The sequence below is a fragment of the Pyrus communis genome, chromosome 2 (genome assembly GCF_041283825.1).
Source record: "Pyrus communis isolate YQ-2024b chromosome 2, ASM4128382v1, whole genome shotgun sequence".
NCBI lineage: Eukaryota > Viridiplantae > Streptophyta > Magnoliopsida > Rosales > Rosaceae > Pyrus > Pyrus communis.
Window position 1 is genome coordinate 24,722,411 of NC_142566.1, and position 70,352 is coordinate 24,792,762.

The 70,352-nt window shown below is 36.8% G+C and overlaps 8 protein-coding genes and 1 long non-coding RNA gene across 12 annotated transcripts in view; 7 read left to right on the forward strand and 2 right to left on the reverse strand.

Moving 5' to 3' along the window:
• The first annotated feature begins 1,374 nt into the window (after positions 1–1,374).
• LOC137747017 (uncharacterized) lies at positions 1,375–2,468 on the forward strand. The gene has a single exon (XM_068487014.2). The coding sequence runs from the start codon at positions 1,519–1,521 to the stop codon at positions 2,164–2,166; it is 648 nt and encodes a 215-aa protein (XP_068343115.2). The 5' UTR covers positions 1,375–1,518; the 3' UTR covers positions 2,167–2,468.
• Positions 2,469–10,296: 7,828 nt separating this feature from the next.
• On the forward strand, positions 10,297–12,329 carry LOC137748202 (putative polyamine oxidase 5). The gene has a single exon (XM_068488313.2). The coding sequence runs from the start codon at positions 10,573–10,575 to the stop codon at positions 12,244–12,246; it is 1,674 nt and encodes a 557-aa protein (XP_068344414.2). The 5' UTR covers positions 10,297–10,572; the 3' UTR covers positions 12,247–12,329.
• Positions 12,330–20,878: 8,549 nt separating this feature from the next.
• LOC137748637 (acyl-CoA synthetase family protein) lies at positions 20,879–23,827 on the forward strand. Its single transcript, XM_068488802.2, has 6 exons — positions 20,879–21,158; positions 21,252–21,438; positions 21,577–21,757; positions 21,852–22,055; positions 22,183–22,482; positions 22,576–23,827. Exons 1-6 carry the CDS (start codon positions 20,934–20,936, stop codon positions 23,510–23,512), a joined length of 2,034 nt encoding a protein of 677 aa, XP_068344903.2. The 5' UTR covers positions 20,879–20,933; the 3' UTR covers positions 23,513–23,827.
• Positions 23,799–29,761, reverse strand: LOC137748636 (beta-galactosidase). Its single transcript, XM_068488801.2, has 18 exons — positions 28,908–29,761; positions 28,558–28,653; positions 28,341–28,453; positions 28,135–28,201; positions 27,949–28,041; positions 27,311–27,454; positions 26,621–26,709; positions 26,390–26,495; positions 26,210–26,297; positions 25,959–26,077; positions 25,693–25,854; positions 25,428–25,603; positions 25,200–25,309; positions 25,000–25,109; positions 24,794–24,904; positions 24,580–24,690; positions 24,280–24,485; positions 23,799–24,197 (listed from the first exon to the last, which is right to left on the reverse strand). Exons 1-18 carry the CDS (start codon positions 29,070–29,072, stop codon positions 24,086–24,088), a joined length of 2,178 nt encoding a protein of 725 aa, XP_068344902.2. The 5' UTR covers positions 29,073–29,761; the 3' UTR covers positions 23,799–24,085.
• An 8,268-nt stretch (positions 29,762–38,029) lies between these two features.
• On the reverse strand, positions 38,030–39,958 carry LOC148698807 (uncharacterized). Of its 2 annotated transcripts, none has more exons than XR_015952311.1 (4): positions 39,795–39,958; positions 39,590–39,700; positions 39,049–39,115; positions 38,030–38,248 (listed from the first exon to the last, which is right to left on the reverse strand). It is a non-coding gene; the product is annotated as an uncharacterized LOC148698807 (long non-coding RNA). The 2 variants fall into 2 exon arrangements; XR_015952308.1 differs by having other exon boundaries at positions 39,049–39,130.
• A 10,949-nt stretch (positions 39,959–50,907) lies between these two features.
• On the forward strand, positions 50,908–52,832 carry LOC137748891 (uncharacterized). Its single transcript, XM_068489083.2, has 3 exons — positions 50,908–51,408; positions 51,649–52,098; positions 52,257–52,832. Exons 1-3 carry the CDS (start codon positions 51,187–51,189, stop codon positions 52,611–52,613), a joined length of 1,029 nt encoding a protein of 342 aa, XP_068345184.2. The 5' UTR covers positions 50,908–51,186; the 3' UTR covers positions 52,614–52,832.
• Positions 52,833–54,955: 2,123 nt separating this feature from the next.
• LOC148698808 (uncharacterized) lies at positions 54,956–57,791 on the forward strand. Its single transcript, XM_088688731.1, has 2 exons — positions 54,956–55,172; positions 57,458–57,791. The coding sequence occupies exons 1-2, from the start codon at positions 55,064–55,066 to the stop codon at positions 57,649–57,651; spliced, it is 303 nt and encodes a 100-aa protein (XP_088544857.1). The 5' UTR covers positions 54,956–55,063; the 3' UTR covers positions 57,652–57,791.
• A 562-nt stretch (positions 57,792–58,353) lies between these two features.
• LOC137748665 (uncharacterized) lies at positions 58,354–62,271 on the forward strand. 3 transcript variants are annotated; one of them, XM_068488833.2, is made up of 10 exons: positions 58,354–58,538; positions 58,727–58,780; positions 58,884–58,935; positions 59,014–59,087; positions 59,188–59,318; positions 59,435–59,558; positions 59,895–60,205; positions 60,616–61,401; positions 61,663–61,758; positions 61,966–62,271. In XM_068488833.2, the coding sequence occupies exons 1-10, from the start codon at positions 58,514–58,516 to the stop codon at positions 62,035–62,037; spliced, it is 1,725 nt and encodes a 574-aa protein (XP_068344934.2). In that variant the 5' UTR covers positions 58,354–58,513; the 3' UTR covers positions 62,038–62,271. The 3 variants fall into 3 exon arrangements, with proteins under 3 accessions (XP_068344934.2, XP_088544850.1, XP_068344935.2); XM_088688724.1 differs by having other exon boundaries at positions 58,420–58,538; positions 58,691–58,780; XM_068488834.2 differs by lacking the exons at positions 58,354–58,538; positions 58,884–58,935 and having other exon boundaries at positions 58,573–58,780.
• A 3,364-nt stretch (positions 62,272–65,635) lies between these two features.
• Positions 65,636–70,352, forward strand: part of LOC137747016 (cyclic nucleotide-gated ion channel 1-like) — a 5,958-nt gene continuing 1,241 nt past the window's right edge. The window contains exons 1-4 of the mRNA XM_088688747.1: positions 65,636–65,873; positions 67,408–67,888; positions 69,137–69,325; positions 69,905–70,224. Coding sequence (XP_088544873.1) covers positions 65,848–65,873; positions 67,408–67,888; positions 69,137–69,325; positions 69,905–70,224 — 1,016 coding nt within the window. The 5' untranslated portion in view covers positions 65,636–65,847. The remainder of the gene's footprint in view (positions 65,874–67,407; positions 67,889–69,136; positions 69,326–69,904; positions 70,225–70,352) is intronic.

A 70,352-nucleotide genomic window follows, 5' to 3' on the forward strand; every position in this document is an offset into this window, starting at 1 on the left:
AGTTGGAAATAAGGAGTTTGGTATTGAAGGATAAAGTTGTATATAGAATTGAGCAGAAAGCTATGTTTCAGCTCCCCTTGAGGGGGACTTGGTCAACTACATTTTATGTAGTGAAATGATCTATAAACAGAGGATCGATGGAAGCGAAACTCGAATCACACCATCAGGAATAGGTCCAAGCATTCCTCTTTTGGGTAGGTGAGTGGGGAAGATCAGAGCAAGCAAGGCATGAGATATTCGCCTTCTCCTACTCACGTGTTGTGTAAACTCGGGAGTTCCCAATTCTCTCTAATGCATCGGCGAGAAAGATATAAGTTAGCCTCATGAAATAAACTTCTTTTATAGGATGTATAAGAATACAATTGGTTTAAAATTTCTTTAAAAAAAAAAAAAAAAAAAAAACCAACCTACTGTATTATGACCCTTAGTGTGCCGGCCCGTGTTTTCAGCACACTAAAAATTTTCTCTAATCAATCGAGTTGTTGTTTGATCTACTCTAATCAATGGCACCATGTTATATCGAAATCGACTAATGAGTATAAATCTGGACAGTAATTGCAGGGAAATTGTTGCCCTCCATCCAAGTTTGAGTATAAGAAGCAACTCCCAAGTCGTCGCTAGCTTTGTCACCTGAACGATTTGAATTGTTCTTTCTCGCAACCTGACTCGTGTCGTTCCCTTCCCATATAGTAACGATTAACAAGATAAAGTCGTAAGAGAAGGAATATGACATGCAACAATGATCTGGCACTGGCACGTTTATGTTGCAAGATTGGATTCAAACACGAAATTCAAATAAAATTGCATCCTGTTAAAGACTCGGTTGTCAGATAATATAACATTTAAATTGCACGATAAACCTTTCGTACAAAGAGAATTGGGTTATTTACACCTTATGGATGTTTTCGCGCACTTTTTTACCCAATATTTTACTTAACCAATAAGCTAAATAAACAAGGAAAGTGCAATTCATACTAATTTTTTCTTATCACATACCTAGACATTCTTGTTAATGTTTGGCCACTGATTTTTTTCAATTCATTCGATTCGATATATAAAATTAAAAAAAAATGTGAAAAAGAGTAAATGGGAGAATGATCTAGAAATATCAAATAAATTCCATGTCCAAAAGAGTAATTTTACCTCATTAAATCGAAGGTACCAAAATCTTCTTTCTTTCTCCCCAAGCCTCCTTCCCCAACCGGGCAACTCTGCCACTAATTTCGCCGTTTCCTTCCTCACGCTACGCGCCACATCGCCACGCCTTCGAACGTAGCACAAAATCCTTAACAGAGCCCCGACCGTTGATCCTTCCACGCGAATGAGTCTCAACGGCTGAGATCATTCCAATATCGTCACAGGATGGGGCCCACCAATACGAGTCCACAAATCCTTTTTCCTTTTTTTCCCTCGTTTTCGGCATGGGACCCACCCGATATATACGACAATACACGCCACACCAAGCACACACACTCTCCACACAGTCCTCACTGCTCTCTCTCTCTCTCTCTCTCTCTCATGGAGGACATGCGCAAGAGACCCGGAAGCGAACCGGCGGAGGAGGAGGGGAGCGCCGCGAAGAAGCAGCGACATCTGGCGGCGGAACAAGTGATAAGCGACGACGTTGAGACTGTGCCCTCCAAGGCAAACGACTGGAAGCTCGAGGAGCTCGCGAAGCTCGTGAACAAAGACTGGCCGATCGTGCCCGCTGCAGGTGCCGCAGCGGTGACTTTCGTCGAGAACCCGTACTCGCAGCCCTGGGTGTTCCAAGCGCTGCCGTCGTCATACGTCACGATCAACCTCAACGAGGAGAGCTGCGGGCCGTCGTTCTCGGACTCAGTGTCGACGGTCATGGCGAGCGTCGACCTCGGCGGCTTGTACGGCATTTCGAAGGAGGTGCTGGGGTTGGAGTCCGAGAAGTGGTTGATGGAGGAGGTGGAGGAGGCTAGCGGTTTGTACGGACTTACAAAGGAGGTTATCGGTTTGGAATCTTTGAAGTTCGTAATGGCGGAGGAGAAAGAGGCGAGTGGGTTCGGCTGTGCGTCTGGTGAAACAAAAGAGTTGGCTCGTGGTGGTTGGGCGGGGGTGGAGATGGACTGGGACGATGCTGCGCTGGCGAGGTTTATCGGGGAAGACGGAGACTTACCTGAAGGGTGTGTTGAGTAGTTTTGGTAGGTGTATGAAGAAATGGGGTTTATGGCAATGGCGGCCATGGCAGCTGGTTGGTGGGTTTCTGCAGAGTAGGGTAGGAAATGAAAAATGTGGATAGTATAGGGACTAATTAGCAAAATTTAGGAACACAGAGAAAATGGTGTAGGTTCTTCGCAATTTAGTTTATTTACTAATCAACCCTTTTATTTATTGATTTTTCTATTTGGAGCCTTATTTGTTTCCTCTTTTTCTGCATTGACTGGGCAGAAGGCCATAGTCGCAAATTTTCAAATTTCCCAAATGGCTATTTTGGTAAATTCAGTGAGTCCGCACCCACCTGGTACAGTGGGTCCCACATGCTACTTTCAAAATTTAGATTTGGATATATCTGGGTTTATTTGACCAAATTTTTTATTTGTTGATTTGGTCCTTGTGTATATCGTGCAATCTGCCAAACATGTGACAGATAAATCTTGGAACAACAATAAATAAGGCATGTTTTTGTTGTTGTTGAATCATATTCGGCCCTTTATTTCATTTTGTGCATTTGGAAAACAAGGAAATTGCTATAATATGCGTGAGCGATTGGGTTAGTAATAATGATTACCGTAGAGTATCGGCACATGGTATACTATTAATTACATCGTAAAAAATTAGGAATACCGAAATTTGAAAAATGTTAGGCTCGTTTGAAAGCGCTCAAAAGCATTTGAAGTGTTTCCTACAAGATACACCAGTTATATGCTTTAGGTTTCACTTGCATTGTCCAAAAAACATTTTAATAAAAAACACTTAGATATTTTAAAAGTGCTCTCAAACGTGTCCTTAATGTAATTGAATTAAGGTTTACGTGTTAGGTTTAGGATATTGCAAGCAAGCATGCATAACCTCGGTTCAAGTTTCAATTCATAAGCCCCAATTGGTAATAGCGACTCTAAAAGTTTTGCTCAAATGGGTTGGCCCTCTAAATCCATTAGTTGGCCCACTATGATCTTAATGCGGATAAAGTTTAATTTGGGCCTTAATAGCCCATTCATTGAGCTTCATCTGCTGGTAGCCTTGGAAATATAAGGCTTGGTCAAATCGAAACACTAATATATTCGTTCGAGAGGACATATTTATAAACAATTAATATTTGGCTACTTAAAGATGAATAGGAATTCTTACTTAAAATTATCCGTTGCCGATTTATAAAACTTAGTGTTTATGATCGGAACTGTTCATATTATAATTCACTCTATAAATATCGCCTTTACAAAAAAAAAAAAAAAACAATTAAAGCTAAAGTTATTTAATCATCGAATTATACATAAATAGGTGAACAGAACTTGTAAAAGCATTGTCGACCGTCTATGTATTTGCTACAATAGATTGACTAAACGACCTTAGTTTAAATTCATTTTTTACAGAGATGATTTTTATAAAGTAATTCAGAATATAAACGGGTCTGATCATAAGCACAGAGCCTTGTAATTTGAACGTGAAGAATTTTGAGTAGGAGTTCATACTCATCCTTGAGTATCCAAGCATTGTTCTTTATAAACTACTTTACTTTTTAAGAAAAGAATTCGCATGTGATCAGATATCATAGTGAATATGGTGTTTGGATTTTATTCATGTGTGCCGAGTTAGAAACTTCCTCTAGTGAAAGACATGGCTAAAATTAATCCAAGATGGAACGTTATTCCATTCATTTTGGATGAACCATATCTTCTTCTTCTTCCTTTCGTTGTTAAGAATTTTCTTGGACTAGTAAGCTTGTTGAATTATTTTCTTCTCCTTTGGTGTTCCTCATCATTTAAAGGTAAAAAGTCGATTTGATTAGGAGAGTGTACCTAATACCTATAGTGGTTGAGTAAACTATCAATAGAAAATGTGTAAGATATCAAAAATGGGAGAAAGAAGATTGTAGCTAGCTAGGCACTATGAAGTTAGGCCACTTCATGCCCTAGCTAGCCACTTGAAGTTATGGCCTCGTTTGACAGTAATTTTTGAAAAATTGATGTTTCTTGTAGGAAACATTTGAAGTGCATTTTTCAGGTTTTACTTACATTTTTATTAAGGATTGGTTCTAAAAACGTTTTCACCAAATACATTTTCAGCTATTTTAAAAACACTTCCAAAAGATACTTATATGTTTTTTTTTTCAACTGATCAAATAAGAGAAACATTACCTAAATAGAAAGTACAAGCAACCCCTAAACTAGGGTACAATTTGCGGCTTCAGAACCCTAGTCCTAAATTCTTGGGATAAGTTCTTCTTTTACCCATTTACGGAAATATTATACGACATCGCCAAAATATCTTTATGTTTTTGCACCATATACACAAATGTAGCATCGATGTAAAAAACAATGAGAAATTGGATTGAAATATTATCATTCCACGTATTTTAGTATGCGAAATAATCAATGAAATAGTAACCCCATACTCTATGTTCAAAAGTGGTGAAGAAAAGACGTTGGTGAAGACAGTGAAACCCAACAACAATAAGGCAATGATTTGAATCGATGGACAGTTTTGTACCCGATTCCAATCCCATCATTCTCTTATCAATTCCTCTTATCAAATCATCGATGTCGTTCATGGTAAAAGTAAAGTACCAATAATGAAAGGAGGTGGATTGTCTGCTGTTCCATTTTCATATTTTTTTCATGTCCTCCTTCTATTTTCATACTATTTTCATACTTTCCTGTAATGTGTGGTTACGGTTAAGTTATATTAATTTTTTATATTAATTTTTTTATAGAAATAATAAAACAAAAAGTAATAGGAATATAAAATGTTGGCGTAGTTTAACCGTGACCACATAAACATGAGGGCATGAAAAAAATATAGAAATTGGAGGACAGACAATTACCTCCATAAAAAAACACCTTTTTTCCCCCCACAAGTAAAATGTTCCATGCTTTCTCCTTTGTTACATGCAACAACTAGTAAGTGTATACTTTCCCCTCCGCAATAAGTGGTCACGTACTTTCTCCTCACAAGAAGGATTTGCGTGAAATGGATTTACTAGTACGTTGGTGTATTGATTTTATAATATATGTCATTTTAAAGTTTTTATGATATTATTAAACTAGAACGTCACTTGTCGGTAAATTTATTTCATTTAAGTTACCTTCATTCTCTATCCGTGAGCGCAATCTCATATTCTTTAGAAGCATATTGAGCTAGCTCATGAGCAACAACGCTTGCTTTTGATGTAATACATACTTGTTATCTAATTTAGAAGGCATTTTTATACAGAGTAGGATTTTCTCCCCTCCCCAATTCCCTCCCCTTCTCTCCCCTCCTCTATCACTTTCCTCTTTTTCTTTTTCTGTAAAGAAGTCAACACAAGATATTGACGTTACTTAATTGTGCTCGCTCAAATAGGAGGAGAAAAAAGAAGAGAAAGATTTTAGAGGAGAGAGAATCACACTCTATTTAATCGAACAATTATAGCATATTACATAAGAAAATGTCACACCATACGATGTATATTTAATATTATGAACTTTGACTTAACAAGATCATTAACTTTGCTACGGTAAGGATCGTGCAAGTTGCTAGCTTTCTTGGGATTACTCGCTGGCTGACTGTGACGATTGCTTGGCCTCACTTGAAAGCCGCTTCAAAAAATTATATTGAGAAATGGTAAGGAAACTTTCTCTCAAAGTGGGACTATCTGTCACATTACAGTTGAACGTTAATATCCGTACAAACATAGTAAAACATTGTATAAAAAACATGATGTGACATATAGTTCATAAAAAATCTCACTTTTGAAAGGGTCTTCTAAACATTTCTCAATTCTAATAAGATTGTTTTTAATATTTCTCCAAGCTTATGGTTGAGCATCTTATTGCGTAGTCCGCGTTTCCACCTTGGGAGGTAGTAGACTAGTTGTCATTGTTACTATTGAAATATTATTTTTACTATCCATTATAACCAATTTTTTTATTTGAAGAAAATAAAAATCTATTTTGTGAACCTAACTTAAACTTTTGAGGTTGAATAACATCATCTAAGTGCAACTAGCTTTTAGTTTACTGATGGTTGTTTTAATTTTGCATGAGATCTTAGTTTCTGTTGTCTCCGTAGGAAACTGAATGATCTTCTCCATATTATATTGAATCAATGAAAAAATGGTCAATGCTACGGCCCCTTATTGTTTGATTTAATATTGATCGGGGATGAGCCTTAACTTTCATAGGTCCTTGGTTTGACCTCCTTGCTTTTAATAAAGTGGAGCGGATAAATTTTCTCGTACTTGCCCAGTGTGCTCTCCTTGCATCGAGTGCCCCACCCAGTTCATTGGCTATTGGCCTACAAAGCACTTGCCCGTAGCTCATGCTGCCTGAAAAGCGGGTGAGAACTCGACTCACACATACGAAGGCAATACATATTTATATTGAGTCCAATACCTGATGTAAACTCGTGCCATTAAAATGGATTTTTTTATTTTTATTTTAAGAAAAACTAATGAAAATGATTTGAAAACTTTGAGTTTTAACGATAAGGACAAAACAAATGGTAAAATGAATATTACCAGAATTGATTTTTTTAATGCAAAAATATGATTTTTCGTTAAAGTAAACAATATCGGAAGCTTTTCGTTAAATTTTTTTTTTTTAATGTATATTGTCATATCGGCACTACCTTTGATGAAGATTTATGAAAAAAGTTTGGATATGCTAAAGAAAGAATTGAAATCATTGAATTATTGTGAAATGAATTGATAAACATGTGTGATCCCATGGCATAGTGTATAATAATAATAACGTTGGGGTCACAGTAATAATTAATAAATGTCATCATGTTGCTTATGGCCACAAAGATTCGTTACCTTTATATCACAATCTCGTATATTCATTCAAGTCACATGTTGAGCACACGATGTTGGTCAGAGAAAAGCTGAACTGTCTTCGAGTTTTCTCGATCTCTAGAAAAGTGAAGTGTTGCGATGAAATCACTATGGTCCTATTTTTAAAGGAAAAAAATCACAAGTTTACCGAAATAGACTATAGTTTAGGGTTTCCACAATGGATCCCATGCATCAATAAAGAGAAGGGTTTATACATCACAAACCACTTTTGCACCTCATGTTCTACAACTTAAGTTGAAGCGATAGTTGGCTAAGAGGGCTTATGTATGCATTCGAGTGTTCAAAACTCACTTGTTTGTCAATATTTTATATATAATTAAAAAGTTTAGTTTGTAATATGAACATTGTATCATACTACAAGTAGGGATGGGAAAAATACCCATGGGTTTGGGTAACCGCCGTTACCCACCAATTTAACACGGTTACGGTTATGGGTAACCGTTTAGATAAACAAACGGTTATATTATAGGTATAACCGTTTATCTGTTAAATTTAAATGGACGGTTATAGGAATTACCCACGGTTATAACGGGTATCTATCAGTTATGGGTATTATCTACAGTTATAACGGGTATCCATTTATCCATTTAATTTAATATATGTAAAATTAAAAATAAAAAATAAAAACCCTAAATTTTCAATCTCTCTACCAGACTTAGAGTCTCAAATGCCCCGTCCCCCCGCTCATCTCTCCCTCCTCGTTACCCACTCTCTCATCTCCGCTGCTCATCTATCTCTCATCGCCGCCCTCTCTCTCATCTACGCCGCTCATCTCTCTCTCCTCACCGCTCATTTTTCTCTCATCTCCACCACTCATCTCTCTCTCCTCGCCCCCCAAGGTGCGTTTTACCCTTTCGATTTCATACTTATCTTATTAATTATTGATTTTTTTGTTTTTTTTTTATAACCGAGTATACAATGTAAACCTAATGTGATCACTTACCTCTATTGGATTCATGCTAATTGGTGTCCGTGTTCCTAAATGGGATACTAATTCAATTTATACATTTCTTTTGTAGGCCTCTTTTGGTGACAACGAGTCGATGAGACTTTGTAATTGAACATGCTAAAACATTAGTGTGAAGCAAAATTCAAGAAGGACAAGATTGCCTCAATAAATAGGCAGGTTTCTCAGATACTTCCACGCGCATCTCACATCCCTAGAGGGCTCAGCAGCAGAACACAACTGCCCGCAGCTTACCTACCCTTGGCAAGGAATTAAAGATAAGGATTAATTACCCAAATCCTATCTTTAATACATTCCTAATTGAAGATTGACTCCAATCAAGTAAGTAATCCTAATTTAAATCAATTAGGGATAATTACCCCATTATCTCAAGATATTATTTTCTATTAAATATCTTGGGAATATTTAGAGAATATATCTCCATTAAACATGGATGGCCCTAGCCCTATAAATACCCCATATTCTACCAATTTTTCAGGGCTTTTGCAATCCGAAAAAAGCCTTAAACACTTTACTCTCTCACAGAAACTAACTTAGGTATCGGAGATCCTTTGACCTAACACCCCCCCACCTCGTGGGCATGTGAGGCTTAGGTTTTTTTTATCAAAAGTGTTAATTGTTTTGCAAGTGCATTTTCGTCAAGATTGAAGACGGCGGAAATTTGCATCGACAATTAGTGTTCGAAAGTATTTAGTTTCGGAATATTCTGAAGCTTTGAATAATCTAGTATTCAAGATAATGACTACTTTTTGTTTTTAGAGGCTTTACTTTGTAATCATATGGATTATAATTAAAGACTTGCTTGGGTGTAGCAGAAAAATATCGTTCGTAAACTATTATTTCAATTATTGGAATTGTATGAGGACTTAAATGATTAAAATAATGAAATGCATGCTAAAATGTACATATAACGGTGTTTAATTGTTAGAAAATGAAAATTATGACAAATTTGTCTTTTGTAATTTTCAAGTTGTTACAAAAAAAAAAAAAAAAAAAAAAACACACATGTAGAAGGGTGAAAAAGAGGAGTAAATGCATAAAAAAAAAGGATAAACGGGTTCAGAAACTGGTAAATGGGTAAACGGTTATGGTTAAATGAGCACACAGTTATGAGTATGGTTAACCGTTTATAAACGATAATGGGCATGAGTATAACCATTTATGCAATTACCCAACGATTATGCGGGTATGAACATAAATAGTTATAGGTAAATAACCGCAGTTACCCGTTCGTCATAACTGTTACCCATCCCTAACTACAAGTCCAACAAAAACACAATAATTAATAAACATTCTATCTGATGGAACTAAAATGTCAAAAGAAAATACCACACATTTTACACTTAACGAGTGATTCCTTGTTGTAAGGAAAATTACACTTTAATACGTACGTAAAAGTAACTCATTAAACGGATCAAAACCGACAAACTGATCAGGACCATTGAAATGCTCAGTTGGTGGGCTATCCCTCACCCGATGTACATGTGAAGGTTGGTGAAAGGCCCCATCAGACCCTCAAAGTTTCAGATGTTCTGGGCAAATCCCACATCACAAATTTCACTTTTCCCCTTTGCCTCTGGTAACTTTTGGCTGAGAAAAATCAGATCCTTGTGTCCAAGTAGTAAGAAATGGCAAATCCAAAATTCAAATGACAGTGGCAGAAGAAAATCAATGATATTTTGGACATAAATGGCAGTGGCACTGAGGGATTCTAGGACTACTGGCCAAAGATTTCATAAAGAAATAGTCCTTTAGGTATCAAACCATATTTCTTCTACCAGTAGACTTGCAAAAAAAGTAGAGCCCTGTCTTTATTAGGAAAACGAACATATGTCTAGTAGTGGCAGATTTATGATTCGAATTTTGGAGGTTGAGTATTAAAAGTTTAAGTTTTTGTGATAGAAATAGAGCACGAAATTGCAGAAAAAGAAAATTTAGTCTATTCTTTGAGGCATTCTATTGAAGACTTGGTGAACTTGTGATTATCAGCCAAATCATGTTGCATATTGCCAACAAATATTGACATATACCGAAGCAATCTGATGAATGATATCGAGAAAATTTATCGAATATTATCAAAGCAACCTGTCGAGATATGCTTAGTTAGTAAGTTATGTCAAACACTTGATAGATATAAAAAGGACTATCTTGAACTCCTTTTAGGGACCAATGTTCATCCGTACATTATGTCACGAGTTTACCATCATTGTAGAATTAAGCTTTAATATTATCATCGAATCCTATGTCATTATACTATTCTGTTCTCATAATGTAATGTGATTCGTAATTTTTTTTCTTCACAAAACAGTAATTACAATAGTAGGCCAGAACACCACTGACGAAAGCTCATTTCATATAAGTTGTTTTGTTTTAGAACAAATTAAATTTGAAAAAATTTAAAAAATGTCAAGTTTTATAAGAAAAGCAATCTTCTCTCTTCTCTTTCTTTCCACTTATAAAATCCTCATCAGTAAACTCAATCTCTCACCTCACACTCTTCACACTTGTTTCTTTCTTCTCTCACTTCCCACCATCCTCTGTGTAATTCCAAAAACCCATTACTTTAATTCCAGCTGAAACAAAAATGGTGGCGAAGAAATCACGGGTTGTGATCATTGGAGCGGGAATGGCCGGCGTCACGGCGGCGAACAAGCTGTACACTGCTGCTGGGCCCAGGGACTTGTTCGAGCTCGTGGTTGTGGAAGGCGGGGAGAGAATTGGCGGCAGAATCAACACGTCGGTGTTCGGCGGTGTCCGGATTGAGATGGGAGCTACCTGGATCCACGGTATTGGAGGTAGCCCGGTTCATAAAATTGCTCAGGAAATCAATGCGCTCGAGTCGGAGCAGCCATGGGAGTGCATGGACAGGTCCTCCGACGAGCCCACCACCGTCGCCGAAGGTGGGTTGGAGCTGGAACCGGATGTGGTGGACCCCATTTTGTCTCTCTTCAAGAACTTGATGGATTATGCTCAGGGGAAGGTGTTTGATGAAAGTTCTGAAAGAGTGTGCAATGGCGATTTTGAATACAGTGAGCTTGGAGACGAAGCTTCCAGGATTTGTGCAAGCAATGGCGGCGTTGGGAAGCTCAGTGTCGGCTCTTTCTTAAGGCGAGGTCTTGATGCGTATTGGGTTTTGACGAAAAACCGAGATGAGCAGGTCAATGGCAATGGAAATTGGAGCAGAAAGTTACTGCAAGAAGCCATCTTTGCAATGCATGAGAACACCCAAAGGACGTATACATCAGCCGGTGACTTGTTAACTCTTGATTACAATGCTGAAAGTGAGTACCGGATGTTTCCCGGCGAAGAAATTACCATTGCTAAAGGGTACTTGAGCATTGTTCAATCTCTAGCCTCTGTTCTCCCACCTGGGTTGATCCAATTGGGCAAAAAGGTCACAGAAATTCAATGGCAGCCGGAAAATCACACGCACAGTGGCTATGAATCCGAGACAAGGCCCGTGAAGCTCCATTTTTCTGATGGGTCAGTTTTGTTAGCCGATCATGTTATTGTCACAGTCTCTTTGGGGGTGCTCAAAGCTTCGATTCGCCAAGATTCTGGTATGTTCAATCCACCTCTGCCTCGTTTCAAAACCGAGGCGATTTCGAGGCTTGGATTTGGCGTTGTTAACAAGTTGTTTCTGCAACTGGGTTCCAATCATCCTCCTCTAAAGTCCCAAGATTTCAGCAAGTTTCCATTTTTACAAATGGTTTTCCACAGAGCAGACTCAGAGCTCAGGAATAAAAAGATCCCATGGTGGATGAGGAAGACGGCTTCTCTCTGCCCTCTCTACCACAAGTCCAACGTTCTGCTTGCTTGGTTTGCAGGGAAAGAAGCACTTGCGCTAGAAGCACTTTCAGGTGAAGAGATTATCAATGGGGTTTCACAAACAGTCTCCAGCTTCCTATCACACACATCACACTCCCATGAATCGTGCAATGCGAACGGGAATCCAGAGGGGAATTCAGTAAAATTTTCCAAGGTTTTGAAGAGTCAATGGGGTAGTGATCCTCTGTTTCTGGGATCATACTCATATGTAGCAGTTGGATCAAGCGGTGAGGATTTGGACAGCATGGCAGAGCCATTGCCATCTGATGATTCTGGTAGTGCCACTAGTTCTTCACCTCCCCCACTTCAAATTTTATTTGCAGGGGAAGCTACACACAGAACCCATTACTCTACAACCCATGGAGCTTACTTGAGTGGCCTCAGGGAAGCCAATAGGCTTCTCCAACATTACCAACATGTTGGGGTTTAGACCAATTATTAGTAGGATTTCTATTTATTTTTGGAACATTTATTTCTATGAAATATTAATTAATTTTCATTTTTCATGTTGAACATCTTTGCTTCTCTTTCTTTAAAGTATGGCATCAATTGGACAAGTCACTTTCAATTTTCCATTCCCTTCTCTTTGATTGTGAAATTGTAGCATTTTGTCGGGAGGCGATTTTCACATTCATTTTCTTTTTCTGCACACTCCTTTTTTCGGGTTTCCAAATTATATAAATCAAAGCTGAATCAAGCAACAAAAATAAGAGGAAGACTGTAGAAGCGAAAAACGGGAGTGTGAAAAAAAAAAAAAAAAAAAAAAAAAAAAAAAAGAGGGATGCCACCTCTCTTCCCTACCAAGTGTCGTTTTTGGATTGCTCAATGGACAGGATCCGATAAACCCGGTCTTTCCAGCTGGGAGTCTTTCCATCCGTTCCTTTCCCACACTGACTACCGTCTGTGTTTCGCTGCCCATGACATTGTGTTCTTCAATCCCATGCAACAAGAGTATACCTTCTCCTCTCCACCACGAAATTCCAAAGCCATTTCTTTGATGATAGAGTTGTTTTCTCAATTTAAAATTGATACAAGTGGTTTCTGAGACCGTCTATTATTAATCTTTTAATTCTTCCATGAGAACTCTTCGTTAAATTGAATGTATTTTTTCAAATCAACTCATCTCTTTGAATTGTGGTTTTTTCAATTTAACAAAGATTTTTCACAAAAAGATCAAAATGATTGACAACGGACAATATTAGGGGACTACTTCCATCGATTTTAAATCTTAGGGACTAAAATGAAGAGTTATGATAATCTCAATGATCATTTTGGCTAAAAAGCTGTTCTTCTTTTAATCCTTTGTTAAGATACGAGTACATTTTTTTTGTGTTTGTCTCCCTGATCAAGTACCAATTCATACGATTCTATAATTGTCTCCTCCTGTGTCATGTGACAAAAGAGTTGTTCTTCCTTTTATTCTTCTATTGATCCTTTGTTAAAATTAGGGCTACATTTCTCTGTGTATGTCTCTCTGATACAGTACCAATGCATAAAATTTTATACAATTTTATAGTTGTTTCCTCATGTGTCATGTGAAAAGAGAGTCGTTGTTTTTTCCTTGTATTATTCTATTAATCTTTGTTAAAGTTAGGGTGACATTTTTTTGTGTTTATCTCCCTAGTCACGTACCAATGCATACCATTTTATAGTTATCTTACCGTGTGTCATGTGAAAAGAAAGACAATTGAATGAGCTGGTTAAAATCTAAGAAGGTGAGACTCAACGTATCTCTTTTCATTACGTGACTAACAAGTCTGATTGAAAGAAATGTATAGTTGATTACAAGATAAGTTTTCTGCTTTAGGTCACTATACATGTACATATAAATATAAAGCTTTTCGTGTCCTTAACAAGAAGAAGTAGAGTTGCATATGCGCACACACAAAATTTAGCCCTCAACGCATAGAAACAGTTGCCCACCCACTTGACACTATTAGATTTCGCTCTGTAGCAAAATCCATGCATTGCATTAACGACAGATAATGACTGGCCACAAGCAACACTAACAACCTAAATATTTACACCAGATTCTTCTGTCCCAAACAATGCTTTGATAAATAACACGAGTTTCAATCCCAGCCGTTGGATTGCCTGTCTTGATTCCAATCAATGGTTCCTATTGGCCTTTCAACAAGGTCCATATGGATTAATAATTGACTAAGCTATGGATTTTCCATCAACAATACTAAATGGGCAAACAACAAATCACATGATTTAAGGCACTTGGTTCCAGGGAGACAACAATTCTTGTGAGCTTATTGGCTCCGAGGTAGCAACTTGTTTATTTGCATGAAACAGATTTACCGTCATCATGTAATATTTTAGTTCAATAATGTAATGATATGTAAAAATAAATTTACTCATAACATTAGATTATTATATTGAAACTTCAAAATAATGATGAACTCGTTCTATATAAGTCATTTTTTTTTGACTTGGAAGCCTTGTGTTGAAGAAAGTTGAGGTTTCACCATAAAAGCAATTGACAATATGAGGAGTAATCTAACTTACTCATAAGTTCATACAATGTCTCTTATTTCCCTGATATGAGATTAATACTCTGAACACCCCTAAACTTATGATAAATTTTAGAGCCTAGCATGTGAATAACACAAATCGAATAACGTGGAGCATGTATGGTCCGTTTGACTTCACACATGAAACAACTTGCTCTGATAGTGATACAATGAAAAAGTTTAAGTTTCATCATAACATCAATCAGTAATAGGAGAGTAGTCTAACTGCTTAATTATAAGTCCACACAAATGTTCTCATTTTGCATATATTCTCAACATGTGTGGTCAAATCGTGAGCTATTCATAGAGGCTCCATTATTGTAAGATATGTAGGGGGAAAAAGGGAGAGAGCATCCTCGCCAAATCTTTTTTGTGAGGATCCTTCAATTACATTCGTTCATCGAATATCGTGTGGTCAGTTTTTGTTAGGTACTATTTATATTAAATTTTAAATAAAAAAATTTACAATGATTTCTAACCGCACGATATAAGATGAACGGATGTGATTGGAGGATCCTCAGGATCCTGAAAAAAAAAAGAGAAGAAGGAGAGAAATTTAGGGTTTGGTCCACTTGTATCTTCCTACCTCTTGTGGACTTCAATCACCCTTTGATGATTGATCATATCAGAGGCCCTCTGTCACCATGTCCTTGTCTGGCTGAAAAACAAACAACTGAGAATCTCTCTATTTCCAACCCTACCTCCATCCACCCACTGCCCTAATCCAACATTTTGATTACTTACCTTGACCCTCTTTTTAGCCTCTAATCATCATTATAACGCCTTTGGTTAAGGATAGTGCACACTAATTAGTAAATTTATTCTCAAGAAAAGCTTAGCTATCACTTGTATAGCGTACATTTATGCTACTATCATATTCATCACGTGAGTGGTGAGTGAGAGTGAGAGTGATAGAGAGTGGAGATGTGCACTCATTTCGTGTGTAAGTGTTAAGTGAGACAAGAAGAATGATGGATCATGGATGAGATAGGGAATCTCTTCGATATTTTTGGAGATATATCTATATCCTTAATATCCAGGCAGAATCTGTCGTTAAATTTACACATGTTTCATGTGAGTTTAAAAGATCAAAAAAAAATATATATATGTTATTCAATTATCCGAAACCTAAAACTCCTCTCGATGCCTAATCCAACTTCTACTTACCTTGACCCTCGTATTGCATATCGCGTGCAGTCTTTCTTTCTTTTCCACCTCTAACCAACATTAAAACTTTTGGCCAAGAGTAGTACACATTTAGTAAATTGATCGCAAGAATGATATTAGTTATTTCGGATTGTCACTTGACGTGAGATGAGAATAGCTAAACAATGTCTCCAACGCTGAAGATAAAACCTGATTCATGGAAAGTTTTCTCGATTCTCAGTGGCTAGGTACCAGATCCTAACAGTTGCCCTAATATCTGATGATACAAACCCTAAAAGGTTACGAACTTAGCCGTGCTTTTCAATTGTCAAAACCCCAATCATAAGAGCACTTCGCAAAACCAATAAGAAACCGACACACCAAAGAGGAAATAAGTAATGCTACACAAGCTTTTACTTGAACTAGATTGTAATATTTTCACAGTTCAACTTCAATGTCTCCGCTCTCCTCCTTGATTGCTTAACAGTAGCCAATCTCTTGAAATTTTGACCACTAGTTAGGTTTCTGGCTGTACTTCGAATTGACGACACGTGCAAATTGTGCGGTTGACAGTGCAAGAGGTTTCCCTCGTTTCTTTAATGATATGATTCAACTTTTCTTGAATAGTTTGGACTATAGAGTAGTACAGACTCTAGATAATGAATGGCAGTGCCGAAGCCACGTGAGGGCGAGGAGTGGCGACCGCTACTTCCCTTGTCGGGAAACAGCACTGGAGATCTGGGTTCGCCACTCCCCTCGCTGGAAAACCCACTGGTTCATGACATGAAACCTCGTCGGCAACAATTGTAATTTGTTTATATTGAATAATTATGAAAGACATTACTATATAAAAAGATTTAGTTGTTGTCATTTTTCTTTAACCTTGCATTCTTTTAAGTTCGTCCCTCCCCCCAAGAAATCCTGGCTTTGCCACTGATGAATGGTAAATATTGATTCTACGATTGATTTTAAGAAATTGAACGGTGAAATTTGTTTAAAAAGCCAGACTCAAACTACTTGATAGGTTAGACTACTAAAAATAAACCTGATATGAATTAATGACTAGTTCCATTGTTATTGCAAAACTAAAAGAGAATTTCATATATCGTTTCCCCTTTACACCCTAGGGTTCAAAAGTCACTCGCAAGATTGACCTTCTGACAGTATAAATAACCCTTTAAATAGTATTCATCTAATTAATAAAGAATATAAATTTGTAGAATAAATAATCTGATAACATAAATACGTCTAATTAAAATGTGTCGTAATGAAATAACTTAAGTAATAGAATAGTTAATGATTTGGTGAATCAAATCATATTCCTTTACAAATGGTGAATCTAGTGTCTTCCACCTTTTGACAACATTTATTTTTCTTCAAGTGGCTAACATCTTTAGTCCAATGCTTTTCTTACAAATGTTAGATTCTAAGTTCATAGATGATATATTTATTTGAAGCTGTCTGCTTCCTTTATTCTCCCTAAATGAAAATAGCTTTGCTAGCTTTAGTGAGAGCCAATGATGTTTCAAAGGGGAGATCAAAACTTGTTTTTAAAGTAAGTTATCTTATTGGCATCTAAGATTTGCTTTTTTTTTTCTTTTTTTTTTTTTTTTTTTCTGAAAAGGAGACGGTAGCGATTTTATGGTTTGCAATAAGAGGGCCCTTCTTGGAGTTTGAGCATAAATTCAATTCTATCTAATTGTTCCACATTGTTTAACTTAAAAAGTTATCTTATTGGCATCTAAGATTTGCGCCTTTTTTTTTTTTTTTTTTTTTCTTGAAAAGGAGACGGTAGCGATTTTATGGTTTGCAATAAGAGGGCCCTTCTTGGAGTTTGAGCATAAATTCAATTCTATCTAATTGTTCCACATTGTTTAACTTAAAAAGTTATCTTATTGACATCTAAGATTTGCTTTCTTTCTTTTTTTTTTTTTTTTTTTTCTGAAAAGAAGACGGTAGCGATTTTATGGTTTGCAATAAGAGGGCCCTTCTTGGAGTTTGAGCATAAATTCAATTCTATCTAATTGTTCCACATTGTTTAACTTAAAAAGTTTTCCACATTTTATATCGTCTAGTCCCTTTTATAATGTAACTGGAAAAATGGACTGTGGAGAGCAAACGTTGGGCTTTAACCTTGGGTTTCTGAGATATATATATATATATATATATATATATAATTTAAATATATTTAAATCCAATAATTTATTTTTTAATTTCGAATTTTATTTTTATATTTTTGTTGAGAAAAAATTTAATCCGTACACCCCTTCTGTTTGATCAGTCACCTCCCAACTTTATACATGTTGTGAATAAGTGTATGAATATTATATATACATGCAGCTGCATCTCAATCAAACATTACCAAAACGTGTCATACTAAGAGAATCATTGAGATCTTGATTTAGATTATTGAATCCTGGTAAAACAGACGTCATTCGAACTACAAGTATTAAGTAGGGACGAAATTCTGTTTCAAGAACATTATGGTACACAAGCCTTGATCTTTATTTCATTTGTCTAATTTAAGTTTCATTTCATTCACTTTGTGTCAATATATATAGTTGATTAGCATAAGATTTGTATACATGTTTCGAATTTATTTATGCAATATATATATATATATATATATATATTTGATTGATTGTTGATTCCGTTCCAACAATCCCTTGATTAGAAAAATATTAGGGAAATCATGTTTTTACACCAATTCTAAAGATCATTGGATGTGCCGTTGATAGTTAGATTCCTTATTTAATGATTTAAAGAATAAATTCAACCATCAATCACCATATTATGTGATCTATAAAATATGATTCAAGTAAATAGTTTTACTAGCATCACCTAACTAAAGAGCATATATTCTATTGGCCAATTTATAATTTGGAGTTGGAAGTAAGAATCTAGGGTCTACTCATAGGGGAAAGGGTCTTAGTTAGCTAGGAGTTTGGAGACTTCCTAAAACAATAATATTTCTAATTTCTACTTCCTAGATATTATATGTCCTTCGATGGAAGATATATATCATTTTCTACAACTCTCATTTTATTTGGCCTATATTTTATTGTGTTTACATAACTTGTTACGTAATGAGGTTTCACTTTCTAAATCGAAGATATTATGTCTGCAACGCTCATTACATTAAAGGTATATTTCATTGTATTTACAACCTCATCAAGTAATTTTTATTGTGTCTACAACACACCAATTACGTGATGATGTTGTAAACACAAACACGTACCCTAAGTGATATAACAAACTAAATTAAAAACAAAAATACTAAAATGACGGTGTATCAAATCTGTCAACCTACTTGACAGTAATGTCCTACACAGCAATTAAAGGCACCATCTTCCTGTTTGGATTTGTCCTTCTGATAAATAATGGTCCATCTATGTTTGCAACTAGCTAGTCAACCAAAAGACAAAAGTTGCTTCTGATGTCGATTGCCAAATTTTTGTTTCAAACTTCATTGTATATTCTATATATGTAAAAGAGGGAAGTGAAAAAATTGGATGTCTACGTCTTATTTCTCACAGTAATTTCATCACATATACTGAATGAAAACGTTTGTTTCAACTCTTGGAACAAAGTATCAAAGAGTATAAATACAAGAACTTGAGTTTTTAACAAACTGCTGCATGCAAAATCAATTTTAATTTCAAACATGAACTTGTTTGAAAGTGCTTTTAAAATGGTTGAAAGTTTTTTGGACGAATCCTTAGTAAAAATGCAAGTGAATCCTGGAAAAGCACTTGAAGCTGCCTACAAGAAGCATAACCGGTACTTCTTGCAAAAAACACTTCAAGTGCTTTTGGAATCCAAAAAGTTTTCCCTAAAAACCCTTTCAGTCATTTTAAAAACACTTCTAAACAAGTCCTATGTTGTAAAAACCCTTTCAGTCATTTTAAAAACACTTCTAAACAAGTCCTATGTTGTAAAAACCCTTTCAGTCATTTTAAAAACACTTCTAAACTACTCACTCTAAAGGGGACATGAAACCATACCTAGCATCATGGAGCTGCAGAGGCAAGTTTTGGGCCCTCGACCTTGTCTTGCACCAACTGTCACATCCCGGCCCGGGGTGGATCACTTCCCGGGCCCGCTCCACCACCGTAGCACGATATTGTCCGCTTTGGGCTTACCATTCCCTCACGGTTTTGTTTTTTGGGAACTCACGAGCAACTTCCCAGTGGGTCACCCATCATGGGATTGCTCTAGCCCCCTTCTCGCTTAACTTCGGAGTTCCTATGGAACCCGAAGCCAGTGAGCTCCCAAAAGGTCTCGTACTAGGTAGGGATGGGAATATACATTTAAGGATCACTCCCCTGGGTGATGTGGGATGTCACAATCCACCCCCGTTAGGGGCCCGACGTCCTTGTCGGCACATTTCCGGCCAGGGATTGGCTCTGATACCATATTTGTCACATCCCGGCCCGGGGCGGATTACTTCCCGGGCCCGCTCCACCACCGTAGCACGATATTGTCCGCTTTGGGCTTACCATTCCCTCACTGTTTTGTTTTTTGGGAACTCACGAGCAACTTCCCAGTGGGTCACCCATCATGGGATTGCTCTAGCCCCCTTCTCTCTTAACTTCGGAGTTCCTACGAAACCCGAAGCCAGTGAGCTCCCAAAAGGCCTCGTACTAGGTAGGGATGGGAATATACATTTAAGGATCACTCCCCTGGGCGATATGGGATGTCGCACCAACTGCTAGAGTTGCTCTTATGCGAGGGAGGGAAGGCAACTATAGTTGTCTAATAACCCAGCCTCATGTGTAATCTAGTGACTCAAAATGGGTCCAATACTATTATCTTTTTTGTTAAGTTTATGATAAAATTAAATTTTAAAAAAGATTGTAATATCCTAAACCATAAGAAAAAAAATCTCTTGCATTGATTTGTTTTATTTATTTAACACATAGATATCATAGATTTTGTTATATTTATCTATGTATATCACATTTTCTTTTGTTGATAATCTATTTATATCACGGATAAATCATTTTTAGTTACCTATATTATAGATATTTTTTTCTTGTAATTTACCAATTAAGAGTTAGTTGATTCATTTCTATCTTAAATATATTTCGCTTGAAATTAGGCTACCATCCTATGAATTTGCCGAACTCTTATTTTTCTTAGTGTAAAAATATCGATGTACTTAAAAAATATATATATTTCGCTTGAAATTTTTTGTAGTCTTCTTCCGATATGGATATTGTTTCATTTGGACTCACTTTGAGCAACAACATGTACTTTTTACATGTGGATCCAACAAACCCTCATTTTTTTTTATTTAAATTTAATTGGGCCTGTTCAACTCTCTCAGGCTTTATTTAGTATGGGCTTCAAGAACCAGGCCCACTACGAAAAAGCTTAAACGCTTCATTTTGGCGCGAACCCACACAACCGCCGTTTGTGGCCTCCGAGTCAGTCTCTCCTTCACTCCACCATGACCACCTTAACGGAAATAACTGATCTCTTCGCCAGGCTCGCCGTCCACCTGAAAATCCCAAACGACACGTCGTTTCCTCCTCGCACTTCCAAAGAAGACCTAGACGACGCAGCTCTGGATCTCTCGATTTCCGAGCTGAACCAATCTCTGAACCCCAACGGCGATTCTAGGGTTAGGGTTTTGGACACGGTCCTATCTCTGATGTGCTTCAAAGCTCCCAAGGTCAGGTCTTCTCTCAAATTAGGGGTTTTGATGTACAAACAAATGTTGGATTTTGGGAATTTCTCATCTGTGTATTTGTGTTCTGTTGTTTAGGTTTTCGATTCGGAGATTGAGTATTTAGTGAATACAATTGCTGCGGTGTTGTTGTCTTCCGTTCGTTGCAAGATTTTTCGGTATCCGAAAGACGAGATTTTGCTGATTGGGAGCTCGATTTCTCAGCGGGATTGCGGGCATTTGATCGAAGCTTGTGCTGATGTTCTTGAGACAATGGAGGGACATGGTGTGCATACAATCCAATACCAGCTCACGTTTTGTATTCAAATTCGTGTTTAAAATTGTTTCTTATTCTGTCAAGTAATCATCTTTGATGATTTTGATTCTGAGATAAGTGATAACTGTAGTTTCAATGTGTTTGAAGGTAAGCTTTCGGATTCGTTATTATGTGCCATTGTAAGAGTTGCAAGTTCTGCATCTTTGTACCGGCACCAGTCAATGCCCGTTCTTGGAGTAAAATCAGCGGATGCAAAAAATACCGTGATCTCAAAGCTGCTCTGTCATTTGCCCAGAGAAAAATTCCTTGAAAACAAAATTCCGTTCAGGTTGTTGGAAGTGTGTTTTCTGTAGTTTGCAATTTCTTGATCTTTCCCATGTGTTTTTGTAGTTATTAATATGGGAGTTCGGACTTCTTCGCAGGCTGCTATTGTGGTATCTTGACCCGTTAATTTTGAAGCGCGATATTTCAAACATTTTGCAAGAAACCATGGAAAGGCCATTCCTTTGTTTGAGTAGGGAATTTCATGAGAATAACGATTGGCGCTCCATAATCACGTCGTTGGTACTTTCGCCCATTATGTTTGTTGAGGCAAGAGCTTTGTTGCACCGGTGGTTTCTGGTGACGTAAGTCCTATTTCTGATTGACTGACCTTTAAGTTTCTTTCTGTTGTATATTTTGATCAATCTTTTGTCATAATCGGTTGTAATTTGATTTAATATGGTTTGTTAATGTAGTTCACTCTCTCATCAGGGGTCTAGCTTCTGTGCTTGAGCTTCTAATTCAGTTGGTTTCGATGACATTAGACGTGGTTTCAAGACCAATGTTCTGGGGCATATCAGCTGAAGTGGGAGCAAAGTTGCCATTTTTGAATGCTTATTTTCCGTACAACCAACTGTTGTTAAGGACCTTGGCTGGACCCCTCTCCTACGATGGTCTCATACAGTTAGTGCAAGACACAATGGACCCAGTCCCTTGTGCCCAGAAACAACTTTATCCAACTTTTAAGCCGCCTGCAGTGAAGGTTGCAACAATCGATCACAAATCTATCTGGTAATTTCTTACCCCATGAATCCATGTGAAAACAGATGACATCTACACCATCTCAGTCCTGCAAACCAAGACTGATCCACAAATGTTGCATAGGTCTCTGGCCATCAACTTCCCAGATTGGTTCTACCTTGCTTCTGCATTGCTCTTCTGGGAGAAAAGTACTCATGACAGTTGTCATCCCGAATGCATATTGGCAGCATCCAAAGTTGGAGAAACACATGAGGAGCTTCCTTATGGTTCTGCAGCGAGGTACCTTGCCTGGATTTTGAGTCCTCTTAGTAAGTCTCACCACGGTTCGCTGGCTGATTGTTTAGTTAAATCATCAGAGTCTTCGGCTTTAAAGCGATTTGGATCTGGTTCACATGACAAGGAAATACATGGCTACAAGAAGAAACTCAAGAAACCGAAATTGTTTGAAGAGGAATCTACTTCCATTGTAGTCTGGCTCAACGGATTCAATAATATATACACAAGGTATTGCAATGAAACAAGTATGACAAAACTGTCTTGTGGTCCTAATCTGCAGAAAAATGTCTTGTTTCGGAGAATCCCGCTAGGCATCTTACTCGGTTGTCCCCATCGAATCAACAAAGATGAATGTGAATTGCTGCTGTATTATGCCACAACTGGTAGAATTTTTCAGTCAGGGGAAACCAGGACTACTGGATTGAAGCATGTAAAATGGATCTCCAAAGGGCATACGAACTTAACTACATGGAATGATGAATGTAATGAAAAGGAGGCTTCGGCAGGTGCCTGTCTAGTCTTCAGTTTAACCGATATCATTGAAAGTATGTCTGCTTTGCTGTTTGAGACCGAAGAGGCTGGCGCAGACTTTATCTGCCAGGTGAAAATGCAGGTCAGCAAATACTTGATAAAATGCATCAAGAGGATAATCCAACTCAAAATTGACAATGGAAACTGGGAGGTAATGGATCTCCGCCGTAGATTGGAGAAGTGGAGGCATCAGGGACAAGAACTACCAGAACTCAACAAAGACTTAGACGATGTCATTCCATTCTTGATTTAGCGAATATGTTCTGTTTCATGAATGGGGAAAAGACTACGCAAAGCAGTTCTTCGATACAGAACCCCAGTGCATCCGCCTTGCCTCATCAGCGTTCATCTTGGGTCGAAATTTTGGGGTCTTTTCCGGGTGCTCACGATGATGTCAAACGGATCTTGGAGCGGGGATCTGAGAAAACATACATGTTTCTCTCTGTTGTACTAAAAATATTTACATAGAATGAAGTAGGGGACAAGTTTTCTCGTCAATCAAACAAATATTTTGAATCAAACATTTGGAAAGACAAGGATAAAAGCAATCTCTATTATTTTCCATTTATTCTTTTCCAAAAGCTGTTACAAACTTACAATCGAAAATGCTTGCGCAATCTACGGACTACAAACTTCGTATGTAATCCTACGTATATCATGTCGAGCTATTTTTTCGACAAATAATAGATTGGCTATGTACACAACCACTTCACGTATATAGTAATCTACATATCTGCTTCATCTTAGCTGCAGACAGCTTCAACCGAGAGCTTCTTCGTGTTGTGTCGAGAGCTTCTTCAGTTTATTGACAGATTTTGAGGGAGCATCAGACTCTTACTCTTTCGACTAAAGACATCCATGACGGATCACCACCCCATTCTTCGAACACCACCAGTAGATTTCCAGTCGGGGTCAACCACGATCGAGGAATATGGTACCTGAAAAATAATAGCTCTACCATGAATTTTGTACTTGACAAAGCAAAGGCATCACAAATAAGTAGGATGAACATTTTCTCACCATCTCTGAGAAGGCTTGCCGCAATAAGTTCTGCATTTCTTATCATTAAAAGTTCCGGCATAATAACAATTTCCACAGCTACCTTGCGCAATGTATCCAGGCCAATGGCGTCCAACGCTCTGTCCGTTTATCCATATTTGACCTTTCCCCATGCTTCCCATATCTAAAGCTAATGGGGCATGACCTGGTGGTGCATCGAAAGTTGCCTGAAGATATAACAGCTTAGATTAATATCTGGTTTTTCATGAACTTCATAAGAAGGACGGGTATAAAATATACGCGTATTGGAAGAATACAAACCTTGTACCACGTAAGGGGTTGTTTTTGAGCCATCGAAGGTCCTTCTGCCCAGTCAACAGAAGAACTCCCAGTAACTGTGTGCAGGCCTAAAGATTCACCTTTCATACCAATCTGCTCATAAAGCAAACAAGTTATTCTCTAGTTTTTTTGGCAATTTTTTCGACATCTTAGCGAAGGAGAGAAAGTGAAACATAAACGTTGAAAGGCAACCAACCTTGTAGGTCCATTTCCATCGTGACATGTCCCATGTTCCCGTATTCAAACCCTTCAATGAGATCGGGCCTAGAACTCCCGTGTTCCATGTTTCAAAGTGAGTGCCAACATTCTGATTTTTATTAGAACACAGAAGAAGCAAAAGTTTTAGATGTCATCTCAAATGTTTTCAAAACCAATATCCCATAAGAGAATGAGGGAACTAACCGGCAGACCAACGGAAATGCTAAGCAATGCAAGCTTGTTGATGCCGGGTCTCAACTTCACATTCTGACTGAATGTTAGTTTAGGATTCTCCAATGACCCATACACGGTTCCTGCAATAATGGTAGAAAGTTCTGTTAAAATTAAGTTCAGTCAGCGGAAGAACTAGACGGAGTTACATATGAAATTTTACTTTTATATACCTGATAGCTGACCATTGATGAAAACATGTAAGGCATGACCTGCTGAAAAGATCGTAAGAAGTGGGAACTTTCCGTTCTTTAGAAACGCTTCATCAGAACCTATTGTGATGCTGGTAGCGAAAATTTGAATCACCAAGTTAGACAGAAAAGAAAAACAAGGTAAAAGTTTCCCAGTAACATTTAATAAAAAACACAATGCTTAAACTATGGTTGGTTTAATATACTTACTCTGTCATGTACCACAAGTAGTCAGTAGCATCCCTAGTCATATATATCTGTTCATACAACCCGTCTAATGTAGTTGTACCGGTCTCATCAGAAGTGGTGGTTTCTTCGATGAATGACTGCCAAGGAAGTCTACTATATACTGGTTTCATCTGCACTTCCGAGGCTTTCCAAGCGACCTTTGCAGAAATAACACGCCTTAAGTGAATCTTACTGAAATTGAGAAATAAACTTCGAACGTTCTCGACTAATATATCCAATTGCTCACCTTTGCAGTGTTGAAAACTGCAGTTTTGCAGTCCGGGAGAATGCTGATGGACCATGGTGGCAGGTCATACTGCCCGTGCCCAAAGCTCACTCTAACAGAGTATTTCGTGTCATAGTTTGCGAGGAATGCAGCGCACCCTGACTTTGAATTGAATACATGAGCCTGCAAGGAGAACATTGATCAGAACAACAAAAATCATAGCGAATTTCAAAGAAGAATAAGGTTTAGCAAATTTCAAAGCTCCCGAGCTAGCAGTAAAACGGTACCTCTTGATTATTTCCGAGTTTAGTCACTGAAGGATCAACGGCCACCAAAGCATGCTCACATGACTTGATGGCTTTGTGCAGATCTCTCAAATGTCCCCACTTTGGTTGCTGGAGTAGTCCTGATATAGCACGCGTAAAACCGTTCATATCAGCGTGCAATGATACGTTTTTTCACATGTTAATTACGGTTTATGACTTCATGAGCCGAACTCTGTAACAACTACTCGACAATGCTAATCGTATTTACATACCATATTCGTCTAAGGGGGCGTCATAGTCATAGCTGGTGGCCATGAAGGGACCTCCAGCTGTTCGGCCAAAATTCGTTCCTCCATGGTACTAGAACAAAAACGAAAGAAAACACAAGGAAAATTAGAAAACACACACTAGGAGATTAAACATCACTTGAGAATACGAGACCAACAACTAACCATGTAATAGTTAAAAAAAGAGCCGCCACTTTGTATGAACCTAGCAACTGAAAATGCCAAATCTTCTGCAGGTCTAGTGGGAATTGCCCCACCGAATTCTGTATACCTGTAAAATACATACAATAGGGGCAGCCCCGTCAAAGGGATTGAACAACAGTACAAGAAAAAATTTGATACGATGGGCCTTTGGAAACAAACTTTTGAGCTGTACAGGCAACTTGTGTGACTTACCAACCAGTCCAGACTTCTGTCCACATTTTTGGCTTGTAGACCTTGTTTGGTTTGAAATTCTCACAGTAGTAACCATTGCAGGTGTCAATCTGTCACATAACAAATAAGGCGAGATTAGCTCCTCAGTAAGGGTCACGGGACGCTAGCATCCACCCTCGATCCCAAACCACTGATATGTTGCTCTTAAAAGCTGAATTATGTTTGACAGTACAAATTCAATTAATGACCAAACCAACACAAAAAATTGATTTCCAAATCTTTATCAGAAGTCTTCTAAAACTGAAGATTCATCCTTATATTTTTAATCCAATTCATCGAGATGTGGACGTGGTTAGGCCAGTTGGACATGACAGTGTGCATAACTCTTGAACCCGAGTTCAACCCATCCCCGTAGTTTAAAGTAAATTAGAATATCATATGGAATGGGGACAAGCATTGCCCTGACCATATGAAACGAAATCTACACCTACACGCCACCTACCAAGTTGACAGCAAACAGTCTAAAAACCCCACCAAGAAGGGAGGGTCCAACTAAATGAAGGATATTTATGCGATTCTCCCTCGAAAATGACAATACAAGGCAGGAAGAGAACTTGTCTCTTCGCATCCGAGTTCAAATCTCCTTCCCTACAATTTAGATTAAATAAAATAAAAGAAAAGGCATCGAAAAAAATGCTAAGAGAAACTTACAACGGGATCGGGGGCATCCTCTTGCTTGCACATAATCCATGGGACTCCAGTGTCAAGACCTACAGCCATCTGAGCTGCCCATTTGGTGTAAGCTTTTCCAGGTGCACCAATTTCCCATTCCACAGGTCCAAATTCATTTTCTATCTGTCAACATCCAAATTTGAAGAACCAAATTAAAATATTAATAAGCATTGGCTGGCCAATTTTTACACAGCAGATAAAACAAAGGGAGTTTTAACGAAAAGCCTGATGTACTGTTCACTTTAATGAAAATCACATTTTTACACTAAAAAGTCAATCCTGGTACTATTCACTTTACATTTTATTTTGGCCTTATCGTTAAAACTTAAAAGTTTTTAAACCATTTTCATTAGTTTTTCTTAAAACAAAAGAAAACAAACACTCCTCATTTTCTTGGAAAATTGAGACTAAAAATAAAAGCAAATTCAAACCCACTTCTAGAAACATGAAAAAGACCGACGACATGTTTAAGATTGCTTTTTGAATGACTAAAAGCGCTTAACGTAAAAAAGACCAATGACATCTTTGAGCTTGCTCTAAAGGGCTTTTTGCCAATGAAAAACGCTTCTGGCTATTTTTCACAGAAAAACTTAAAAAAATCAACCGATTTTTCTAACCTGAGAAAGAATTATAGGACCTCCTTGAGTTTGGAACAGCTTCTCTGCCTTCATCATGTTGACAATCTTCTCTGTAAATTTTTGCATTGCCGCCTTCATAACGGACAGAAATTAAATTAGCTTCCAAATTATTTGTTAAAAAGATTAAATTCCATTGGAGTAAACGAAAGATTTATAATATCCAACCTTGAAAGGCTCATTGTCTGTTCGAAAAGCGATTCCGGGAACATATTTCAGCCAAATTGGGAATCCCCTGTTTCAGAAACAGAGTAATAAGTATAACCATACTGTATGAATCCTATAACGCATTGCATTCAGTTTTATGCCAAGTTTTCCGTTAACAAAATATTCTTAAAATTTCAGTTTATTTGTAGCAAAAATTAAATGATTACCCGAAGTTCCATTCAGCGCAGACATACGGTCCAATCCGGAGATTAACAAAGAGGCCTGCCTGTTGCACCAGCTTGATGAACTTGACCAAATCATATCTGTCCTCAAAATAGTACTGCAAATTTGAAAAAAATTAAAACAATTAATTAGCATAAATATATTTAGATTAGAGATAAAAAAAAAATGTAAAATTCAGAAGCAAATTTCTAATTGCATTACTTTTCCTGGAGAAGGTTCATGGCCATTCCAAAACACATAGGTCTGTATAACATCCAAGCCTCCAGCTTTGGCCTTCTGAATCAAATCCGGCCACATCTGCAACCACACACACCAAAAATTAAACCCAAAATATCAATAATTTGAGCTGAAAAAACATTCTTAAACTTTTTAATGCAAGATCATAATCTCCCACAAGTTAAAAATCAAAATAATATATAATATATCCCACAGTGTCAGAAATTTGAGCTGAAAAAAAATCCAGAAGTAAAAAATTGCACCAGAAAAAAAGATATAAAAAACCCAGAAAATATTGACACAAAGAAGAACCATATTGGCATTGTATAAAGTACCCCAGGAGTGCTTCTGGGATAGTGAATTGATCCAGAAATTAAAATCCTTCTCTGCCCATTAATTATTATAGCTTTGTGGTCATATCCCACAGAAGCTGAGGCTGCAGAAAAAATGCAGGAAAACAATAGCAGAATGCTCCACATTGTTTGAATTCCAACACCCATTTGTCCCCTGCCTCTGAAACTCTCAAAAGCAATTGCCTTTATAATATATATATTTGCTTTTGTTTGTATCAAAAACTTGAATAATACATATTTATTTTTTTGGGTTTTGGGATTTGGATTTGGTTTATTTGGTTGGTGCTTTTGGTATTCGGAAAAGAGACAGAAAGGGGGTTGCAGAGTTGAGAAGTGTACTGGATTTCACGGGTGAGAAAGTTTATGGTTTGGTTCAATGGTTGTGCGGAGAACGTGTAGCTACCGCTACTGCTTTATATAAGGTTTTGAAGATTGCATATGTGCAAACTGCAAAGGGAAAAGGGGGCCCACTTCTGCTGCCTTGAACAAGCTCTCTCGCATTTTTGGAAATACGGGTGTCTGTAGAAAATATTGTATCTGTTGTATTTCATCTGTATGGTGTATCCGTATGTATAAACGTGGCAAGCCTATGAGGAACAGGATTCCTTAGAGAGGGAAAACCTTTGAGGATTTGGGGATTCCTAGGAGAGGAAGAACTTCCTAATTTATGTTTGTGTAATACATGTGGAATAAGGAATTCCGTTTCCTATATGGAATAGGGTTCCTCGGAGAAGGAGAACCTTCGAGGATTTGGATTCCTAAAAGATGAACTTTCTAATTTATGCTTAAGTATTGTATATACATGTGGAACAAGAAATTTTAGTTAAGATGTTATTCTATCAGTGACATTTGATGTAACTTTCATAAGAATTGACAAAAAACCGTCAAAACGTCCAAATCAAACTAATTTAAATGGCCTGATTCTTTTTTTCACGAGTGTAAGCATTTTCTCGCGAAATCAAGGCAATCAATACAACTTTTGATTCAGTTTTAACAATTTATGAAATTATTTGAGCTTATCCTTTCAATTTCCTTTTTCTGTTTACTAAAATTAAGGATATGTGATTTGAAATGTGAAGTTTTCATTTGATATAGATGTTACTCAGCTTGTAAATTGATGTGTCAGTTTCATCAGACATTTGAAAAGCTTCGCATGGGCCTATCCATGCCGGCAAACGGATCTATTAAAAATTGTTCTCCTTTGGGACCAAACAAAAGAAATTAGTAAATAATAAAAAACACTACAAAACCATATTAATATTAGTATGGATAAGATTTCCTTTTCATGTATATATTTAGACATTTAAAAATGAAGGATTCCAATTTTTTGTTATAGGAAAAGTTGATCGATTTTTTTCCTTTTATTTGTCTGAAATCATCCAATCCGATTTCTGCTTTTCTTATATTATTTTCATTGAATCATCATTCACCAAATATCTTTTCTTAGTTAATGAGTTGTGTGTTTGATGATTATACTGTAACGTGATGTGTTCTGTTTTTTAGCATGGGTTGCTCTTTTTTATCTCTCAGAATTTTTTTTTTCATTGGATTACGTAGGACGAGGTTTTTCAAGCCATTTTATCCATGCTCTCTGTATTAGTTCCCTTTGTCAATTATGAATGAAATCCTTAATCACCTTAAAAAAAGTGTGTTTCATGCTTATCATTATTTTTCCCAAAAAAAATAGGAATCCAAAGAAAATTTGTTACCAATCATATATATATATATATATATATATAATCATGTGTTTACACTTTTCAGGTGATGAAAACGATATACACAAGATCATTTACAACCAATAACATACGATAATTTATCTAGAATCGAAAAGCAACAAATAGGTTTGTTGGTTTTCATGACTTTAAGCTTTATTTTCCATTTAACATATCGGAAAAGTCTAAATTGATATCTGTACAAAAGTCACAAGACAATAGTAAAATTAAGCTTCAAAGAAAATACAAGCATCACCTTACTTCGACGGTGCTCCATACTATTCATTCTTTGAAGATTAAAATAAATTACTTTACTTTTGGTCATACTTGTCGGAAAGTATCAAGATCAAGTTGCCACATATTTAATGTACAGCTTGCAAGCCGTGATGCGGTCGTACTCTTCCAGTGTGCACTCTGGACATTGAAGCTAGCTACCGATCGTGGTCCGACACGTGTGCAATCGATGTTGCATGGAAATTTTGTTTTCTTCTCATTTTTTTCTCCATTTAACCTTCGAAGTTCAGACTATAATCGTCACGCTAGGTGATGAAGCTTGTGAGCGACTAACAAATACATCAATCCCCAGATCTTATGAGACAAACTCAACAATGTTTGTTGGTCTAATTTGAATATTGAACATTTAAAATTTGTTTATATATCAAGAAATAATTGATGTTTCTATTACTTACATTAATCGTGAAATTATCATATTTTAGTCCATGAGGGTTGGCTCAGTTGGTAAGGTCTTTATTTTGTGTGTCGTCCTCTCAAGGTTTGAGTCCTGTTGTCAATAGTCATCTTCGGTGCGATATATAAATTCCTAAGTAAATCCATACTGATGGCAGCTGACAGTTAGATATCATGCGTAAGTCATTCCGACTCAAAATTGTGGATATGTCTTGGCGCTGGTAGTGAGAGTAGTCAATCTCTCCCTAAGTTTTTTTTACAAAAAAAAAAAAAAAAAAAAAAAAAAAAAAACCAAATTTTAGTATTAATTGTTGTAATAATTTAGCTCCCCCTGGATTCTTGCAGTGCCATTTGATTTTAGTATTAATTGTTGTAATAATTTAGTTCCCCCTGGATTCTTACAGTACCATTTGAAGAAAGAGTCTGTCGAAAGAAATTGCCCTGGTACCATTTATGTGGTAAAAAACATCCTAGGTTCCAAAATAAAGATATTATTCTTAAAATGACGTTTCCATATCAGTTGTCTACGCATGCGTAAGCGATTTTGATTTGTCGTTAAAATATCATGAAACTTTTTTTAAAACTAGCATCTTTCTTTCTCACGATTGTAACAAATATTGCAATCAGTTGGTTGGCTTTTTTGCCTTGATGCCTACTTAATGGAGCACAGAAGAAGTTTCTCAAAACAAAGTGGACACATGATTATGGAGGCCGGTTGTTGTACCATAGAACTTTGATTTGGTGACTAGTAACCTACCACTAAACCAATTAGTTTAAGACTTTTAACACAATGCAACGAGTCTCTTTTTTCAACAAAATACAAATAAAAATAAGTTCAATTGCTTAAATTTAAATTTGTAATCGTTTTTCCAATATCTTCTTTGAGCTACCTCGAGATCGGTCCAATGCAGATCGCTTAAATTACCCATTATGTATCATATATATGCAGATTATTATTTATTGTAGCACCAAAATTTATGAATAAAATACTCATTTGATTCTTATGGCATGCCGACGCTCAAGCCCTAGTAGATATTCTGTCTTATCTCTAAGACTCTAACCCTAACAAACATTTTCGGTAGATGATTTACAAATTTACAAATTTGTTTGTACATTAATATATAGTCACCAATTAGTAATTAAGCAAACGGGTGGAATTTTTATTTTTCTTTTTTGTAGATTTGGGCTTAGTCAAGTTAGTTAGAAATTTAGAGTAGTCTGATTTCCTCCTACAAGTTTGAACCTTCTCGTAATTTCAATAAATTATTGTGAAATATTGCATATGTAAAATAAAATTGTCAAATAATGACATAAACATTATTTTTTACCCAATTAACTTAATTCATAATGAGCATGGCATACCATTCAGATCACGGTATGATTCAGGATAATGCACAAAACAAGTGTGTTGATATACTTTCTCAGTACATACTATGCATTTCTCACCACTATTCAGAAAAGAAGAATAGGAAAGGAATATTATTCGGATATTGTGACATCTAGTCCCGAAGATATCAAAACGTACGTGTGAAAAGACACTTTTACCCCTAGTTCGTTCTCTTTACGTTATTGGTTGTTTTGTGTGGTGTTGGCATGTGTTGGGCCACACACACACACTGTCACTCTCCCTAACCCTCTGTCCTTTTCCCTGTCTCTCTCCCGAGTCCCCTATCCTCCCATTTCCCTTGAAAACGTACGGACACACACCCAAAACCCCTCAAACCTTTACAGATCGAGGGAACCAAGATCATAGTCGAGCTCGTGAGGCTGGGAGGAGTCCAGTCGTACCATTTTCAGGTAAGGTTATCATCGTTTTCACGTCGATTTCACGAAGTCAGTTTTGGGGTACTATTCATGCAAACGTAATTTCTCACGTTTTAAGGAAAATGAAGCTCGTAGGTAGCTTGGTGAGGTCCCAAGGAGTCTCGGAGTAGTTCGTTTGAAGAAATTGGACGTCGGGATCGCCGTGTTCGAAGTTGGCCGGATTTGGAGTTTGGTGACAGGTGAGATCTCGTGGTTTTTAATCCCTAAAAGTGGTATATTTATGTTCTCCTAGGTCTAAGCTTCATTTTGGTGCAAAAATTATGGAATTTGGTTGAAAAACGGACGAGATATCAAAGTTAGAAGTTTTTCCAGTTTTCCGGCGCCGGCGACGGCGCCGGAGGTTCGCCGGAGAAGGAGACGAAATATTCCATCAGACTTGAAGGAATATTCCTGACGCCGTTAACGGAATCTGTCAAAACTGACGGAATATTCCTAACGGCGTCAGTTGACGACGTCAGCGTGCCAGGCGCGTGTGGCCGTGCCTTGGCCGGCGCGTGTGGCGGTGAAAAATTTTTCTAAAAATTTGGGTGTGATCCTGAGGTTGTGTAGAGCACGTTGGTATATTCATTTGTCCAATTTGAGCAATGTATGAGAAGTTATTACGAGAAGTTGGTTATGTGCTATAAAATTAACGTTTTTATAGTTGTTTCGCATATAGGTGATACGTATCCCGAGGACGAGCGTGGTCACTCGAGGCAGGGGGCTACGACCCTTCCACATACCAGTGAGCGGCCTTTTGGTTTTCCGTATATACCTATATACTTATATTTTTCCCAGAAATTGAATTGAATTATTGTTTGCCATATGCCATGCATTATATTATCGTTGGTTGTGCATCGTTAGTACATTATTAGTGGCATATATACATATGCATATTGGGTGCTGTGGACGCACAGGTAAGTGCCAGGTGAGTGCTATTTATATTTATGTTTCAGTAGTGGTTTGAGATGCTTAGAGAGCTCATAACCTGCACCCCCGGTGTTAGTGCTCCCGCCCAGAGTAGGGCACAGTCCTTCATGTGATGTTCACCTCCCGCACCACACGCTCAGCTTGGATCCAAGTTAGGTGCACAGTCCTGTCATACAGACCACTTTAGGTGGTTCCGACTCGTAGGTGACCCGCGATTATTCGCCCAGCCTTCACGTGATCGTAGCACTAGAGCGTATATATGTATTACACCCAGGCCTGTCGTATAGACCACTTTAGGTGGTTCCGACTCGTGTGCAGGTTCAGATAGTGAGATTGAGATTTGAGCTCTAGATGCAGCCGTACAGGTCACGTTAGGTGACTCCGGCTGCCAGATTATATGTTATTGATATGATTTATACCTGAGCACTTGCATTTCATTATGAGGTTTTGGCATGGCATATTCTTGAACATGATTGGCATATACACTATACGTATATCTATTTTTTGGGAAGTATATAGGTTTTACGGCGAGGAGTTAGAAAATATTTTTATAAATGGTTTTCGAAAGCTTTGTTTTTGCCCACTCACGCTTTTGTTTTGCGCCCCTCCAGGTTCTAGTTGAGTAGCAGGTTCGGTGGTTTCCCAGAGGGCTTCCCGGCATTTCTGACAGACCCTCACCAGCTAGGGCCACCTTTGGGTGTACCGTTGTCGTATCTTTTCCTTTTGGACTGCTTTAGGCTTGCTCTGAACTAGGTGTTGCACTTATTAGTACTTATTATATAACCAGTTTTTATTTATTCGTACCACTTATATTACTATTTTATTTAGCTTCCGCACTGTGCACATGGCTACGTCACTTCCACGTGACGGCCAGCACGCCCTGGTCTAGGTCGGGGTGTGTCAGATATTGCTACTCACACATTTATTTTTACTTTCCACATACTTTTGTTAAATTTTGGTAATTGATTTTTTTTTTAATTACATGACGACCCGAAAATTAAAAAAAAATGTATAAGAAGTGAAAATGAGCATGTAAATAACACATAGCTATTATTCTATTTTAAAAAATGGATGAGTAGATTAATGTAAAAGAGATAAGAGATAAATGCATGATACTTTACTTGGCTAGACAAACGATCGAAAAGCGAACCGTGAACATATTTTTTTGTCTTCTCTAATCATACGCAATGAGATTCATCTTTCTACCATCCTCACTTAGTTCACGGTTGTTATTGGGTAAACTTAATCGAAGAAAAAGTAGTCAATTCAGATCTCAACGCATTTAACCACAATACTAATTATCATATCGATTATCAAATGTTGATTGTATTAAATACATATATTCACATAAATAATATTTGATCGTCAAATAATGATCGTATTAAATATATATAAATATTATAGTTAGTCTCTTAAATAGAGTTATAAAAAAGTCACTTAATAGAACACGCTTGACATAAAAATAAAAAAGATATGTCTTTTGTTCACAGACCAACTGCAAAGAAAAGTTTTTTTTTTTTTTTTTTTTTTGAAAGAAATGATATTCTGGAGGGATGGTGGATTTAGCCTTATAATGGGTTAACGATAATGTGATTCAAATTCGCTTTTGGCATGAATCAAACCTAAGATTTTTCACTTACATTAAAAAAAAAAAAATATCACTAGACTGTAATACTGAGTGATGCAAAAATAAAAAAAGTATTTTTGACATACTTAGATTTTTCCTAATTATACCACTTCAAAGTATGCCACTTTATTTAGGTTCAGTGGTGAAAACGCTTTTACTTTACTTTTGTTTTACATTTGTTTATCACTTTATCTGTTTGCACTTGCAGTTAATTACGTCAACACCAAACCAACAACTGAAAAAATTCTTTAAGAAAAGAAACTTCAGTTTAAAGGGAGTACGCTGAGATATGGGGAAAGGAATCCACAACGGATTCCGTCCGCCAATTCTTCTTCATCAAATAATTTAGATCTTTAAAATTTGATCAAACGATTAAGTTATTATAATTTTTAAAATGAACTTGTATTTTTAATCATTTGGTCAAATTTCAAAAATTCAAATTATTTGATAAAGAGAATCCTATCCGAATCCCTTTCTGATATATGGCAGGCTATCCATCCTGCCATGCAGTTTCATTACGTAGCAAAACCTATAATTGGCGGGTCCCGAAGCTTCTGTATATTATCATAATGCTGTTCTACCGAATTTGATTCATTTACATTTTACTATCAACATAATTAATATTATAATTCAACTACCACACGATGGTCCAATAATTCACAACGAATTTCAGGTTTGTATTTTATACAACACGTATTGGTTAATTTACTAGATTTTTATTTACTACATGATCCAGATTGACTACAGTATAAAAATTGGGTATGTTTTTTTTTTTTTTTTTTTTGTTTTTTTTCTATCATTTGACAGAAAAAAAAAAAAAAAAACATAACTATTATTTTAATTAAAAATTTAGATAAATACTTGACGATGATATTCTTTTCGTTATCCGTCTCCTCTCTAGGTCGGACCCATCGTGTCCATGAAGTTGAGAACGTTACGTTTTATTAATTTGAAGCTCAGAAGCAATATCCAGTTTCTCATCCACATTCAGTGGCTTTGCTTCTCTCCTTTTACAAAGTATTGAATGAGCATGGCAACTTGATTACCAAATACAAACGATCAACTCAGCTTTTCTCAAAAACACAAGCCAATACCTAACAAATTTATCCAATAAAACTGCAAATTTGCAACTGTGTGATGATGATCAAAAGGATGATAATATGAAGATACAACCACAACTCCATGACCAAATTTTCAATAGATGGGAGATATTCTAGCCTATTTAACTATAATATTTAAGATTTTCACTTTAAACAATAAGGAAAGTGTTTGATAAAATGTCCCCTTGAAGTTTATTTATGTAAAAGTCTCTTTATAATATTTAAGCTAATAACACAAATTCAAGCTTCAATCGCATAAAATTGTACACTCAGTAACACATAAGATTATCTTTGTGAGCCATACAAATGAAACATAAACTACGACTGAAAGTCGTCCTAGGGAGGATATGATAAGTTTCAATGATAAGGCAAATCGTTTAAGGTTCACCCAATTGACAAATGGAAAAGGGCCAAGGCAGGCAGTTTCTGGCTTGTTTGGATTAGTTTGCCACGTTTCGTTGAGGCTTATCTTGATTGGCAGTCATCCAAAATTGTAGGTTTTTGTGTGCCCCATGGTGTCCAAATATGCCTTAGTAGTCGGCTCAAATGGGACCTTTGAGGTAACTTTGTGGTCATTCGCGAAGAGATAAGGCGTTAGTGTTGCCTCCTCACGTAAAGAGTCGATCTCACCAAACCCTAATGAGTGTGCCCATCTGATCCATCTCTTCATAAAACGGTTTTACGATTTTCTACTTACAATTATTTTGTGTGTATGTTATCTTTTTTGTGGTGATAGTATTCGTATTAATATTGTGTGAGAAAATAGGACCAAAAAGAGAAGAAAATTAATTAAAGTTACGATAAAAAGAAAAGATAAATAAAGAAAAAGAAGTGCACCTCATCTAGAAGGGTTTTGAATTCATAGACTTGGTACATCAGAATCCAGTTTGAACGAGGACCACACGAGTCTAATTTTCAATATCATGACTCATCAGTGAGTCTAATGATGTGATCAGAGGTCATATAAATTAGCTAAAATGATGTTGATTAGCAGAAGCCATCGAAATTTTAATGTTTATCAATTATTCCATGTTATCCTCAATGTGGTTTTGGACAACCACTAAACTATACTTCAATTAATATTAAATTAAGTGAAGTTTGTTAATAAAAGTAATCATATAATATAATAAGTATGCAAAGGTAATATCGGGAAACATATTAATGACACACCCCGACCGTGATCAGGGCGTGCTGGCCGTCACACAGAGGTGACGTAACCATGTGCACGTGCGGAAGCAAATAAAATAGTGATAAAAAGTACGAATAATTAAAAATTAGCATACAAAGTACTAAGAACAAGTGCTAGCGTAAGTGAGACGCTAAGTTCAGAGCAATAGACTACAGCAGTCCAAAAGAAAAATACGACAACAGTACACCCGAAGGTGACCCTACAATGGTGGGTGTCTGTCAGAAATGCCGGGACGCCCTCTGGGAAAACCACCGAACCTGCTAACCAACTAGAACCTGGAGGGGCGCAAAACAAAAGCGTGAGTGGGCAAAAACAAAGCTTTTCGAAAACCATTTAATAAAATACATTCTAACCCCTCGCCGTAAAACCTGTATACTTCCCAGAAAATAAATATACGTATAGTATATATGCCAATCATGCTCAATAATATGCCATGCCGAAATCTCATAATGATATGCAAGTGCTCAGGTATAATCATATCAATAACATGTAATCTGGCAGCCGGAGTCACCTAATGTGACCTGTACGGCTGCATCTAGAGCTCAAATCTCAAACTCAAATACTGAACCTGCCCACGAGTCGGAACCACCTAAAGTGGTCTGTACGACAGGCCTGGGTGTAACATATATATATATACGCTATAGTGCTACGATCATGTGAAGGCTGGGCGAATAATCGCGGTCACCTACGAGTCGGAACCACCTAAAGTGGTCTGTACGACAGGACTGTGCACCTAACTTGGATCCAAGCTGAGCGTGTGGTGCGGGAGGTGAACATCACGTGAAGGACTGTGCCCTACTCTGGGCGGGAGCACTAACATGGGGGGTGCAAGTTATGAGCTCTCTAAGTATCTCGAATCGCTACTGAATGTAAACATGAATAACACTTACCTGGCACTTACCTGTGCGTCCACAGCACCCAATATGCATATGTATATGTATACCACTACTAATGTATGCAATGATGCATAAACGATAATAATATGGTGCATGGCATAAACAATTAACCCTTTTCAAGAAATTTCTGGGAAAATAAATGTATATAGGTATATACGGAAAACCAAAAGCCCACTCACTGGTAAGTGGAAGGGTCGTAGCCCCCCTTCCTCGAGTGACCACGCTCGTCCTCGGGATACGTATCACCTATATGCGAAATAACTATAAAAACGTTAATTTTAAAGCACATAACCAACTTCTCGTAATAACTTCTCATACATTGCTCAAATTGGACAATTGAATATACCAACGTGCTCTACACAACCTCAGGATTACACCCATATTTTTAGAAAAATTTTCCACCGCCGCACGCGCCCCCACGCGCCGGCCACGCGCAGGCACGTGCCTGGCACGCTGACGGCGTCAACTGACACCGTTAGGAATATTCCGTCAGTTTTGACAGATTCCGTTAACGGCGTCAGGAATATTCCGTCAGACTTGACGGAATATTCCGTCACCTTCTCCGGCGACGTCACTGGCGCCGGAAACTGAAAAAACCTGTAAATCGTGATTTCTCACTCGATTCTCAACCATTTTCCACGATTCTAACATCAAATTGAAGCTTAGACTAGTAGAACACAATCACACAAGTTTTAAAGGCTAAAAATCACGAGATCTTACCTGTCACCAACCTCCAAAACCGGCCAAGTTCGAACATGACGATTCCGACGTCCAAATTCCTCCAACGAGTTACTCCGGGACTCCTGGGAACCTCACCAGGTCATCTACGGGCTTCAAAATCCCAAAAACGTGGTGAAATAAGTTTGCATGAATAGTACCCCAAACGGACCACTTCGAAACGACGTGAAAACATTAGAGTTCTTACCTGAAAATGGTACGATCGTGCTCCTCTCAACCTCACGAGCTCGAATATGGGTTTAGTTCCCTCGATCTGTGATGATTTGAATGAGTTGTGTGTGTGTCCGTACGTTTATGGTGAATGGGAAGGGAGAGAGAGACACGGGACAGAGACAGAGAAAGAGATAGAGGGACAGTGAGAGTGACAGTGTATGTGTGTGTGGCCCAACACATGCCACACCACCCAAAACCACCAAACAACATAACGAAAACAAACTAGGGGTAAAATGGTCATTTCGCACGTACGTTTTAATAATCTCGAGACGGGATGTCACAATTAAGGTCTTAAAAAAAAAAAAAAAAAGAGTTTTAATGAAAAGTCCACACTACTGTTCACTTTAACGAAAAACCATATTTTTACACTAAAAAGTCAATCATGGTTTTCAAACTTTTTTCATTAATTTTCTTTAAAAAAAGTCAGTTTAACTTATTACGTTATCAAATTGACAATCTTACATATGATGAATAACTGATGTTAAAAATCTTATGTTATGTTGTCATGTATTTTTTTTATTTAAAATTTTAACGTATGATATTAATATTATAATTTAGTTACATAACATGCAAGATTTATTCCGTCAAGTAGAACACCAATTTGGACATCCATATCACTGCCGTCCGTGTCAATTTAATACAAAAACAGTTTATTGGCCAGAATCATTGATACATGATATTCCAAAATCTGTGTGATAAAGGTTTTTGTGGTTCTTTCAAACATGTTAAATAGTAATGGGGCCCAGAAACGGTTGAAAACGGAAAAAGAAGTATGTGACAATGATGTAATCTAATCAACCAAAACCTTGTTAAACAAAATTATCCTTACTGAGTAGTTAATGATTTGATTTTGTCATCATTTGACTTGCGAACTATTTCTAATTAGTATTAGGTACACTAATTGAAGTTTTAACGAACTCTTAATAGAATTATTTGGTAAAATAGAATGAGGTAATTAGCAGCAATAGTCACATTTCGATAAGTAATTACGTTTTTTATCACTCTTAAAAAATTACTCAGTGTGATCAAATTTGGTTGTGAAAAGTCTACGTAGCCATTCTTTAATTTGAAAGGAAAAATACGTAGCGTTGACCTTCACATCTCGCACATTGGAGCTATAATATCAAAACCTCAAAGGCAGGATTCCAAACTGAAGCAGAAGGCAGTTGGCCCTTGTTTCAGAGTTCGGAGGAGATACCAAAGAGGAGGGAAGCTTTCAATTAAGAGGTAATTTCTCATTAATTTTCTCATCCCTATAAACCCTAATCCTTTCTAGCAAGTTTGAATTTCGATAAATTCGTGCAAAATCCAACTGGATTAAGGACACCCGTCTAGCAAGCCTAATCCAGTCAAATTTTGCACGAATTTATCGATATTCGAACTTGCTAGAAGGGATTAGGGATTTATAGCGGTGAAAAAAAATTAATGAGAAATTCGGTTTTCAAAGGGGTTGAGCGACTGTGAAGGGGGTGGTTATGGAATGAAGACGAGGATGGGTTCTAAAGAATAAGACCAGTGATGGCGCCCCTTAGGTGTTAGACTCATGAAAGAACAAAAAGGGTGAAAAGTCGTGATGTTAGGGAATAGAAAGAAGGATCCCTTTCCAACTAATCCACTTTGTTTGAGATCTGAACCGTTGAAATTTGATCCAACGATTACAAATAGGAACCTCTTTAAAAGTGATAATAATTGTAGCCGTTAGATCAAATTTCAACGGTCCGAATCTCATACTAGGTGGATTAAATGAAAAGGGATCCGGAGAAAGAGTGGGTTAACTGGGGTAGTTCAAATTGATAAGGAGAGTGTCGTTGGATGTTGTTAGTGCTTCGCTGCATACTTTCCCTTTTTTAATGAATGAATGATACTTTTCATAACCAAATTTGATCATAAGAGCAATTTTTTAAAGTGTGATCAAAAGTTCAACCATTTGTCAAAAGGGGACTATTGCTACTAATTGCCCAATATCATGACCCATAACGCTAATTAGTTTCTCCATTCTTGGTTAATTATATTATAATCCAGCTGCTCAACTTTCCTAAGTGAGATTGAAAGTTGAAACTACTGCACTCCAAATTTCAGTCCATTTATTCAACTAACCAACTCCCACACCTCCTATCTCTGTTTTCACATAGCTAAATAGTTTTACAGGTCTAAAACCAGGGTTTTTTGTCTTAATTCCATTCAATACTAAATTGCTGGAAATTTTGTTGCAGTCTCACTACCTACCATTTTCCTAACCAGAATATATTTTCCCCTTGTAAGAGAAGTTGGCTACTTGGGTTAAACCCTTTTATGTCATGATTTTTGTTGGTTGAGTTGGGACCAGACCTCTGCCACAAATATGGTCTTGTTGAAATTGGATCGCAACCAACTAATAACCAAAACTAACCACCAGCTGGGGGAGCTGGCAGAGGTAATGGGTTCAGCTAGCTAGCCAATGTCTTCCTATTCACCAAAGTCACCACTTGTCTCCTTTTGTGACATGCATGTTGCGTACGTAAACAACTCTGGTAGGTAATTCTAATCTGAAATATTCAACTTTTGTTAACGGAATTGCAGATGATTATTTCTTAAGGGATAAGAAGGAAAAAGACACTTTTATTCATTTCAAGTGTCCAAGTCATGCAGAACAAGATATTTCTTTTCGTTATATACGTGTCATGTGTCATCATCTGATGAATTCGACACACAAACAATGCATTATGCATGGCCTTATGAATACGACGAGCTTATATAATATACATACACATATATATATATATATATATATAAATTCATATATATACATATATGTATATAAATTCATATATATACATATATGTATATAAATTCATATATATACATATATATATATATATGTATGCATATATATATATATATATATATATGCATATATATATATATATTTGTACATGTATATATATTATCCAATCTTTTCTTGCTTAGGCCGGCAACACATCTTATTATGTTAATCCCAATCCTTTACAACAGTGAATGACCCTACTTTTCTCTTCAGGAATTCAGGTTCCAGGCCCTACCCCAGAGGTTGGATTAGGACCTACATCAGGGTGACATATCAAGATAGACAGAAGGTGGTACCTGCTAGTTTGTTGCTCAATTAACAACTTGGGACATGCTTAATATTGATATATAGAAATATTTGATTAGTAGCACTGTATAAAAACTAACTGAAATGCTAGAAATAGAGAAGAGTGCGTTTTGTAACATCCAATAGTGTTGTTCATTGCCACCAAAGAGTGTCAATCGCTTATTACATGCGCGCATGAACGACTGTAAACCGTTGATTGATGTGAATCTCATGATAAATCTTGTTCCAAACAATGTCTAAGAATCGTCTAAGTGCGTGTTGCGATCTTTGAAAACAAGAATTTTTGTCCTATTATATTCTTTATCACATATTATAGCAGTCCTAATGAGTGATGGCATTATAAATCTCTAAACAAATGATACGTTGATGAAGAAATGCTATAAAGCTTGAAATTCACTTCAATTTATCTAAATCCCATGCATATGGGCTTAGCATTGTTGGACTTACATGCATTACTAAATTGGGTTCTAATATAACACGGTATGGCCTTTGTTCCCACTTCTCTATCTCCTACCAGGCCCCTGTAAAGCCCTTGATTTCTATGGAGTGGTTTGGTCTTTTCCAATGAAATCGACCCTATCATTTAAATTAATGAAGCTGGGCCAGAAGGATTTTCTTTCCTTTTTTGGTTAGAGGGCCCAGTCTGTTCACCATGCCAGCCCTACACAAAATATCTGGTTATTTTGTTATAAATAAAAAATGTATAAATAAAAAATGTAAAAGGAAAAGAAAAAGGTGCTAGGGCAGGAAGGGGCCAACATTTAAAATTTGAAGAATGTGAGCAACCTTTTCATTTAGACGAACCATGTTTTCAAAATTTTAACAACCTGAATCTAGTGGTTGAACGATTTATCATTGGTTTTCTGTAGAGTTAACCTTTAAAAAGTGAGCTAGCTAGTTAGAAAGTAAGTGGTTATTAATCATCATACACCATTGCAGAATAAGAATAAGAACTAAGAAAGTAAAACGGAAAATTAAGTTTGATTGAGAAGGTTGGTAGCGTCCCCTAAAATGTATATAAGTGTGTGTTCTCTTGAGTTGACCTATACATAAATACTCTATTTCTGCTAATTCTGTCCTCCATACTCTCGTTGTCCCGGAACAGCAAGAAAAGAAAAGACTTGGGATCCGCTACTCGACGAGTGTGATGAATGACCAACCCATATACCAGAAGTCATTAAAAACCTGTTTTTTCCGTCAAGATCATGGGCCAGTGTTTGAAAGAAACATCTCTCCCAGGTTTGAAAGAAAAGGACCATTATGTTATAATCTACCATTATGCTCATCGTCATCATGAATCATGATCAGAGCCTGCAGAAAGAAACATCTTATATTGAAACAGTAGCAGATAGGAATATAGAGGAGTATATTTTATATGTATTCTCTGTATTAGACCAAGTTTAAAAGCTAGAATTTCTCCAATTTTGCTTAATTCTTAGCTGAAGTTATTATAGTATTTGAGCAAGCGATTATTTGGAAAAAAAAATAAATTTGAAGTCACTTCTACTCATAGTTAAGCATTTTGTTGAGCTTTAATTAGAAAGATGTTAAAATTTTAACAAAATCCAAGTGCATAATAGTTTCATAGTTTAACCTATGAAAGTTGAAACTATGAAAAACCAGAAGGGACAATGGAAGCAGAAGGATTGAAATGCAAGAAAGATGAAGAGAAAGCTTGTGTATTTCAGAAGAACAAGTATTACAATATACAGTGAATGAATCTTACAACCACCTTTTGTAGTAAACTAACCTATAGTGCAAATGACTCAATTACCCTTTCTAATAACTTTACTCTAACAAACTCAATCCATCTAACAAGCATAACTACTTAGCTAATGACATAATGCCACATGAATCAATGACATATACATATGGTTATTATTTTAAAGGTCGTCAAAAACTCTTTTAATTGTCTGAGAGCGCTTACCTTTCTAATTCCAACAACGTCCTAAGATGGATTCTATTGACAATATACTTCAGATGCATGTAATTATTTCAAACCAAAAGGAGATAAGTTTAGCTCAAGAAACAAATGTTATAAATCTGATTTAAATTTTGTCAAGATTAGATGGTTCATTTGATTTGGTAGCTCTCACAATTAATCTAAACTACATATCAGCCCTTGCATGTAAATATTTGCCATTCCGACCCCATTAATATTTGCGAGCCTATAACGTATCTAGGGCAAAAGTGACGGAGAGAGGTTCTGGGGTCCTTTGCCAATGAGAAAACTGTCATTATGTGTCTCCAATGGCCACCGTTACTCATGGTCCCTCAAATATTGCTGCACACCAATATGAAAACTACACGTTTTTGGACCAACTATGTTAACTGACAAAAAAGCACATACAAAAAATAGAAGATAAATACATAATTTTTTCTCACCACGTCCCAACAGGCCAACATGTACAGGAGTGAACCATAAACCGCATACGTAGCTTGCCTCGTGATCGCAAAATATTATGTGCTTCTGATCAATTCTTAACTTTCTAATCCGTCGATGATGGCTATTTTATATTGTGTGAATATTGACTCAATTGAAATTGCTACGTTCCTTATCTGTAGTACCAGATTTGGTATCTGATAGTCTTTTGTTGTTGTGTGCGTCATTTAATTTAAACCTGGTATCTGATTTGTTGTTTCACTAAAGTATCAGCAAAGATATTCCATAAGGCTGCTGACTGCAGTATCCTACTGTTTTCTGGTTGTGGCTACATTGCGAGTGATTGGAATATATCCCTTTACTTTAGCCTATATTTAGGCTAAGTTTCTGCAACCCTACTGATTTATTATCTTAAGGATAATATTTGGCTCTTTCCCTTTGGAAATAAAGAATGACCTCCGTGACCACAAGCTTGTAAGCCTCTTGTCTGCTGATAAGCTTCTAGATCTAGGGTTTTTCCTTTGTAATGTTTGATTCTTTTAGGGCTTAAACCTGCCAGTTTACCCAAAAAATAAAAAATAAAAATAATAATAATCCCATGCACCGACTGACATGTGAAGTTTTTTATACACTTGTCAAACTGTGATTAACATGAATGTAAAAAATATAAACTAATAAAGAAAGAAGCCAAACAATGTCCTATGAATAAAGCATCTTATCTTTTGAAATATGAAAATAACTCCAACTCTTTATCCTTTTGCCTTTTCTGAGTAAAACATCTACTATTCATTTCTTTAACACATAAACATATTACACCAAAGAAAGGAAATAGTGATATTTTGAAAAATGAGAACCATGAACTTATGTTAGGGTGATCATATAAATTCATCAAATAATATGTCGACACACATATGTTAGTTGTTAGAACTAATTGAGGTCTAACGGAAAAGATTTGAAAGATTGAAATATTGCCAACATGGTTCATTGAATAATATTCGATATACAAATATGGGTATATATGTGCAGTAGTTTAGTCTTTTGTCGAAAGAACAAAAAGTATATATACCGGTAGCTAGCTAGCTAGTTGGTCATGTTGCACAGCATTACTATTTTAATTGTTTTTCATAAATCAGACAAGAGTTGCCACAATAGTTTGATACCATTTCTTACTCCAATATGCTTAAAGACAAGCTACAAAGATTCAAGCAAAAAAACAATATATTTAAACTATGTATATCACAAAAGTGACCGATGATCGATTGACATGAATGAGCGTACACCCATTTTGCCTGAAAAATTAACTCTTTCTGGATCGTCTGGGGGTAATTTGAGAAGGAACATAGGTACATGCAGTTGGATTCTGTTTTCTGTGGCAAGCGACAAAATCAAAAGTTTGAAAGGATCTCTTTGCTTCCTAGGTGAAATGAAATTAAACACTGAAATGCAGGCACGTATGTAAATATGATAGAATTGTGGGGAAGAATTAGAGTAATGGTCCTAGTTTTAACTTCATCGATCGATGACCTCATGAATGCCAAATGAAGCGATACAACCTTATAAACGTAATGATTTCCAACAATTTAACGGTCGAGATAATCATGTTGCTATTTTAAATACGTACCTCACTGTAATCCGATCAAGAGGTAAGGTTGCAGCGAAGTCAGCTTAATCAGTTCCAAATGTTGCTGCCTTTCCGCACTCCTCAGCTACAACAAAGTTCGACAACAACTCAAACTCCTCAACAGATTGGATCTGCTATTTAGTTCAAACCTCCTATCATTATCACATGTATTTATCATTGTAATTATTGTTACTGGAGATAATTCTCCCTTGTAATTGAATCTCTCATGTAACGAGTATATATTGAATGCACAGACTCACTCAGACATGGACGGAGCCAATGAAAGCTCACTGGGGGTGCCCCCACTCAACTAATTCATTTGTTTAGTTGCAGACTACAATTATATAATATACACGGGTTTATATTTCAAGAAAATATATGTATCTAATATCCAACATACATTCATTCTACTTATACTCCTGTTTGGGCCCAAAATGTTATTGTTGGGCCGAGCGGCATGATGTGCTCGGCCCAAGGTGATGATAAATACTATGGGCCGAATAATAACTCCCAGGCAAGCTGGCCGGGTTGGCCAAATATTATCCCAAGTAGTCCGGGTGAATAGAAAAGGGTCGAAGAAATCCTAGTACAACCAGGATTCTCGACCAGCAAGGAATGGAATCCCGAAAAGAAGGAAAATTCAGAATCCCAGTGGGAGTAGGTTTGTTCGAGTTAGAATCGAAATGGGGCAGGGACTCCCAATCCAAATCGGAATCGGTTTCAAGGAATGGGGTACTATAAATACAAGAGAGCGTACAACAGAAGAAGGACCTTCAGAATCAGCATACAATTGCCCTGCGCAAAACCTCTCAAACACCTTGAGATTTTTCCTTTTCTTTTCCCCGCCGACACACCTTCAGTTTGGATAAACAGCACTGTGAAAGCACCCGGCGAGCATCTTCAGTTTGGATAAACAGCACTGCTGCTGCAGAATCAGCCGACCGAGAAGCACCTTCAGTTTGGATAAACAGCACTGCGTCGAGGTCGACCGGTTATCTATCTAAGTCTCAGGCGAGAAGGGTTTTCGAACCTTTATTGGCAGAGGTCACCTTGCTAGCCTTTTCGGCATAGTCAGGTGTTACGAATCGCATTGCTCGGCGTACAGGACGCCGAGTTGTTTTATGATTGGATACTCGCAAGTAGGTTTCAGGGTTCGGCATTCCGACGGTCGAACTACGTTTACCATCAAGACATACATCACGTTCGAGTATCTGTGCCCATACAGTTTGGTCTCGATTCGACGTGCTTATACTCTTACGAATATAATCACAGTGACCGAATCGGGCTCCGACGATTATTGAACTCCGCAGAATTAGTAGCCTTGTCTTCAGGCTGTAGAACTCAGAGACCGAGAGCGTTCCTTCCTCGGTCGCAATCGCAAGATAGAGAAGTCAACGACGCACTCCAAGCGACATCAACAAATTTTACTCCTCGGCCGAGCTCGGCCGACGAGTTGGCACGCCCCGCATTCAACCGAAGGACGTAGTTAGCTCACTAGTTACTCGGCCTGCGCGCCACGTAGGTTTTGTAATTTTTAGGGTCAACAACTCCATATCAAATATTATATGAGCAATAGTGCTCTTGCTCTGTCATTCAAACCGAAAAAACCCTCTCCCGCCTATCATGTACTTATATTTTTCTCGTCACCTTGCCACTTTCCACTACTATATTGAAGTTTTTGTAACATTGGAATTGTGATACATCATCATTTGAAACCATCCTTAATATCATATTGCGTATAACCATACTATAATAAGGTTTTCTTAATTGTTTTCAGTTGCCCCCACTAGAAGAAATTTCTTGCTCCGTCCCAGCACTCAGAGTTGACTTCATTCGTATAAACACATTCCTTCTGCCGTGCATTGATATCTTTTATGGTATCCCAAAGCTAAAGTCTCACAACAACATTTTGATACTCCCTTTTTTTATTCAAATGTCGTCTGATTCTTTGTGCTTTTCCTCCTCGATCCCCCTCCCATCCCTACCCAATGTCTCAAATTTTCTTACCATCAAACTGGATCGCGCGAACTATCCACTGTGGCAGGCGCAGATGCTTCCCTTATCGTTGATGACACCACTAACAGTTCATTTGGACCATAACACAGTGTATTCCGGGATTTAGACTTTCATTTTCTAAGTGCAGCATTACCCTTGCAAAAGTTAAATAAAAAAAAAAAATTGAAAAACTCGTCATAATGTGAACTGTTTATTATTTTTTTAATGGAGTACTACTGTATTAACATGTATATATTTTATGTGTGTATAAGTGCATCAATGTGCATGAAGAGTATACGTGTACAGTATACATGTGTATGTTGTGTATATAGGGTGAGATTGAATAATTGCTTCTCAGAAATCAAGTGGTAATTGGCATATTGTTCTCGATTGTTCACTTGAGGTTCTTAGGGTTGACTATATTGGGACAATTCCAACTGGTTACTACAAATTTGTTGGCAGGTCAATAATGTAAACCCTGATCTATGGCCTACTTGCTTTTGATAAATGATGTTTGGCTACTTTTACTGCATAAAATTACAATAAATGATCGATCGTCTTATACGTATATATACATGTAATGAATATCATAAACCTACATGTACTCTCTATCCTATTTTTTATATATATAACTTGGGACTTTATGATGGTTTTTGGTTTTTATTTAGCATAATTTTTTTGGCATATTGTCATATATTTCCATTGATAATTTTTTCTTATGATACTATGGGGAGACAACATTTTTAATACATTATTTTTCTGTTGAGATATAACGAAAATTAAAGATTTAATATAAGTACCTAAAAAGTAAGATATGGAAAGGGTGTGGGGAGAGGTTGGGAGCAATTTTTGTCCCTTGACTGCACAAACATTGATTGTCTTTTGGCAAATACCAAGGTGAGGACTTGTTCCCATCCAATGCAATAATAAACCCATCTCTTTCTCATAACGATCTAACATTCCTTCCATAATTCGAATGAACGTAGCTAATAGAAAGAGAATATACAGTGATCGTCACGACCATTAGCCTTCCATCACTAGTTGATAGAACTTGGCTAATTTACATGACATCACAAGTTAATTTGCAGTTGAATTACTCTTCTCGTAAGTTTCTTAAAAAACAAAAAAATTGCAGAAAACTTACAATGAGGAGGGATTTTTGCACTCTTTTTACTTTATGCACACTTCGTAAAAAAAAAAGTGTGCGGTAATTATTTTTTGTTTACAAGTTAATTCAAAATTAAATTAGGACTTCTGCCACACTGCAACCACATGTTAGTTGTTTCCTCGTTAAATAAGGTTAATTTAGTAAACCCCAAATTAGGTTAGTTTACTTATTGAAACGAAACACTTTAGCAAAGCATTAAAAACTAGAACGCTACACAATTCAAAATTGTTTGTGTTCAGCACGACCCCTACAAAAATCTATATATAAAATAAAAACTTCCATCAGATCGGAGCACATGGTTTGCTCGGATGAGTGGTTCAATAAATTTTTTTTTTTTGGTAACAGAAGGGGTAGATCACCTCAAAATTAACTCAAAAAGTGATTACAAATTGTTCAAATCCTAGAAACTTCGATCATATTGTCAAATGAATAAGTTTTAAACCATTCAGGTGGATTCTCAACATAATAATACCCAAAATTTATATTATAACTCCCAAAACCTCCATATAGCCAATAGCCAAATGATATTTGGTTATATTTGAAATGATCATTTGTTCATGGAAGGTGTGAAGTGATCACTGATTGATATGCCATCCTAAATTTTTGTGTGGCCACGGTTCAATCTCCAGTACTATCTAGCTTTACCATGCAATATTATATTCGTTTTTTTCTAACTGGGGGCCGTTTTGTGGGGTGAAAACTAATTTTGCAGATAGGGTTTTGATACCAATATGGGGTCTGTTTAGTAGCATTCCACACATCTCCTTCTGGTTTGTCTTTTTAAACCTTGTCTGTTGGGTGTCTAGAAGTCACGTGAATGTCTTATACTTACAGCTACACACGTCTCTCTCTCTCTCTCTCTCTCTCTCTCTCTCTCTCTCTCTCTCTTACCTTTGCCAATTCCCAGACCTGCCTGCTATAGCTGATCTCTTCTTTAATAAAGAGTAACGCGACTCTGCAACTTAGTCCCCTTTGCTTCTCTTTCTCTTTTTACTTGCTATGTCTCCCATAGCTCAGACCTAGCTAGCTCTTCCACCTTTATTGGAGTACTATACAAGTTTTAGTAGTTTTCTCTCTTTGATCTCGATCGATGACTCCTCCACCTTATCATAATCTTTCACCTCCTTCCCCTTTTAATCTTGAGCTTAGTGGAGATCATGATCTTCAATACCACCACCTCTTCAATCTTGAACCTCAAACTTCCTTGTCTTCTTCTCTTTCTAGTCCCCTTTTCTTAACTCCAGCTCAAGTCCAAGGACGATCCGATGATCATTATAGAGAACCACAACAGTTTCAATTCCAACTCCTAGAGGTACTAATTAACCAATGATCACATAACATGTGCACACTTATTTATGTGATCTATACACACACATGCCCCTTCTCAGGATAATCGATACTGTAGCAAAAAGGGATGATAGGGCTTAATATATATGTATCTTTTTGGTTTCCTAGCTTATTAATTACTTATCTTCATTAGTACTTGATCTTATGCATCCTTATATATATAATATGCAGCTGATTATCTTGATCATTATTTTCTTATTTTTAGGCTGATCATAACATTGTTCCATATGGCGGATCACGCGATCATGATCATCAAGCCATTGAAAATGAAGGTGGCAATGGTACTGTTTTGAAATTAAGCATTTCCAAGAATGGAGCTGTCGGAAGTGGGAATCCAAGTACTGATCATGAGGTTAATACTAGTTCAGTTAAGTGGATGTCTTCAAAGATGAGGATGATGCGGAAGATGTCCAACCCTGATCACACATCAAGCAGTTCTAAGAGTAGTGGTGATAAACCAATTTCCATGAAGTTATCATCACACAAATTTGAAGAGCAGAAGTCGCAGCATCCATCATCGCAATTAGGAGCCGAAATGATCAGCTGCAGCAACAATTCATCAAACAACATGAACAGCATCCCAATTATTAGGGTTTGCTCCGATTGCAGCACAACTAAGACACCTCTCTGGAGGAGTGGACCGAGAGGCCCTAAGGTACTTGATTAGTTAAAATCCTAACTAATCTATTTCTTGAAATGTATTTAATCAAATTGTAACTTCGCTAGCTACAAAAGGTAAAGTTAATTGTATCTTTGACAACAGTTCCAACTGGAATCAGCTTCATTTCTTAGTCATTAATCATTAATTTGCAGTCACTTTGTAACGCTTGTGGAATCCGGCAAAGGAAGGCGAGGCGGGCAATGGCAGCAGCGGCAGCTGCAGCCGCAGCAAGTGGCACAACCCTGACAGTTGCCGCACCATCTATGAAGAGTAGTAAGGTGCAACACAAAGACAATAAATCAAGAGTAAGTTCTACTGTTCCCTTCAAGAAAAGGCCGTACAATAAACTGACCTCATCCCCATCATCTCGAGGCAAATCAAAGAAGCTTTGTTTTGAGGCCCCCACTGCCGCCGCCGCCACTAGTGCTCTTCAACGAGTTTTCCCGCAGGACGAGAGGGAAGCTGCAATCCTGCTAATGGCTTTATCTTGTGGACTTGTTCATGGTTGAATAAATTTTAACACATGCATCCTCAAATTTAATTAGTCTACTAGTACTTGTTTCGTAGTAGTACTTTAGCTATATATTAGAACTAAATCAATTAATTAAGTTTAAGCTAGAGAGTGAGAGAGAGTACCAAAATCAGTGATGAGGAAGCAAATTAGTTAATCAGTTCAATAAAAGCCAAAAATAATTGTGTTGTGATCTTATGAGAGGGAACTTATGGTGTGTTTTTTTTTTTTTTTTTTTTACAAGTAGATATAGAATTCACCAAAATAATGGTTGTTTCTATATAACTGCTCGTTCATCTATATATTTAGGTTTTGTTTTGTTATCATTTTATCGATCAATTGTTATCATACTACTAGTGCTGCCGCTACTCCTTTTGCCTCTTTGTCCCTTTGTTGTTTGATTTCAGTGCTGCTGCTACCTAGCGCTGCACAGTTAATTGGTACAAATCTTAGTTGAGAATTAACTAGATCTAGGGTTTTTCCATCACTATAAGAGTTTAAATTGAAGTTCCACATATGTCACCGAGATCAGTAATTAAAATAACTTTTGGAAATATTGTAGAGACAAACAAAAATTTTGACTTTTGAATCACATGACCGTTAAACTTAATGGAACATATACTGCATGCAGTAGGGCACGAAGATTGAGGGGTGCAGATCATCCCACATAAATTGTATCATAGCCCACGGTTAGGGTCTGTGCAATATAAAGGCTTGTCACCAGGAAGCATAGGTTTGGAAACAAGCTTAGACTCTTAACATAGAATCAGCTTCTGAGTTCTTAAGAATCACTTTCTGAAAAGATTGAAAATAAGTCTGGACTTTATTGGAGCCGACCTCTGAGTTTCAATTGCCGATGTGTGGATCTCCACGTGTGAACCACAAAATGGGGTTACATGTGAGGGGGTGTGTTAGCAGTCCCACATCGGTGGGGTAAAGAAAAACAATGATTTTAAATAGGATTACTCAACTCTAACTAATACCGAGACATTTTGTGGTAAAACCCCACACTTGACGGATTGGACAAGTGATAAAGTTGGGGACAGTATTAGTGTCGTTAAAGTGGGATCCCCGGGCCCGTCAATCTAAAAAATTTCAACACTCGATTGGATCAGTAGCTATGGTGCACCCCATCCCCAGTAAATGGTAACAAATCATGAGCAATTCTCAAGTTTAATAAAAAAGAAAAAGAACCCTAAAGTTTGAGGTTTGAATCGAAGAGAACTTTAGGGCTGTAGGGTATGATGATATGAGAAAGCAACAACTGATCTTTTTACAGTTTTTAACAAATTTCCCTTTATCTTTCCATTTTTCTGAAAAGTTTAATGGGGTTACTGACAAAGCAATCATGATTGTGATGATTCAGAGTGGAGATATATATACAGCTTTTAGAGTTTGGAAAGGTCACCTAGAGGATTGTACTACTCTTGTCTTAGACATTGTCTGGATTCGAGAAAGGTAATTGTGGTTGTAGACAAGAAGAAGCGCAGTACGTGACCTCTGCAGGCTAGCTACAGTCAAGTACTTCAGAGAAACAGATTAGTTACACAATCTCAGAAATAACAACTTAGAGTTTCTTCTGTATTTTGTGTTTAATTAGTTCATGGAAGGCTGTATATGAGAGTTCCAATATTTGTAAACAGAGAGATTGAGGTACATGCATTCAGACTACACTAGAGATTTGCATGGTTCACTCTTAGTTTGGTTACGCTCACGGGACAAAACCCTTATCCCAGTTGTACATCTCAGCTCCTCCCCCACATAAATAAGTAAAACCAGTCGTACATCTCAGCCCCCACACAATAAGTGAAACAACGTTTGTATTCTAATCATTTCAAGAGAGATGGGATCAATGACATTGTACGTTTATCTGTCTCTTCAGAAAGATGATCTTCTCCACTCAAGAGCCGCGTTTGGATGGTAGTTTAAAGATAACCTAATTAGTCTCCTTGAAATTATTACTGTTTAGATTTAAATTGAGTAGGTCAAGCTCATAATTGGTAGCGGTTTTTCAATGTGCTAGGAACATGACACGATACACCAAGTGTTATAATAAAAGTTATTGACCCTTTTTTTTTTTGCAAATATCCGACTACTCGTATTATAACACTTAATGTACTGGACTGTATTCTCAATATACTGAAAAATTTCTTCGTGTCATCCAAAAAAGGGCTTCAATTTTTTTGAGGTGCCCCTTCGAATATATGGGCATTTGAGGCTTTATACAACATTTGCTGAAACGGGCCCCATTTAAAGTTTGGACCTAACTCGGCCCTGCAGCAACTTTAAGGCCTCTTTACGCTTAAATGAAACGACATGTCGTACTATTCATCGCCCCCGTTTTTCTCATCTTTGATCGTTGGTCCCCTTGGAGTCCTGAAAAATCAGTTAACGACTGGAAGGAGACTATATCTCAGGCGTTCCACACAGTCAAACGCCGAGAAAGAGATGCCGGAGCCACCGCCACCCCCGCCTTCATTACCGCCGAAGGAATTACCAATCAACCGCTACAAGTTCATTTGGCGAGTCCTCATGATCTCCAATCTTGCTCTCGGAGGCCAGCCAGCTTTCTCATCTTTTCGGTTCTACTTTTTCTATTTTTTTTTTTTTTTTTTTTTGGCATTGGATTATTAGCTTATGGTTATGGGTTTGAAAAACCCTAGATTTTATGACCATTAGATTGCCTGAGGAAAATTGGGTTATGGGTTTTGTTTATCTGAGCAGAAGTTTGATTGCAGTGAATTGTACGTAATGTGTTTAATTTATTGTCCCAGAGGAGTATATTGTGTGCTTTGATGAGCTGATGTTTTAATTCTGCTTGAAGCTTGGACTGTTTGAAGGGTAATTTTTTGTTGTTGTTGTTTAATGGTAAGTTATGATGGTGTAATTCTTTTAGGTAATTTATTCTCCCAAAGAAATGCATCTTGGAAATCTACTGAATGGCTCAAAGCTAATGTTAGCATCTCTAGTAAACACAACCCCGTGCAGGTTCTCTTGGCTTGGGTTCCTCCTCCGTGTGGGACCTTTAAGTTAAATGTGGATGGTGCTAGGCTTGGTTCTAACGGGGTGATTGGAAGTGGAGGATTAATTAGAGATTGGCACGGTAACTGGATCACTGGTTTGATTGCTAAAAAAGGAGTTGGGGAAGTCCTCCATGCTGAGCTTTGGGCTTTGTTTTATGGGTTGAAGATAGCTAAAGCTAGAAATTTCTTTCATCTTATTGTGGAGGCTGATTCTGCTTTGGTGTTCTCTCTCATTCATGGTTCACCTAGCCTTAATAATCAGCCTCTTTATGGTCTTGTCTTGGAGTGCAGAAGTTTGATCATAGAGAACTGGAGCTGTAATTTGCAGCATGTTCATAGAGTGCGTAATTTTGCGGCTGACGGATTAACCAAATTGGGTTTAAATAGCAAGATGGAGTTTCACGAGCTTGTGGAGCCTCCCCTTGTTTAGTGAAAACTCTTTCTGATGATTGCTCCGGAGTTGCTATAGCTAGATTAGTTGTTCCTTAGTGTTTCTTTTTCGTCTTCCATGTTACCGAAAAGAAGTAATTCTTTTTCGTAGTACCCATAGTTAGGATAGGGATCCAGTGTGAGAGAGAGAAGGAAAAAGGTAAGCCTCTTCAGCCCCTTGTCTGATAACTTTTCGGGCAAAGCCTTTAAGGTGTTTTTTGGGGACCAAATCATAATGGAATTGATGGATGTTATTGTAACTGGCATAGTATGGTCCAAATCAGCCAATTAATATCATAGGCAACCGATTTCGGACAGCTTTCATGTGGTATGCTGATTGAAATTTGAATTACAAAATTTGGAAGGCCTTGGTTGTAGCCTGATAGGACTTGAAAAGCTTAATAACTTGATTTTTAAAATCAATTGGTAGTAAGTAAACACTGGAATGATGACCGTGATTTCTTTTGTATGGAAAGAACTTTAAATACTCTGATGGCTGTAGTGTCAGAGTTCTATACCAGTAATACTGAATTTCATTGCCGTAAAGTTGGAATATTTTTGACAATTTGACATTAAATTACTTCATCTATAGAAACTGTTATCCTGCATCTCTAGGGGCAAGTATACAAGATATTCTTCGCTGTCTTGTGATGGACAGAAACCTTGCCGGAAGTATACATCCATTTGTACTTAGGGTTTTTCCCTCTTAATCCAAATGGTTTAAGTTTTTTTACCATATGTTAAAAGGGGAACAGGGCAAGCGGTTAGAGGTTGTTACAGCAGTTCTCCTGGGATGAATGACTTATGTGGTTATCACATCAATTGCGTAAAACAAGAGGTTGCCAGTGTTTACTTTATGAAGATATTAATCTTTGTGTGAAATGTCCCTTCTATGCTTCTTATTTCCGTGTATGTCCATGTGCTTGCACTGTGAGTGTCTTTGTTAATGAGTTATGCGTCTGGCTCCTTGTCAATCTTCCCATAGGAAGGATTAGTCCCCTTGCTACCCTGATAATGAGCGGGCTACTGCCATCCAGGCAAAAGCAACTTTCCCTCCCCTTTACTTTGATCAGTTTGGTTAATCGTCAAAATGACATGCCTATTTTTTCACTTAACTGACGCATTGATAGTTTCGTTAGATCGAGTAGTTGGGGTTGCAGCCTAGATCTCCAAGGTGATATATTCATCACTTATGACGTTGGCTAAGAAATAATCAATTAAGGGAAAAGTGGGGAAAGCTAACATTTGGAATAATTTCTTACTGATAAAGATCTATTCACCATTTGTTGATGTATCACACAAATTTGCTACAATATGAATAACATCATTGTCAAATTCAAAAGTCAACCTCAGAGGCAGGATTAACTGATTTGCATCTGAAATCTTGCAGGTTACATGTTTATTGGAGTCAAGAAGCGAGATCGTGGAGAACATGGCACATTGAATCCGAAATCTGTAGAAACAGGCGCTGAAAATCAGAAACCTGCAGTAGAAGAGCCCTCTGTTCCTGCCACAACTCCTACAACAACTCCTACGACAACTCCTGCAACAACTGCTACAACTTCTGAGACATGGGATATGTGAGGGCGCAGCCGCCTATCCCTGAAGATCGGCAACATCAACATTTTGAGTAGATGACGTCGGGAAGGACGAAATTCAAGATGAACATTACTGAGAAGAAACAAAGCGATGAAGAAAAGACAATCTTAAACAGTTAGAATCTTATACAGGGAAATGGATCTTTAACTAATTTCGATTGTGGGCAACATGTTTGCAACATATTGTCATGTCAATTTTTGCACGACATAACGATATCCCTTGTCCATGAGATTTATCTGTATTGCAAAATAATAGATTAATCTTTTTTCTTTTCGCATACATAATATGAAGCGACTAGATCTTAGTCTAGTAGTACTTTTTTGCGCAAAATTGAACGAGCTCTCAATTTTGAATTGCCCCACATATTAATCCACAAAAACGAACAATTCAAATTTGTCATCAGTACTCAAATGAAGACTAATTTATCTAAGAGATCATACTAATGAAAGGTCGAAGGTCATCGAGGAAAGAATCTTGTGTACGATCACCAACGTACGGCCTTTCTCCCAATCCGGTAGAATCCGGGTAGAAACGGAAGAAAAGGAGATACAAGAAACTCTTTTTCTGTATATGTGGCCTCACAACCATGTGGTTCGAATAGTGTGACCTTCAAATTTGTCGGTCATTGATGGCCTCCTTTGGAAGCCCGACCAGTTGATGTGGCTCATAGTTATTACAGGACCCACCATTGTTGTACACCAATCTCCCTCCTGTAACGATATCCACACTTCGCATCCAATCCCATCTCCCACCTTCAAGGCATCAACCATTCATCCTATTCCAAATCTTAAAAAAAAAAGAAAAATAATAATAAAAAACAGAGGTTTGCAAAATCTCTGTCTCTGCAATGCCGGGAACCATCAATATTTCAGGTACTAAAAGTTATTTGTCAACTATAATTCAAACATGGAAAAGGCGTTGATGTATAATTGCGCTTCGTAGAACAGCGCAGAGGAATTAATCTCGTCTAATCCTCTATTTAATTTATAAAAATAAAAAATAGTGAAGTCTAACATATGTTAAGCCTTTTCTTTTTCTTCACGTTTTGCTGAATTTGCAGTTCTCCAGTTCATGGACCTTCCTTCACCACCTTCTTCCCCAATATCCATCAAGGGTAAGAAATTATTTCTTTTCTTAGCTTAATTTCGTTCTTCGAGTTTCGGACTAGAATTTCAAACAGTTTAACAAAATGGTCACTGAATGAATACACATTGCAGTTTCTATGGGAAAAAGAGAGTGCCAAGCTTGGGACAAGGGAGACTTTACCTTGTAAAAATCAGAAAACTGCTTCTAGTCATAGATGTTGTTATTCGATTCGTATCTTATCCAGGTTGTGTTTATGGACAGCGCATTGACGACCCTTCGCGAGAATTTGGTTCTTCTTCTTCAAGATTCCGAGGGGAATGAGATATCGCACGCAGGTTTGTCAAAACAATTCCTATATGTATAAACATTTTCTTGTTTTTTTTGTTTACAAAAAGATGGGAGGAAGATTAATATGTATGATCATGTTTGGATCAGGCGTTGAGGTTAAGTCGATAGTCGAGAAGGGTCTTTGGGACGACTTGTTTCCCCTCAAAGGAGGCGGGTTCGTGCGTATGAAGTTGGAGTTTGTGCTCAACGAAGAAGAGCGCAACAAAATCCGAATGATGGTACTGTCTTGTGTTGCTGTTTTTGTTTTGAATGGTCAATTTCAGTTTGTAATCAAATTTTTTATAGTTGTAAGTTTGTAACTGGTATTTGGTATATCTTCTGAATTTTCTTGCAGAGAGAATCTGCAGTGAAAAAGAAACAAGGGGAGTTGATCAATAGCAGTCCCAACAGTGTGCAAAGTACTCCGAGTGCTGGGGTGAATGTGGCATCATCATTGTACCTTCACGAAGAGATCTCAGGTTCGATCTTCATCGCTGAACAAGAAAATTTAAAATCTTCAGGCATAATATAACAGGAACGAATAATGTGACAAGTCCTTAGTTTTCTATGTGGTATTAGAATTTATCTTTTCGTGAATGATTTTGCGGATATTCTGAATGCTTGAGGAAATCCTTCCTTATATTGAAGTTGAAAAGTTAGTGAGAAAACATTTTGTAGAATGATAGGTTTGTTTTCAGATGGTAATTGGAATAAGAAGTGCTTATCATGATCAGAAGCAGAATTTAAGTGCATAAAGGTTGAAAGGGTTCGTGAGTTGTTTTAACGATCACTTAACCTGCTTTAGAGTGATGCAGATAGAAACGAAGAGACTTTATCGGCCATTACTCTTCATCAGAGTGTTGAGCTCCCACTAAATGAATCGTACGAAGGGAGATTCGTTGAGAAGGCTGAGGCCAAACCACTTCCAGCTAATGTTGAATCCACAGCCACTTCTGCGGATAAAACTTCAATAGTATTAAGAGGCTCACAATCGACTGCTGGCGCAACAAATCGTCCTAATCTTCAGGAAGATAGGCTTCGAAACCCTGAGAAGCAGGGTCCGATCAAGAAAACTCCTAGCAGTGTAAAGAAAATGATAAGCGCCTTTGAAAGCGGCTCAGCCGAGGTATGTCTGGCATGTTGCTTTATAAGAGATGAATATATTCTTTTTCAAGTGGATAAAAGGCGAACCTATTGCAGGAAAGCGTCTAGTACGCCTGTTACAATTTTTACTGCCCAATAACCAATTTGGTCCCGATGTAAGGAATAACCAGTTACATTGAAAATACGGTTCAATACACCCAAAACCACACCCGTAACCAAGTCAATTCACAAGGTTTTTTAAAGTTGCTGGTGAGATATAAGCAATACTCCAGTGCAATTTTCCCTCTGAATCAGAAGAAATATGTTTTTGAACACTCTATTTAAAAATTAAAGTATATGCTCCCACACGAATCTTAGTAATCACTTGTTCTGATTCTATGTAGTGATCATTTTGAACTAAATTTTCCTTAATAATGTTTGCTTCGACCGCAGGATATGAGGCCTCAAATCAAACCGCCACCAATACAAGTTCGTTCGAATAAGATTAAAACAGGAGCTCCTTTGGAAAGCCATAACTTAGAAGAACACAAGAATGTGATAAGTACAGAAACTGCAGAGTCAATATCAAAAGCGGTAGTGAATCCTTTTCGGTCAGGGGACTTGAATATTGGGCCAACATCTGGTGAAAAAAGCGGTGAGCAAATAAGTCTACCTGGAGCTTCGGATGCGATTAAATCTTCACATCCCACTGGGATAAAGAATAAAATCAAACAATTAGAGGTACACCAAGTAGTTGACATAAAGAAAGGTAACTTTCCCAAAAATTTCGTTAAACCATCAACATTTGAAACGGTTCAAGTATCAGATAAGATTCTTGGCAAGCATAGGCACGAACCTTCTGATATACCCCGTGGAAAGCGACATTCTGGTGGCATTCACGGTATAGAGGAGAGTCGAGTACAAGTTTCTTCAAGAAACTGTCAAATCACCGACGTTCAAGGAGCTTCAGATAGTGCTAATGCATGTACATCAGAAGCAAACTTGGAAGATAGGCACATTCGAGGAGATTCAGGTCCCAATGTATGCACATCAGTAGCAAAATGTAAAGATAGGCACGATCCCTTTGAGAGATCTGGTGCCTGGATATTTCCAGATGCAGCAATGCACTTTTGTATAACGACTAGTGGTACAAATATGATAGATTCGCGAGGAGGTTGCAGAGAGAATCCAAGTATCCATCAAAAGATGAATTTTTCACTACCACAAAATGTTGAAGAGGTATTGAATTTTTCGGCTGAACTTCTGGTAACTTATTAGTTATTATATTGCTAAAAAATCTTGATTACGCATCTTGCATTTACCTATATTCAACTAGAGCAATCTGATCTTCAAGTGATGAAGGAAAAATGTATAATTAACATGAGAGATTGATATTATCCGGCTTAAAAGTTCGAATAATGCGGTTTCTTAGAACTTAATCATGTGGTGGATTTGGTGTTCTAACAGTGTAATCCTTGTGTTTATGTGATCACTTGGTAGTATAATGTGGATAGAAATGAGGAGAACCAAAGAAGAAGATCAAAGGTTGAGACTTCATCAGAGGAGGCTGGAACTTTTGGGGGGGCGGTTGGGCAGGTTATATGTTTTCTCCTAATCAAATCCATGAAACTATAGTTATATGTTGACATTTTGTAACCTTAAAGTCTAAAATGTTAGAGTTCATTCGATAACCATTTTATCTTACTCGATGATTATTAAACCGATTCTAAAGAGTATGAAACTTCATATCTAAATTTTTTTTTTTTTTTTTTTTTTTTTTGGCGCTCCCATTTCCCTTACCAGGCAGTAAAAGTTGCAGTTGTAATTGGCTTTGGCACACTTGTTCTCCTTACAAGACAAAGAAAAAACAGGTAAGCATATTACCAAACAGAGAAGGCGAGATATCATGCAGGATCATGAGTATTTTTTTTGTTTCCAAGGCCCTGCCATTTCTGTAAACCACTGGCAATAGTTGCTCCGTGAATAGTTTGTTAAAAGTAGCAAGTTCAAATTGCTTTTGTAATTCCCCAAGCTACAGACAGATTATCGAAAAATTATTTTGTGTGGCTGTATGCCTACGCATTATTAGTTTTATGGCACGTTCACTGATCCAGAGGAATTGAATTGATAATGAATTAGAATGAGATGAAATTAGAATTAGATTACTGTTGAAATTGTTTACTAAAACTGTCTAGAATCGAAGTAGGAATGATATTGATATATATAATCTATTTACTAATTTACATGAATCAGAATGAAAATTGATGTGTTTACTAAAATACCCACTAGTTTAACTAATCTATTTTATATGCTAATTATTTTTAAACTTTTATCCTTTCAATTTTTAAGTAGGGAGAACAATTTTATTTTATTTTGTAGTAAAAATTTTATTCTTTCATTTTTCCAATTTTTTTGTGACCCTCAGTCTCTCCCTCTATTCCCCATCTTTCTCCCGACCTAAAAAAGTTCCTAAAATTTCCCCATCTTTCTTTGCTGCCGACGTTCTGCCAACCTAACCTTTTCAAACATATCATTTTATTAGTTTTCCTATCTTTCTATGATACCAACCCACCCCACGTTTGCTAATAACCTTTCGTGCTCCCTCCCTCCATGTCCCAGCCTTGATTTTTTTACCCCAGTTTTGAGTTTCCCAGTTGAGGCAGTGAGTGAGCTTTTAACCATGGAGTCGGCGGATCGAAGAGTCAAAATGAGAATATATAAGCATAGGGACATGAATTGGTTTGGGATAAACAACAGACTGAAGGCAAGGAGGAAGTATGGACCTTGAAAGCTCCAGTCCCGACGACTGAGAGAGAAGCAAGAGCGTTGAAGCTGCAGGGGTGTTTTGGGATATCAAAAGAAGTACAATGGCACTTTAGGAAGAAAAGTTTGATCACTGATGAACCCTTTCTTTCGGAATTCAATTACCAGCTATATCTTGGTAATCGGATTCTGGATAAATCTGAAATTGAATTCCTCATTTTGGATGGACCCTACCTTTATTTTCCTTAACGAAAAGAACTTCAAATCCTTACATTTTAATGGGCGCGTACTTCTCCTCCCAACCACGCCCTCCCCCCACCCTCCACCCCCCCCCCCCCCCACCCCCCCCCGCGGGGCCGGGGCCAACTTCAAACACTCCATCTTTTTCCCATCTTTGTGGGCGGAGGTTTTTTGCAAATGCAGTTCGCGACAGGGCTGCTCGAGCTGCAACTATTGCTCGCGGGCACTTGAGTTTCATTCCTGGAGGGGGCTGCAAAACCTTTGCGACTAGTGGAATGACACTGCTAACAGCACCGTATGACTTTGCTATCGGACAGCTTCCAGATTGCAGCCACTCATTACCCAATGCCTCGTGATTATTAGAATCTTTTTTCGAGGAATTAGATTTCCTTTGCTGTTTCTTCCATGCATCGAAACTGAATGGCCCTCCAGGACCAAAGACTGAGAGACAAATTGTAGCTGCCTTTGTAGCTAATGGATTAAACATGGGTGGTAAGGCTGAAGGTTGAGGCTCAACTATGTCAAAAGAATGCGAAATCCCAAATTGTGCACTTGGTTCTTTAAGCACACTGTTAGAGACATATTTACGCTAGTCCCATATATATATATAGTTTAGATTACTTGCACCTAAAGTTTATATATTGTAATATTTTCCTACCACTTACAGGAAAACGCAAAAACTCTTCTTCGGTGTTGAGCAGTCTGGTTCAAAGAGGGAGAAGAATGTAGAGGAGAAGGATTTATGTGCAGAAAGAGAGGACCCTTCAGAGTTTCATTTTAGTAAGTTTTCATAAACAGTATCGTAAGTTTCATACACAATGTCGTAAGTTTTCATAAACAGTGTAGTAAGTTTTATAAACAATGTACTGTGAGTCTGCACGTCAGATTTTTTGTCATTTTTATTAAAATTATGTCTTTTTCATTAAAATTTAAGTTCTTTTGTCCTTTTTATTAAAATTTAAGGGGTTTTCATTAAAATTTAAGTCTTTTTAATTAAATAAACTTATAGCATGATTTTTTATTAAAATAATTTTAGTCCAAGCCCTTTTCATGAAAGTTCCCTATTTTTATTCTCCAAATACAAGTAAACACATGAATGCATTGAAAGGAATGCAATTTCGATTCCACTTACCTCATTCCCGTTTCGTAAACATGCCATAGTGGAGAAGGAGGCCCCTCCAATGGAACTGGCAGAATCTCTTGACCTCGCTGCAGATGAAAATATTGAATGTAATTTTCAAAAGTATGTACAGCTATATCCAGCAGCAAAAGCACTAACTTGTGTGTCTGAAAAAAAATGCGAGAGTGAGTGGTGGTTGTGTTGAGGCGTGTTAGGTTGTAATTTAACTTGATAACCATATCTAAGTTTTAAATTACAGGTGGTTAGTTATTTATACATGTCAAATTAATCAACGGTCTAAGTAGTAAGTAATATTCTCAAGATGAACCATGTATTTGTTTGATTTATATGAATGATTTTTTTTGTTTTCGCATATATGATATTGACATAATGATAAAGAGAATAAATAATTACCATTATGATATTCATACGGTAAAAAGCATAAATCGTCAATGGAAGAACAAGTAAGTTCATAGGAAACACAAGTATTATTTTTCCACAAAACCTCTTGTAATATAGAAATTTCAGATACGAAAATGTAATATTAGGAGGAACAGTATAAAGACACAAGTGGCAAGTCTTGTCAAATTTTTTTTCTTTAATCAGAATGCAATACGTGGATGAGAAGTAAAGATATGGATGGAGAACCACTCTTAAAGCAATATGCTTTTTTTTTTTTTTTGGGAGGAATAAAGCAATACGCTTTTAGGTTATGGGTGGGTCAAGGATTTCAGTAGCCGTCTACCCCTAAATAATTGAGATCAAGTTAGCAAGAAATTGCTCGTAAAAAATTAGATAGAAGAGGTTAGAAGATTCCTCTAAGAGCATTGGAAAGGTGTGTGGGAGTAATCAATAAAACTTTACTTGAAAATTATCATTTATAAATTTATCTTACATATCTTTGTAATTCTCGTGAAGAATTTTTTTAATTTCACCATTTTAATTTTTTGTAATTCATTTCTTACTACATATTTGAGCTTAATTTCTTGAAACTTGGCAATCCCTAGCAGCCTTAAGAAAGAATTTGATTCCATACTAAAGCAGAAATTGTATAGCCACACTGAAAAGCAAAGTATCTCATCGTTTTCCAAAAAATCAGAACAAATTATTATTGACGACTGAATAAAGAAAAAAAAGAGAGAGAGAGGGAGAGAATAATTTTGGGACATGGAAGTACAATTATACATTCTTTTTCAACCTTTTTTATGCTTAATTTCTTTTTCTACCTTTTTTTCACCACGTTCTTGGAATTGAATTCCGATTTTAATAATTAAAGTTGACAACTCTCTCTCTCTCTCTCTCTCTCTCTCTCTTCTATTTATGTAAGCATCACCTCAGTACAAGGGCTTCAGCACTTGTCTTCTCCCTACTGGTGTAAGCATCACTTTCACCTCAGTACTTGAAGTCCCAGGGCTTCAGCACTTGTCTTCTCTCTACTGGTGTATAAGTTCTAGTTTGCCATGCACATGCATATTTGACTGCTAATCATTGATATTATTTTAACAAGCAAGGACCACGTCAAGTTTAAATCTTAAATGGTGCATTCCTTATTAACTTGAGTTATGGCAGACTCCACTGTAATCATAAGGTTCGTCTGTTTCTCTAACTTTAACATCATTTCTTGTTTTCTTTCTTTTTCTTTAACTATGAGAAATGACATAGTTATTATAAGTTGAAAGAAGAATATTGTTAAATGAGAGGGGAGGGGGAGGGTTACTGCTAGATTACTTCTGCATAGTCATAATATTTATTTGAAACACAAACATAAAAGAAAATAAAGAATGTATTTGTAGTAGAGATTTCGCCGGCTTTATATAAAGGAACCCTTATGAGAATAATTTTTAATTTGAGAGGATTAGAAGAGAATTAGATATGAAATATTCTTCCTCCTAATCCTTCTATTTTGGGGAAGAATTAGAAACGATAACTTTTGTTCTTGAGTAATTTATCATCTAACACCAATTTGGTCACAATTTTTTCATTTCTTCTTTTAATAAGCCTTAAAAACAACCTATCTATTTCAATCCAATTCTTTATACCAAGCGAGACCTAATTCTACTCTAATAGATCTTATGTAACAGGAAAAAAAAAAATCCCTAAACAACAAAGAAATCTAAAGTAGGGAAGTAATGATTCATACTCCGACTTTGACTTGAGTGACTCATAATCCTATTTTGACTTGGAAAACAACTCAGCCAGCTTGTGAGCCATGCATTGTAATCAATTCTAGAAAAATCAACTCATAATCCTATTTCTAGAAAAATCACGTTAGTACGCATCTTCAACATATTAGCTTTCTTCTCTTCCGAAAAGTCGTTTTCCCGTTAAAAACTGAAAATAGAGAAAATGAAGTAATAAATCACTTCAGTGAATAAAGTTGTGGTCTTGTAGGGTTTTAAAAATTTATCATGTACTTATAAGTTATACACCCTATAAAATATTAGAACGAAATTTTAAACGGCCGAAACTGATAGGGTATTCATAAATTCATATATATACTTTGGAAAGGTATGTTATTGAGAATGCTAATCTTGTTCAACAATTTATGAAACATATCAGTTTCCTTCACTAAGTATTGACTCTCAACCGGTCGCCCTTCATATATTTTGGAAATCTTTCAACACTTGTATACACTCATATATATACATAGTTTCAAGGGAAGGGATTCTTATTTCTTTTAATAAAAAAAAAATAGGAATTAGTTATGGGACCCACGTACACCAAATCGAACTCATTAAGTCTCTATATTAATATACAAATCCTCGCAAAAAATCAATTTAATTAAAAAATATTTGCCTATTTAATTGTCATGATGAAATTTCAATGTTTAAATATACTGTTCGCCAATTCTTTGAATCTCAATTAGATGCCTCACGCATTTTCGATTTGGCTGGTATTTTACAAGGATGATCAATGAAGTACAACTTGAAAAATAGATGTTTTGAATTGTTAAAGTTTGATGTTGTGTGGGTTCTAAAAATTAATCCCTATATTTTGAAAAAAATAGGAATCCTTTTCTTTAAAGGCCCTGCAGATATATATATATATATATATATATATATATATATATATATATATATATGGGGAAATGTTGAATAATATGTTTATTGTGTCTTGTACAGTGATCTAGGTCGTTGGAATACTTTAGAGGAGGGGGAAGCTTCCAAGGAAGATGGGGGACACACAAGTAGAACTACTGCAGAAAGGCCAACAATTGAGGCACAACGTCATCAACCAAAAATATTCTTTCCATCGTGGGATATTATCTTTATAGTATCATCTGCATTTTCTCTCTTCATTGATCCCTTGATCTGCTATATTCCGGTCATCGTCGAGAAAGACACTTGCTATATTTGGGACCAACCGTTGATGTGGACATTTTTGGCCTTACGATCAATCGGAGATCTCTTTTATGTTATGGACATTGTTGTTTTTCTGAAGAGATTTAACACCAAACTTAGTGCCAAGTCTTCTGCAAGGGCCTCCTCCAGAAAAACCATTGATGATCATCATTTGTCAACAGTTCGTAGTTTCATCCAAAAGAAACCAGTTAGGTTCTTAGCCATTCTAATTCACATTTGGGTTGCTCTTCCCTTTCTACAGGTAAGACCTTCTCTTGCAAGTAATTAAATTTCACATTTAACTGCATCCATGCATGATACCTAGATTTTATTTGGGGTAATGAATTGATTACAAACCTAAGGGTAAGATGACAAATGTGACACATCAAGTTACAAATAAAAGGAATCATGAGCGGTCATCCATAAATAGGTTTTTAGAATACCAAAAATTTGAGAAAGGCTCTAGAATTTTGATTAATAACATGATAAGGTGACGAAAATACAACCCTAAAATTGTTTATATAGTCTTTGTAAAGGAAATAAAACTAGAAAATTACAAAAGTTCCAAAAAACACCCTTAAAACTTAAAAGCTGTTTTTGACCCTTCAAACATTTTTAATCCATCGTATTGCACAACAAAGTGGCGAGTTGCATTCATCACATTGTTCTGTTTCTGAAAAGGTATCATGGGTCCAAATTGAACATCAAAAACTCGAAATATACTATTTACGCAGCTAGCTTGAACTTGTCGTCCGAGTCAGCTTTTCCAATCCCTCGTCGTAATGTTCTTAACCATGGAAACCCTAAGAATATAATAAAAAAGGAAATAGACAAATAAAGAAACATAAAAAATAAAAATAAAAATCTGAATTTAACATGGTAAACGACGTAACCAAAATTAACACACCAAACGAAAGTTGTGTTAATATGAACAGCCTAAAAAATCCAAAATGTCCACTTTCATGATATGACAGCAACCAATAATCTATTAACTCTTGAACTATTAATTCTCCAATCATTTTTTCATTAAACATCGCTTTCTTCTTTTAACTTTGTTGCATATAAAATAACGCAATTCTTCTCTTATATGAACATGCTAAATACCCTATTATAAACCATGATGCTATATATTTTTTTACGTACATTCCTATTAAGTTTGGGCTTTTTATATTAACACCCCATAAGATGTTGAATGCGCCCCACATTAAAATTTAATATTAAATGACTTATTTACACCACAATGCAATGACAATTTTGATCTTCTTAGGTTTTAAAAAAAATAAAAATTTATACATACACCCCAAATCACTTTTAGCATATTATTTATTTCCTCACATCTTGCTATCTAGTCATGGTAGTTAGGTAGATTATTATGTCAATTAACGATTTGTCATTTTGATACCTGCTTAAAAATTTGACACACATTAGATAAGAGTATTATGTAAATTAATGATGTAATAACACTGCTTAGCCGATAACCCAATTTAACTGTTTGTTGAAATGTCTCCAGGCAATTTTGCTCATTGGAAAGTATACAAACTTCGATAATTCTACGCTTATTTCACTAATTCCATTCCAGTATATACTAAGGGCTTATAACCACTACAAATGGCTTACTCGGCGTGCTAACGTAGAGACTGTAACAAGAAGATTGCTTAAAGCTATGTTAGACTTCCTTCCGTTCATCATGGCCTCTCATGTAAGTTCAAATCTTAATTACTTCCGATATTTGGGGAGAGAAATCTAAACTTTCTTGTAGCCTTATTGTTGGGCTATATGAGTGTATATATGATAAACTTTTTTAAACTAGCATGGTCTACCACCAACATATTTACTAATATTGTAACGTAACCACATATTACTAGGTGCGGGTTTTTCCTCTAAAGGCATCCCCATCCACATATAAACTGTAAATTATCTTGTTAAGACTTCGATGTGAAAATCTATTATCCAACAAGTAACCAACAACGTCATCTCATAATTTTAACCAACAATTTTTGAAATCAAAGTCCAAAGAAGGAAAACTTTCACAATAATAATGCAAATAGCTAGTCAAATGATGTTCAATTTGGATAATTTTGTCAAAAGTGATCTTGGAATTGACCTAAAAATGACCGGTTGGATAATGAGATAACGTTATATAGTGGGCTTAAACAAGTAGTTAGTATCATATTAACATGTTAACTGGTTAGTTCTTCAGCACTTCATTATCTTTTTATCTTTTTTCAATTCTTTCCAAACATAGTGATTATTAACTACGCTCTTGTTTGTCCTTCAGCTTTACGGATCCATGTGGTACTTCTTTGCTGTGGATCGAGAGATAATATGTTGGGAGGATTATTGTCTGCATGAAAAAATATGTGATCGGGACGTAGTTAATTATTTCTTCTATTGTGGTGATAATACTCAGCAAAACAATCAGGAGATCAATCTCCCACGTTTAAAACTATCATGCCCTATAGAACTTCCAAAAAATATGACATCTTTCCCTTTCGATTATGGTATATTTCTTCCTGCTCTCCAATCTAATATGTCGACGTCAAGAGATCTTCTAAGAAAGATCTTGCAATGTTTTTGGTGGGGCTTGCGAAATCTGAGGTTTGCATTTGTATGACCTTTTCATGTTTGATCACCTAGAAATTAATGTGCATACTTATGTTATAAACTCATCAATCTCGTCTTTCATCCATTAACCCTCTCATCAATGTCGTTCTTAGAGTTAAATT

What these genes read in the sequence shown, in the direction of transcription:
- LOC137747017 (XM_068487014.2), top strand. Translation starts at nt 1,519, where the DNA reads ATGGAGGACATGCGCAAGAGACCCGGAAGCGAACCGGCGGAGGAGGAG.
- LOC137748202 (XM_068488313.2), top strand. Translation starts at nt 10,573, where the DNA reads ATGGTGGCGAAGAAATCACGGGTTGTGATCATTGGAGCGGGAATGGCC.
- LOC137748637 (XM_068488802.2), top strand. Translation starts at nt 20,934, where the DNA reads ATGACCACCTTAACGGAAATAACTGATCTCTTCGCCAGGCTCGCCGTC. An exon ending in CACCGGTGGTTTCTGGTGAC is followed by an intron (nt 22,056 to 22,182) that starts GTAAGTCCTATT and finishes CTCTCTCATCAG; the next exon opens with GGGTCTAGCTTCTGTGCTTG. An exon ending in ATCGATCACAAATCTATCTG is followed by an intron (nt 22,483 to 22,575) that starts GTAATTTCTTAC and finishes AATGTTGCATAG; the next exon opens with GTCTCTGGCCATCAACTTCC.
- LOC137748636 (XM_068488801.2), bottom strand. Translation starts at nt 29,072, where the DNA reads ATGGGTGTTGGAATTCAAACAATGTGGAGCATTCTGCTATTGTTTTCC. An exon ending in ATGAACCTTCTCCAGGAAAA is followed by an intron (nt 28,454 to 28,557) that starts GTAATGCAATTA and finishes TCAAATTTGCAG; the next exon opens with TACTATTTTGAGGACAGATA. An exon ending in CTTTTTTTAACTATTACATG is followed by an intron (nt 26,298 to 26,389) that starts GTTAGTTGTTGG and finishes TTTTTGTTCTAG; the next exon opens with TACCATGGAGGAACGAATTT.
- LOC137748891 (XM_068489083.2), top strand. Translation starts at nt 51,187, where the DNA reads ATGACTCCTCCACCTTATCATAATCTTTCACCTCCTTCCCCTTTTAAT. An exon ending in TTCAATTCCAACTCCTAGAG is followed by an intron (nt 51,409 to 51,648) that starts GTACTAATTAAC and finishes TCTTATTTTTAG; the next exon opens with GCTGATCATAACATTGTTCC. An exon ending in GTGGACCGAGAGGCCCTAAG is followed by an intron (nt 52,099 to 52,256) that starts GTACTTGATTAG and finishes ATTAATTTGCAG; the next exon opens with TCACTTTGTAACGCTTGTGG.
- LOC148698808 (XM_088688731.1), top strand. Translation starts at nt 55,064, where the DNA reads ATGCCGGAGCCACCGCCACCCCCGCCTTCATTACCGCCGAAGGAATTA. An exon ending in CTCCAATCTTGCTCTCGGAG is followed by an intron (nt 55,173 to 57,457) that starts GCCAGCCAGCTT and finishes GAAATCTTGCAG; the next exon opens with GTTACATGTTTATTGGAGTC.
- LOC137748665 (XM_088688724.1), top strand. Translation starts at nt 58,514, where the DNA reads ATGCCGGGAACCATCAATATTTCAG. An exon ending in GGGAACCATCAATATTTCAG is followed by an intron (nt 58,539 to 58,690) that starts GTACTAAAAGTT and finishes ACATATGTTAAG; the next exon opens with CCTTTTCTTTTTCTTCACGT. An exon ending in GAATGAGATATCGCACGCAG is followed by an intron (nt 59,088 to 59,187) that starts GTTTGTCAAAAC and finishes TGTTTGGATCAG; the next exon opens with GCGTTGAGGTTAAGTCGATA.